The sequence below is a fragment of the Mya arenaria genome, chromosome 2 (assembly GCF_026914265.1).
Source record: "Mya arenaria isolate MELC-2E11 chromosome 2, ASM2691426v1".
NCBI lineage: Eukaryota > Metazoa > Mollusca > Bivalvia > Myida > Myidae > Mya > Mya arenaria.
This window is the reverse complement of record NC_069123.1, coordinates 13197164-13269252: the sequence shown is the minus strand read 5'-3', so window position 1 is coordinate 13269252 and position 72089 is coordinate 13197164. Positions and strand designations below refer to the sequence as shown.

At 33.0% G+C, this 72089-nt stretch overlaps 1 protein-coding gene across 1 annotated transcript; it reads left to right on the top strand.

Annotated features, from left to right (window-relative positions):
• Window positions 1-14601: 14601 nt before the first annotated feature.
• LOC128206182 (RYamide receptor-like) lies at window positions 14602-64362 on the top strand. Its single transcript, XM_052908492.1, has 4 exons — window positions 14602-15294; window positions 16762-17070; window positions 30067-30091; window positions 64289-64362. Exons 1-4 carry the CDS (start codon window positions 14602-14604, stop codon window positions 64360-64362), a joined length of 1101 nt encoding a protein of 366 aa, XP_052764452.1.
• The last annotated feature ends 7727 nt before the right edge of the window (window positions 64363-72089 follow it).

Here is a 72089-nt window from a genome sequence, read left to right as displayed (position 1 = left end):
CAAATTATTCCAGCGAAATGGTTAGGGTCATTCAAGCCCAGATGCTTATGAAACTAGGCTTGATCGACCCCAGCTGTGCTCACATATTGAAATGAAAGTCAAGATCAGTCGATGTAAAAACTGTTTGAAGAATGGAAATGTTTGCCGACCAACTCCGATAATACATAAGAAAAGTTTTGCTTTTTTAATTTCCAATTACTCGTTATTTTAAATAGCTAATGCCATCCAAAACCAATGTGTTATGTCTCATTTTTTTCAATTTAATTTTCAAAACCGGTTTAATTAATGCACCAGTCAATTGTAACCAACCCCCCCCCCCTCCCTAGGTCCGGGGAATAATGGGGACTTTGACTTTCGGTCCAGCCAAGCCCGGCCAAAGTCCTCACCCTTTGGGAAGGAACTGCTCGTGAAACCCTTGCCAAATGCCCCTGAACCCACGGGAATCTATGTAAGGCCCTATCCCCGCTATATTTGGCTGTAAGACAAAACCACCGCATTCACTCGGCACTGCGGGGCCACCTAGAAGGTAAAAATACGGCCCATTTCCCAGGCTTTCCCCGGTATACCCCCGGAACTGGGGTGCCGTGGTTAAAATTGACTGGTGCATAAGTCATTGACAAATTTGTCCAAATGACAAAACATGTGTATCATACAGGATAAGGCATGGTTGAAAATTGCCCCAGTGAAAAATAATTACCCTCTGGCAATTATTCTTCGCACTGGGGCAATTATCAACCAAATGCCATGGTCAACCATGTATTATCTTAATAATTTACATAATAATGTAATAATTATAAATATATCATATTTTTATAATATTAATTTATTTGTCATCTCATTAAACCTCACAATGAAATGTTCCCTTACTTCATTAACCTTGGAATTTTTTTTTTAAATAATTTTTAGAATTATTCAATATGCCAGAAATAATACCTGTTTTCTGACTGAAGCATAAGAAATGAAATACACATGAAATAAGGTCCTTATTGATATATACATCAGAAAATTATGCTTTTGTGATACTGTCCGATTGCAGCCGATTAATCGGATAATCGATCGATCAGGGTCTCCGTTTAATCGATTATGAAAATCCAAGCCGATTGCCCATCACTACTAATAGTAATGCATATCATCGTATTTACATGTAATTTATAATTAATGATTGTCATTTCCAGCGACGTTTGGGTTTGAAAAGAAGTTTGATAACTGAAAGGGTGTTATAAGATATCAATTGGAATCAATGAACTCTAAACTATCAAATTGAAGAATTGTTCCAAGTCTTAGTGTATTGCAAGAATATCTAAACAAATTGAAAAATGCAATACAAAATCTTATTAATATTTGATTAATTAAATTCAAATTTTCAATAAGCTATACAAAATAGACAAACCGGCCATACAAATACAAATCGATTCAATGTTAAGAATTAACTGGGTTCAATACGATACAATTCTAAGGATAATGAGCAGTGACATTAAATACAAAAGCAGATAAAACCGTTTTGTGTTTAGCTCTGGATTGGCTTCCTTTATATTATTTACTTAATAAGTCTCAAACATAGTTTCCTCTTTTAGAAATACAAAACTAAAGGGACACGTCACCTAATCGAATTAAAAAAATAATCTTTTTGAGGCACAAGGTAAGAGCCCGAACGACAATGAACGAGAGACACAACCGTTTAAACATCAAACTCAGAACTTAGCACACCCTATGTATCAGTTAGAACAATTCAAGTACTTAAAGTGTGCGCAAAGTCTTAAAAGCAATAAGAAGTCCTTGCTCTTTCAAACAACTTAAAGATAGCGCGGATTTTTAGTCTATTTCACTCATGTTTTATTATTCGCCCCAAAATCCATTTACTAATAAAAAAACATCTTCAAAGAATTTAAAATGGTATCCAACTAGCTTAAAATATGATACGCATGTGTTATATCCAGGAAACTTCCTTGATTCTACATGTATGGCACATTACCATTTGCGTTTGCCTGGAGATAAAATATTAACCCTTTTTAACCGAGAGTGGGATGTTTCTGACACAAGGAGTGACATTATGATACTTATCTATAAAGAAAACGTTCGTACAAAAATAGTCCAAGGCCTTTATATACATTGAGTTGCAAGTAACTCTAAGACTAGAATCGTAATCTTATTGTAATTGCCACCTAGCTAAGCGTTGTGTGTTCTATACATTAAGCCTCAGATTTATAAATGGCAATTTTCTTTTAATAAGGTATCTTTTAGTAGAGACAAAGTTTTCAATAAAAATCTAAATCGAGACAATTTTGGGCCAAGAGATATAGAGGATATTTGTTTATTTCAGTGTAAGATCGTATTTTATTTCACGAGTGTCATAGAAAAACATATTTTCACGAGTGGCGAAGCCACGAGTGAAAATGTAGTTTTTTTATGATCACGAGTGAAATTGAATACGATCTTACACTGAAATAAACAAATTTTCTGTTTCTTTTATGCTTATTTTCGGAGTTTTATTTGTTTTTTATTTATTTCTAAATTACCCCCTTTTTTGAAAAGGGTGGGCTTTATGCCGCTACCCGTGTGGCGCCCCTCATGCATAATTATAGCTGTCAACTTTTCTTCCTTCGGTTTGCTGAGAAATAGTTCTCTGCTATTCATTCTTATAGCTTAATATTCGCTCGTTTTTTATTGCAAAGCTTTATGAACAGTAAAAAATGAAGTATTATTAGTGCACAAATGTTCCAAAAAATAATGAAAACACTTTATTTTAACCAAATTACTACACGCTATTTATGGAATGAAAATTTGGAAGGTCAAATGTGTTGGCAAAACAAATGTGGATACTCATTGGATTTTAACCATTCTTCTTAATTTAAGACTGCATATACGCGTGTTTTTATAGTAAGTTAATATTCAGTCATCTTACAGACCAGTCTGTTTCGCTTTAAAATGTTTGTTTTCCAGAAGAGTAAATGCCACACTAGTTTGTTGACACATTTTGAGATGTGGGTGGGGTAAAAAATATCGGATCTATCTGTAAATTGTTGTGTGAATTCTCCAGGAAGCTCATTTTACGTACTACAACGGTTAACAGTTCAAAATACATTTGAACGATGCTATACAGGTTTATTTATGTTCGAACAGTTGTTTTTGTCTGTAATTTGTTTGGAATGAAAGCAAATGTTCGAACATTCAGCTTCAAAGATCAGTAAAATGTTTGATAAACGGGATAACCGGTAATAAACGGTAAGTTGTTAGTTTCCAATTATATATTTATTTAAATTTGTAAAATATTTCTTTATTTTTTTAACATTTTTTAACATAATTTACTGAAGTCCAGTGTTCTGTTTTGACCAAGGCAAGTACATGTAATAACAAAGGATTTTAAAAGTAGTTCTGAAAATTGATATTTTCACTCCTTATTTTGCAGTGAAAATATCAAATTGATATTTTCACTGTTGTTATTTCACTGTTAAAACCCCATATTTCATCGTAAAGCATGAAAGAAATATACAACAATCGTATAAATCAACATAAAATGGGAGACACATTCTGAACCAACCCTTAGGATTGCATTCAAAAACAATTCTGGTACACATATTTTACACCGATTTTATCATATAATAGTTTAGTGAAAAGATGTAAAAATACTGCCCATAAAGCCTTTGACAGACAGAAAATAAGCACTATGGAATACAGAGGGTTACAATTGATTGAAGACTGTGATATGTAGACTGTGTTTGCTGTCTTATGTGCCACATTATAAACATACAAAGAGGCAATAAGAGACACTTTAGGCTGGTAATCGGTCGTCATAATATGAGCAATTTGTAAATGAAATTAAAAGTAAGCTGGCACCATCTTATCATCAAACGTATCTTCCACTTCTTTTATTAAATATTTCTGAAGAGTAATACTATATAATTCAATGGTAATTTGCCAGGCATATTCCGTTTGATTTAGTAACAATATGTTCAATTTAATTGAATTTGTAATACATACATTATATTTAACCACGACAATTTTTCATTCGCATATTTATACGATGGCCACTATGAAAGTAGGTAAGCTCATAGATTAGCCATTGCTAAAAATGTATAGAAATATCAACAGTTCATTTTGCGAGAGTGACTAGAACTAATTATGTGCCAAGGAAATCTTCGTAATGAGAAACTGAAGAATACCCTCAGCCGTCTCGCTAAAGAATTACTTTCCAATAGACAAACTGTTGGGGTTCTAATAGCACAATACCAAGACCTTGTGATCAGAATGGTAGTCCATTCGTAGCGCAACTTCGCATCAGACACGGGTTTTGGCTGTTGAAGGATTTAAGGAATGTCAATGTTTGATTAATGGGCTTCATAAATCCTCATGGTATGGCATTTTCTTTGAATTATTATTTCAAAATTAACGAGGGACTGACGTTGTTAACAGCGCCATTAAATTCTAGACGAGATAGTTAGTGATAGGATATATTTCAGAAATAACGAGGATGACTGGTAATGTTTTATTATTCTTCAATAAAAAAACATTAAGACAAATATTTTTATGATATTACTATTACTAATAATAATAATTCTATAACTACTACCAATAATAATAATAATAATAATAATAATAATAATAATAATAATAATAATAATAATAATAATAATAGTAATAATAATTATTGTTATTATATTTAGCAGTAGTAATACTAGTAGCAGTAGAAGTAGTGGTAGCAGTGCTAGTAGTAGATGTACTTTAAGTAGTAATTTCTAAAAGATGTCTTAAACATTATGAAATTGTAACATTCAACGTGTTATATTAATGTCACTTCAACCCGTTTTTTATATTTACTTTCAATGTATAAGAAAAATATATTTTTGTAAAACTTGAGAAAATGCACACATTATAACTTCATTCACTTCCAACGTTGTTCAAACTGTATAATAATTTGTTAATATGACCCTTAAGGTGATCTAAATATAGTTATAATGTTATATATAAACTTAAGAAATAGTGTCTTACACAGACGAACTGATTTGAGTTACAAGAGTTTCGTTGGTGTCAATTTTTGTTACAATCCGTCCAGTTTATGGGCAAATCCATGACCGCCCGAGGACATATATGGTTGCCCTGGTGAACAGTTTAAATTTGTTTTCTCAAAAACCGATGTCTCGTTTCGAAGCTGATTATATTTAGCCTTCTTTATGTCTAAAAAAATGGCGGTTAAGGTGTTTCCTAGATACGTGTTTCTTAAGTGAAAAAATAATACTAAAACAAACAAAAACATGTCAATATCAAAAAGCCAAATTCTGAAATGAATTCCAAGCAAAATGAGTCAACCTAGAGTATATAAGGTGTCATGACATATAGAAGTAAGGACCGCCAGCTGGGTTACACAAATTTGATAGAAAATCATTGAACAAGTTTGACACATGGCTACGTGTTTTTGTTTTGTTTTTGTAATGATTGTTTGTGTGCGTTCATGTGATTTACAGCTAAGTAATTTGACATTTTATGTTTTTCCAAACTTGTAGCAAGTATGTCAATGTCACCAAAGTTGATCTTAACCCATGCATCAATATCTTAATTAGAAACTGGAAACCCTTGACGATAATATTAAACCCTGGCCATTACTTGGTTTATTGAAGCCTCATAATTAAGGGATCTCCATACCTTGATATCGCAATATAATAATGACATAAGACATACGACTGAGTTTAAAAATTAGTACGCGTCGAAAGTTTTTCTTTCAAACAAAACTAAAATTTAAACAACCATGCATCTATAACATGTTGTAAGTCAACGACCTGTTAAGGCATATTTTCTAAACCTGTCTAAAGATTACGACTAAGTTTAATTGAAAATTAGACTACAGTTGGAATATTAGTAAGACTTCCATTATCAACTGGAGTTCAAGAACTCATCAAAGATGTGTTTTCAGACTGATGTACACAAAACTGAAGAAATTCTCCTTTACATGCTGGTAAATACTATAGGGTTATGGACAATGATTATGTAATGAGTTGGACCTTATACAGCGTGTTTGTCTAATCATCCGCTGTTCTGTCTAGGAACAAACCAAAAACAGGATATAGTTAGTTGGTAGAATAACAAAACAATTGCGACCATACAAGCGCGCAGTTATGGAACTTCTTGGTAAAATTTAAGGGCGCTGTAACTACAAATTTCAACATTTTGTGTGATACAAATCTTTCATTTATTTGCAGTATTTTCTTTCTGATTCTGGAATAGAGTACTGCTTATTTTAGGACAGACCTATGAAGCGTCGCCAGTCGTGCACTAATCATTACTGCCAACTGAGATATTTGGTATACAAATTGAGGAAACAACTTCAGATTGCATTTGGAACACCTAAGTTAAGTCAAAGTCATATTTTCTAAAAATAAGAAACTTTGCCTGATATCATACTTAATCAATTGGAATGATTAACGTATCAGACTGTGGATGTAAGAAGCTCATATGGTTTTCCGCTCAGGGTGTCGTCAAAGATTAGTACTGGATATCACATTGTCTTGTTTTATTATCCCATGCTATTACAATGTTTTGAAAATGTTTTTTTAGGATAAAAGCTTAAAAGTATATGATTGCTCTCCAGACCTTATGGCAGTTTTTTTATCATATTCTTTTAAGCTTTTATCTTTAAAAAAATCACAGTATAGCAACATAAGAGGATGCTGGCCTTCTCTAACATATAATGAAAATAGCATATCATGAAAAGGTAAATGGTAGCATGGTCTTTGTTGTAATTATAAGTAACGCCCAAGCAGTAAAACTGACCGATCAGCGTCATTGCTGTTGATTGCCAATGACAACTTCAGCAGATGAATGGAGTGTCCACTTCTTCATACCTGTTTTAGTTGTAACTTAGTTATATGACTGTATTTGTAAAATTATTTATACCGGCAGCAAATCATTTTTGGAGTTGCCGAAAATGCTTATTTTTACATATAAGTCTATTTTTTACTGCAAATGAAGAAAGCTTATGTTTACCGAATACAATACTGCAGTAGGTGATTTATAGTAACGGATAACTTATAGAACCATATATCACGAAAAGTAAAGGACATCTTTGATTTCGTTTGTCATAGCTTCCTACAGTGTCAAGACATAGACCTTAGAACGATATTCCTTTTATCATTTTATTTCAGACACTAAACGTACAAATGCAACCAACAAACCAAGAATGCCTTATAATAGCTTTACAAATGATTCACTTTCACTGTTCACCAGGGCAACCATTACCGCATCGGAACCGTCAGTGATACACGAGCACGAGTTTACTGTTTTTTCAACTGGTTAATATGCCTATCACCTCACACTTGCGCTACGATTAATTCTATTATTACAATAAGTGCACCATTATTGGTTTTTTCGTTATATATTTTTAGGGAGGTGTATAACCGATATATAAAATTGCACTGCCTCTTTCGCAAAATATATGTATTCGATAAACTATTTATTCAAGTTATTTATTTCAGTTTAATATCTCGAGTGCACTCTTTTTGACAAGCCTCCGAGCTGAAAATGCAGTTGTGATTGCAATAATCGCTTTGCACTCCTCTTCTGCAATAAAACACTGCCTTAAGCTCTGTAAAACGCATCTTGTGTGTGATTTGCATATGTAATATAATCTCTGACACTCGTCTTTTAGAGATTGAGACGTTGTACGAATGCAAATACAGCACGTTGATGGCATTTTGGTAATGCAATAAGCCTTTCAAAAGGGCAGCATTCTTTAAACCTCAGTAAACAAGAATAGATAACATTGCACGACATACGTTTGTACATGATTTGAAATATTTATTTTCTGAAAAAAAAAATAAAAAAAAATGCCAGTTTAACCAATTCATACAACTTGAGAAATCATTTACTCTGTTCTTCAAGCGAAACAGCAAAACTGGTAGTTAATCGTACATGTATTGATGTACTTGAAATAGATGAAAATATAAATATAATAGTCCATTCCATAATTAGTTATAATAGAAATTTGTATTTTCATTACTTATTCAAACAATTAATTACAAATCTTGTAAATTCCTTCCTTTAAGTTTGAAAATTAAGAAAACCATGAAATTCATGTGATCTCAACTCCTTGTGACGACATTAATTGACACACATTTATAACAGTTATGACATTTCTGTTTTAAGTGTCAGTCTTATTATTTTCCTCTAAAACAATGATTCAGTTTGACTTAAGCTTCAATTGACCTTATCTTCATTTACTTTTTCTGATATTATAACATTTCTCAATACCGTGTACGACCGAGGTGAGCTTTATAGACAGCGCATGGTTTTCTTGAAGAGTAAACGTTTCTTTAAGATTTCTTTAATCTATAAGACCATTTTTGGCTGACTTTTAAGGGCTGACTCTTCAGCCTCATGTACAAACGTAATTATTTGATTCATTTCGTTTTTACATCTCGAGGAATATTACACAGCATTCATACTTTTTTTATTGTTATGCCCCCCTTCGAAGAAGGGGGGGGGGGGGTATATTGCTTTGCACATGTCAGTCGGTATGCCGGTCGGTCGGTCGGTCCGTCGGTAGACCAAAGCTTGTCCGAGTGATAACTCAACAAATCAAGGACGTATGGACATCAAACTTGAAATGAAGGTTGGGCCTGAACAGTAGATGACCCCTATTGATTTTAGGGCTCATCGGGTCAAAGGTCAAGGTCAGAGTGACCTTTAATGGTAAAATATTTTAAAGCTTGTCCGAACGATAACTCAACAATGCCTACACCTATGGTCATCAAACTTGACAAGGAGGCTGGGCCTGACCAGTATATGACCCCTATTGTTTTTGGGGCTCATCAAGCAAAAGGTCAAGGTCACAATGACCTTGAATGATAAAAGTTGTCCGAGTGATAACTCTACAATACCTGTACCCATGGCCCTCAAACTGGACTTGGAAGTTGGGCCTGACCAGTAGATGACCCCTATTGTATTGGGGGGTCATCGGCCCAAAGGTCAAGATCACAGTGACCTTGAAAGGTAATAGGTTTTCCGTGTGATAACTCGACAACGCCTACACCCATGGCCCTCAAACTTGACTTGAAAATTGGGCCTGACCAGTTGATGGCTCCTATTAATTAAGGGGTCATTAGGCCAAAGGTCAAGGTCACAGTGAACTTGAATAATAAAAGGTTGTGCGAGTGATAACTCGACAATGCCTGCACCCATGGCCCTCGAACTTGACTTGTATGTTGGGCCTGACCAGTAGATGACCCCTATTGATTTTAAGGGGTCAAAGGTCAAGGTCGCAGTGACATTGAAAGCAAACTCGACAATTCCTGGACCTACGGTCATCAAACTTGACCTGAGGGTTGGGCCTGACCAGTAAATGACCCCTCTTGACTTTGGGGGTCATCGGGCCAAGGTCAAGGTCACAGTAACCAAAAAGCAAAAATGTTAACAGATCTTCTCCCGTTGATATCACAACAATGCCTGAACCTATGATCATCAAACTTGACATGGAAGTTTTGCCTTACCAGGAGATGACCCGTATTGATTTTAGGAGTCATTGGGTCAAAGGTCATCTTCACAGTGACCTTGAATGCCAAAATGTTTCGAGTGATAACTCGACAATGCCTGCACCCATGGCCCTAAAACTTGACTTGGAGTTGTGTCTTCCCTGTAGATGACCCCTTTTGATTTTAGGGGTCATCGGGACAAAGGTCAAGGTCACAGTGACCTTGAGCTAAAAAAGCTTGTCTGTGTGATAACTTGTAAATGCCTGCACCCATGGCCCTCAAACTTGACTTATAGATTTTTGGTGACCAGCTGATGACTCCTATTGATTTTGAGGTCATAGAGTCAAAGGTCTTGAAATCCTGAAAACATGGCGCTCAGGGGGGGGGGGTGGCATAATGTTTGACAAACATATCTTGTTTTTTTTTTATTTTTATTGTGTTTTTCCTCCTAGTTTGTACAATGATAATTCCATTATTATACTAAATAAAGACATAAGGTTCAACCTTGTAAAGGCGAGCTTTGTCTGATATTTATCTCTGAATAACTTTATTGTACGTCTTAAGAGCTAGCACGATTGTTCCGACTTGATTCCTTCGTCTACAAGTGAGTTTTGTATTCGGTCGTTCAGTACCTGAAATTGATTTATCAGTTTTTATGTTATGTTTACGTTTTTCTTTATTGTTTTCAAGTTGATGCATGCTCTGTTGAGGCATATATATTATAATTTAGTAATTGATAAATGATGGGACAACTTTTAGGTTATAGCCATACCAACTAGTCTAATCCTCTAGTAGACTCGAGTTCCAGTGAAGCAATTTTGATGAGGGAATTTTTGTTTATGGTGTTTGTATTTTGTATTTGCATATATGATGTTAGTATGTTTGTGTCGACTACTGGGCTTGTCCCTGTATTTTAAACTCAACATATGATAAACAAAAAGGTAAAGCAATAGAAAATTTACGCGTTGTATTTTTTCTAGGTTTTTTGTTGCAGTTTAAAGGTCCTGTTGAAATAATGAATTTTTGATCCTTTTGGCAATTTAAATGTATTTGGCACTAAGTCTTGTAAAATGTTGACATTCTACTTTACATGGCTTGCCATATTTCTTTTGAAGCACGACCTGTTCAGTAATGGCCCTGTTTTCAATCATTTAAATTTTTCAGACAACTGATTTGAATAATAATGGTCAAAACATTTAAATGGTGTGCATTTTTCTCTATAAAATTTGACATTATACGAAATACTTTATACCACCAAGAAATACGATCATACTGATGTAACCAACGTCTGCAATAATTTTGTTAACATGCAATATAGTCTGGACTGCAGTCGTTCATAGCATTAGTGAAATCGAATTGCACTCTTGATGTTTCTAAATTATATAATGTTTCATACGCTTTCAAAACTCTAATTTTAACATATCAATAACTTTTCAACCCATAGTCGGGTTACTGACAATTAAAGACAGATTTACCGTTTTTAACACTTTTTATATTTTGGCTTGGAATGAGCCAATTTTTGCGTAAATATCTGCAAACCAGTGATATGAAACTGCCGATAAAAGATTCGATCGCAGATTTTCATATTTCCATTCAAAGAGTAATGTTTTATGGCTTAAAGCGTTATTAACGGTTTGAAAGAAATGCATAAAACATCATTTTTTTAAGTTTAATATGAAAATCTGCGATCTGATTTTTGTCAGCAGTCTTATATCATTGGTTTCCATGAATTTTCGCATAACTTTGCTCGTTCAAACAAAAAATAGGTTGTCTTAGCGTTAAATCTGTAAGAGTGCAGCTTTAAACTATTTAGAATGTTTGCTCAATTCCTTACTCATTTGTGGAATGGAAGCAAAAGCCAACTTAGCGCTTGTGCATTTTTTACATTTGCTATCGGAAAGGATGGGTACAATTTCATTTTATAAACATCTTTGTAAATATTTTGCAAACACATAAATTAAAGCAAAGAAATAAACATTTCCAATATATATCTTGCGTCTGTGCTCGCGGCGTGCGCATTTGGCATGTCACAAATAACGTTTGACCAACAGAAGGATGAAATCAATAAATAACGAACTCATATTTAAGATTTATCAGAATCGCGATTAAATTTTTTTTCCAGGGCATCGGACATCTGCTCCATTTGTCTACAATGTTTTTCGTCAATTCGTTCTTAAAGAATTGGAAATTTTAAAAACATATAAACTGGAAAGCTGTAAGAGACATGCAAGTCACTAGTACATTTTGTACAATGATACAATAAAAAGTACAGGGACAAACTAAGTAGTCGAAAAATTCACAATACACGCTGATAAGAGGCACAAGCCAAGTGCCCAATAATCTCGAGTCACAAGCATATTAATGTAGAAAGAGCACATATACAAATACCACAAAGTTATACTCACACTGACAAAACTGTCAGGCTATATACGACTTGTTATATACAGTCTTAGTTTAGCAGTAAGAAACATTGACACATATGTTTATATTATAAATGAAGTAATTGTAATAACTCTTGTTGTTTTGTTGCCTAAGGATAGAAACATATGTCTCATTGAGTTTGATTAAGATTTAGTTTTAAAACTACAAAAAACTATTTCTCAATTAAATTGACCTATACGAGGCAGTATAATGTCTTCGTGTCATGCAGGAAACTGCTTAAAATTATCAGAAGCAACTGTCTTGGGGCGTCAGTTTTAATTGAAACAGACACCAGTAGTCAAACTGCGTTTAACTGAACTGTTTTCCCACAGTTATCTTAACATAAAAATATGTATTTTTATATAGGTAGTGAAAAGTATTAAAAAAAAATAATGAACTTTGCCACCAATATGACAAGACTGAGGTCATAACACGTCACTGGATGCCTCGACAAATAAATGTATAAAGACCTCCTAAATCTGTTTAGCTGTTGTTTTTTGTAATTAGAAGAATAATGTATGAGAAGGTAATTTGCTTAACCCACTCATAAACAGAATCATCGTCTAGAAAAATACTCGGAAAAGTTTGGCCTATGGATTCTAATCGATTTGCACAACATGTGAGTAACAATCATTTTACAAATAATTGGTTTAAGTAACATTCTTAGTAAGGGATGAAGCCTTCTAACAAATTGACGTTGTTTATGTGCTCTTAGGAGTTGATATGATATGTTGGAATTAACATCAATTTAAGAAACACATCATACTTGAAACATAGGGCTATTGTTGAACAGGTTTTAAATCAATACTATTGATGGCATTCCTTCTCATGAATTTCTCCATTATTAGGGATGAAATTGCCATGCGCACCATCGTGTTACGGACGTACTGCTATTACACATGACACGTTTCATTTAAAATGGTCGTAGTTCCTAACAGGATTAACTGCGACAGCTGCTGTCTTTTTTGAAAGTATATTTAACAAAGTATAATGAACTCGAAACCGGAAGAATGGATATTTCCTTTGAGAGAAATAATGACTTCATGCATCAATACATTGAACTTGACATCCACATTACTCGTGTAGTTTTTGACTTATTTTTGTTATATGTTACTAATATCGAAATCAACAAAAAATAAGTTCGTAAAGTCAATTAAATCAACCGTTTTCTTTTCCTACTCCTAATTTTCTGCTAGGCAAGTATGCATTATAATACTAATATGAAGATGAAATGCAAATTGTTCATTCATCTAAATGAATAAGTAATGATAATAGAAAAAAACGTTAATAATAAACATAAATAACATTTGTATCAATTGACGTAAATGTAAATTGAACTGTTTAAAATCTATGATTGCCTTTGCATCATTGCAATACATTATAAATTACACATGAATACAATGTTTTATTTGTATACAGTTTTCTTACTAGTAATGAAACAATTGATGGCACAGATATCAATCATCTATCGAGAAGACAATCCAACAAAACTATACATATGGAGACTGGTTGTACATTGTCGATAATCAAGAGTTGAGATTCGTTTCTGATGAAATGTTTGTTTGCCGTTACATTGCCTTTCCCTAGGGAGAGCCTCTTGTTAGGTCGAGGAAATATCTGGTTGGGATGCCAAGACGTCTTGCATATGCACTATATTCTCATCTTAAGTTATGTTTTTCTTCGAACTTGTCAAAGGGATTTGAATAAGATTGCACTCTTCGGATGTAATCGCTTTATGTTTAGACTGGGATGATAAGACGTCTTGCATACGAAAGACATACCTATTTCGTGTCAAGTCTCTATTCGGACTCTTCTAAGACGTTTGTTAATATGGTCTGAATACAATTAACACGATAGGTCTTATACAAATAAGAATTCGTAGGATTAAAATTAATAGAGAGCAGATATATGTTTCTTCTATATGTTATGTTTAGTGGTCGTGTAGTGATTAGTTGAACCTTTATGACTTATGACCGTTCCAAGGCGGTACCTGACAATTCTTGATAAACATACCAATTATTTTTTATATAATTATATAGTATTTATGCACTGTGCTGTTTGTAGAGTTTTGTGCTGTTCTATGTTTCTTGTTTGTGATTTTGTGTTCCATGTCTTTGGCGTTTGCCCATTGCCACTAAACCGGGTTTATGTTTAAACCTTTTGCTACTGAGCATGTTTCTGTAGCTTTTTGCATAAATATTATGATGAAATGTCCATTATCTTTATTTATGTGCCAATTATAACTAAAACCTAATGCAAACTAAACCATTGATTATATTTTCAGGTAAACGAACTCATCCCGAATAGCGATGCTGTGTGATAAATGATAATGCGCTCTTGAAAATAACTGGCTATCACAAAACACCGTCACCATAATTTTCATCGGCATTGAAGAAAGAAAAGACTTTAAAAACACGGAATTATGTCACACTTCTAAGATGCAGGAAGGAATATGTCTGTCAAAAACTTCGTAAGAATTAAATCGGTGACAAATGGCAGCATAATTGCATTTGATGTAAAGCGTATTGTGTCAAACTGCGAAACTTGGTTCGCAGTAAATTGACTTTGTTACGGAATTAATTTCGTTACTCTATGGAATATTGACAGGCTTGTTGTGTTCTAAGTCAGCCACTCTATCAAGTGAACAACAATGGATGTCAGTAACTTGCGCGAAAACGGACTATATAATACAACTTCTGAAACAAACACAAATTTGACAGAAATGAGTGTTGTTAGGGGTCCAATCGTTGTCCCCATGTACCAGCAAGCGATAATAATCACGATGTACAGCATTATCATATGTTTGTCGGTATTCGGAAATTCAATTGTGTGCTACATCGTATTTTCCTCGCGTAAAATGAGGACAGTAATGAACTTCTTTATCGTCAGCCTGGCTATGAGTGATATTCTTATGGCAGTTCTCTGTATTCCATTGACGTTCATAGCAAACCTGGTTATAAACTCTTGGCCCTTCGGCGAAACAATGTGCCCAATTGTTTCCTTTATTCAAGTGGTAACTGTCTTTATGAGCTCATTTACACTTGTTGCCATAAGTCTGGATAGGTACTGGGCAATTGTACATCCTTTGAGACAAAAAATGACGAAGCAACAAGCATGCATTGTGATTTCCGTCATCTGGTTATTGTCCGTAGCTATACCTTTGCCGACAGCTATAAAAGCAAGGGTTCACCAGTACGTCAACGATTCAAATGCTCCCTACTTTTGTGAAGAGCTATGGGAGAATGTTACAGGGCAGTCAGTTTACAATGTATTACTGCTTCTTTTCCAGTATTTTTTTCCACTGACGATCCTCGTGTTTACCTACGGAAAAATCATTCTCGTTCTGTGGATCATCAAGACTCCCGGAGAAGCTGTCAGTGACCGAGACAAACGAATTTCAATATCCAAGAAAAAGGTAATTGAAATAGCGGGAATCGTGACAGTTCTCACACCCTATTCATTGTTATTTCGTCTGTTCATACTTGTTTACGTGTATTTGTATGTTAAACGCTGATCTTCTGGAGCACTTAAAGGAAGTACAAAGTCTTGTATTCTAGTAAATTGATATGTAACAATATCTTCCTTGCAAATTCCTATATCCTACTTTATTGAGTTAACATTCAAAGTAGGTTACCCAATGTTCTATTTCGATACCATTCATTATGACATATTTTTTTCTGGCATTGCTAATACGTAAAGTTAGCCTAAACGTCGTTCACCTCCACTTATCTTATATTAGATTTTAAATTTCATTTGAATAAGTGTAGACAAAGAATAATGCATGAGACTGACTACTCGTTTACCGATTAATAAAACACAATCACCCGATTCCGTTTAATTACAAATGCATAAACTAATGCTTAGAGTAAGTATCTAGTAATCTAGTATCTGTGTCACGTGATAAAAATAATCATCTTACATTCGTTACTATCTAAAACAAAAATGTATGCAACAAGTTTCTTAATATTTTGTATTAAACGATTAACTCATGTAGATCATATATGTTGTTGATGTCACTGCAACTATAAGGCAACCTTAAAGAGATGACACGGACACTCCATTGTAATGGACTGTACATGTAATACGAAGCGTTTATTTGTGTAAAATTGTTTTCCATGTGAAAATCCTAAACGAAACAGAGAAATGTTCATCCAGTGCCCTGTTTAATAAGTCTTTCAATTGTCTTAGCCTTATCAGGCACTTGAAACTCATACTTTTTGTTGTAAAATAAGTAATTATATTATGTTCGAACCGGTGGTGAATTCGTACACACTTGTGTTCATTTCCGTTTAAAACAGCTGTAATGTTTTTCAACTTTCAATAAACGAAATGGTTTTTTTTTTTGAAAATATGCTTTAAGTGCAGACAGCAAATTATCCAAGATATAAATTCATGTACATCAGGTACCAATTTCTCGAAACAACTAAAGCCCCTTATGACAGGATCAAGCGCCATTCCCTTTTAACAGGATCAAGCTCAGCTCACTATTTTTGATTTGTGTAATATTCTCCTTTTAAAGAGCATTGAGGCTTGTAAAGGAAACACTATTTTGGGTCAATACGACAAACTACCTTTTGATTAATTAACTCATATTTTTATAAGATATTTTGTTAAATGCAATAAGATGTTTATGTGAGTGATTTTTTGAGAAATTCGGTCCAGCTAAAGAACAATGGATAACAGACCTGCGCTTAACCAAATCACTCCATACCTTTTACTATTACCAATTAGAAATGATTTGCTGTTTACTGTCTTTGATGTTTTGAACAAATTTCTTTTTAAAAACAACAACATAATTTTCTTATCGTTACATGATCAAGATATGATGATTTGTATATTCTTTATTATGCAAACCATTTTCTTCTTCTTTTCTTTTTAACAGATCATCAAAATGATGATAGTGGTTGTTATTATCTACGCCATTTGCTGGCTCCCTCTTCATGTGATCACCATAGCTGGCGACATTAACAAAACGTTCTACAATCTTCCCGGAATGAACATTGTCTGGACGGCGTCTCATTGGCTTGCCATGTCCAACTGCATGTACAATCCGTTTATCTACTGCTGGATGAACGCTAAGTTCCGGAACGGCTTTATTAAAGTGTTCAGATGTGTTACGTGTGGATTGCCAAAACCTCCGCGGGGAATTGAAATGCAACAATTGAGATATCATCAAAGTGGTGCTATATCGGTAGGGAATAGTTTTACCACGCCGTATAGAAGTTCGTCGTCAAATTCCGAGTATACATGTCTTAATGGAAAATACAGCGGAATAGCTGTCTCTAGAGGTTGTAGAAATACAACCGTTCGCTTCTGCTAATGAGAATGGCTTACTTGTTAATGTATGTTTTTGCCTTGCTTTGATAATGGTTTACTGCTAGTAATTTACGAAAAATACCACTTGAACATGTGGTCTGAATATGCTTATGGAGTTTAGTTTGATTCTATTGAAATATTTTATTGAATATCCAAACTTATCGATCACTGCAGCCGAAATGTTGTGTCCAATATTTGGACTGTTAAAATTGTTTTCGACAAAGTATACATCTATGTTTTAAATGGAATCTGCATAGTCCAATTTCAATGATATTTTATACATTTTGTTGAACAACACATGGCTTTTTACTTTTAAAACAAAAATAACTACAATACGAAATGAATTTATACGTTGTTGGTTTGCTTTCATTTTGATACTTCGTTTTAGCCATTCATGGTTTTATTCTAAATTGGTGCATTGTGTTATTAATATATTTATGTTGGAATATTTGTTGGAATATTTGGCCATTGTCTAGATGATTGTGCTTTTTGGGATTGATTTATTTAACCTCACCCTTTGATTATACCATAACTTGTCATCTTACCGAATTATGAATAACTTCAGCACCAGGTATTACATTTTCTAGCAACTAGGACAGAGACAAGTTGCTTTATACAAAGGGGTTAAATAAAGCATCCATCACGCTCATGCTATTGGCCATCTAAATGAACGTTTCATTTTAACAAGCAAATATACAATGGTTTGTGGTTCAACAACGTTTGTCTTATTCACAACCAAATAAATAACCAGTTTGTTTATACAATTTGCTGCTAATACTTGAAACAAACCGAATTGCTATCTGTGTTGTTGATTTTCTAAACTCAAGTGGTTACCATATTTATAAACTTGCAAAAAACGCAAAGATGCCAACATATAATGATTTTTGATAATGATTTATGCTCTGTAAGTTGCAAAAAATACTAAGTATATCAGACCTTATAATCAAACATGATAGGCTACACATTGGATTATAATTATAATAACATTCAAATCATTTGTACTCAAAACCAGCTTAGATAAGAAATCGGAATTTCTTCCTTTGCATGCCAACATAGCTTGTTGTGGCGACGATAACTGTTGTTTTGTTTGTGCTTCTCGATACCTGATACCTTTTTGTAAATGAAGTGTTGAAAACTTATCAAAGTCTGAGTGATTTTTTATGTTGTACGACAATACTATGTTTACATCTACTTTTTCATTTGTTTTGGCATGTACATATGTATCAGGCTGATTTTAGAGAAATGTCAAGAATGTCAAGGTATTTTAAGCACTCAGTAGTGAGTTATATTTTTCTTATATCAAAGATATAGTATAAATTAAATAATTTCAAACTTGTTATCTGATACGGCAGCTTATGTACTATTTCTGTACAACCACAAGGTGGATGATCTTGCCATTTCTTGAAACATATCATACTTTATTTATTTCAACCATATATAACGTGTCGCATGTCTTTAGATCTATATGAACGTGTTAATTAACAGGTGCGCAAATTATGATACGAGTGGTCTGACATCGAAGGAACTTTACGAAATAGATCGATACTCCATCGGGCCTTGTGAAATGTTGTTTGTTTCCACCTGCCTGATTGTTGTTTTTTTGGCTTTACATTTGTATTAATGTTTATCTCGTTCCATTTCAAGTTCACATGCAATGGTATTTGTTTTTGAATGTAAATACAACTAGCAACAACATTATGTTTAAATTTAGATAAAAGCACATCACCCATTACAAGTTGTATAGCTTATTTTTATCTGTTGTATACGTCATGAAAATCTAAGACTGTGTTAATTACATTGAAATTATAGATATTTTATCAGTGATATTAAGTTATCTCAATATTTTTAAAAGAGTTTTAAAAAGGAGTTCAATAGTATATTGAATTCAGTCAATGTTTTAAAAGTTTTACTCGTTCTGCTGTCAAAATAAAACGTCAGGCACAAATAAATAAGCAAACTATCTCCGGAACGGCTTATAGGCATTAAGATGTAGTGCGTTTTCGTAACTAAATATCAATAACAGTCATCTTAGATAAGCTGACAGCATCAAATAAAAAACAAACAAAAAATGTTTTTAAGTGGGATATTAGTTTTATTTCATCTTGTGAGCACTAAAATTTCAAATTTTCACTCGTGGCTCACTCGATGAAATAATAATTGATATCCCATCTAAAAATACAACAAACAAACAAACAATTATCCTCTAGTTATTAGCCGATTTGAGAACTGAACTGCAACCTGAAATATCATTAAGTAGTAAAACTACTCATGTTGACCAACCTGCCAAATAATCATGTTTGAGCAGGTTAGTGGCAAGAAGTATATGTTCACAATTAAAAGACATAAAGACCTTAAAATCAAAAATCGTTTAACCTGTTATAAATTTGTTTTATATGATAAGTGATAAACTCATGATATATTTCTCATAATAGATGCACTTATCGTAACGGGTAAGGAAATTATTATTATTACTTTATTGATATTATATTATTTTAACGGACCACTTATCAAACATTATGCTCAATATACATGTAGTTTTGTGTTCAGTATGAATGGCATTGTTTGTTATTTTGTACAACCATATAGTTGAATAAAAGACTACGGACCTACAATCAGAAAACTAATTGAATTGCAAACTTGTGATGTTAATCTGTTTGTGAAATAAAGATATGACTGACTTAATTCTGTTTTCGTTTATCAAAATAAAGTTATTTGAGGAGGGTTTGTGGTATTTAGAAATTACTTTAGAAATATAATCAGAGGTTATAAATGTTAATGTGCGATATTGTATGATTTAAGACATTCTACATGTCGACTAATATTTTTGTTATATAAAGAAATGTTTTCCGTTCACAAACTACCAGTAAATCTGCTCGAGAGAGAGAGAGAGAGAGAGAGAGAGAGAGAGAAAATGGAAACCACTTATTTATGTAATGAAACATGAACACAGGTCATAAACGAGTATATATAATAATGAATAAACGCTACTTGCAAACATCTGTATGAATTTTGATATTAAGTCACATCAGCGTTTTATAACCTAACGTGGTGAGCAAAATAGCACGGTAGAAAATAAATAGGCAATTAGTTCACTGAAAATATTAGTTTAATACCTGATCGAATGGCTTTGAAATTATTATGAAGCGTCGTATTTACTTTTATTTCCCTCATAATGCTATGAATAGAACACTGGCAGTTTATTAATATACAACATACGTGTTTACGACATGACATTTTGCAATCTTATCAATATAAATTATTTATATCTTTAAATATATAAACAAAACTCAAACTCTGTCCTATAATTAAATTACGAGTACATAAATTATACTTACTCGAAAATTAAAAAAAATCATGCCTGTGTTTTTTTGAAATTGCTTTATAAATATTTCCTTAACTATATTAGTAATCATAAAGGACACTTCAGAGACCAATATTATATATACATACTTGAAGACAATAGCCACATTGCATACATTTCCTAGATTCGAAAATGAAATATCTAAATTAATTGCTTAATGAACATAAATTATTCCTTAGAGATTTACAGAAAACAAATATTAATAGCCACAAACGATATATCAGTTATAATAAACCAGCGTGACTAAGTTTATTAAATTTCTCAAGAATCTATGCGAATATACAACTATACTACTATACAACATATGTTATATTTATTGACAATTGCGCTTATGTAATATATCATTAGTTGTTAATATATCAAGTAAAGTGGTGCAAAGATATGTCCCATAATGACTGAGCACACATAGAAATATAATTTCTTTATATATATAAATATATATATATATATATAATATCATGATATAAAAGTCATAATAATATGTATTTATGAAGTGTAGATGTATGCATAACTTACGTATTTAACCCTTTCCTAACCATAGTCTTCATGAACCATATGTTTTTGTGCATTTTCAAGGTTAGAATATTATTATTAAAATGCACACAACAGTTCGATTTACTATGTATCTAATTTGTAGTATGTATCTTTCTTATCTAAAATGCATCTAATGTGCAATTAAATGTTAATTATACCAAATGAAGACACAAAGAAATTCTATTTCTGGAAGCATTTGTTGTGTGTATAATGGTAAAAAGGTCTTCATTTGAGAAGCATTTCTATACAAGTTTAAACAAGTATTAAACAATTCAATTTCTTTCTCGGAAATGATAAATACTCTCACTTCCGCATTGCGCTGTTCATAATCTATGAAATGTAATAACAGAATCTGTACTTCAGACGTATTCTGACACTTAACCCAGAAGACAAGAAATCTGCTAAGACTTGACCGCAAGGGATTTGTGTATATTGCACGTTGAGAAAACAAATTATAGCATACGCAAAGGTCTTGATTTTAAGTCTTAATCTAAACAGGAAAGGCGTTGCATGTCAAAACTGTTAGATTGTTCCGGTTGCAATGGATTATTTCCATTGAGGGATAAAAAACACGAATATAATACAAATGAAAAAAGCGTAACATTATAATGTATTTGTTTACATAGTTTCCGGCTAGGTACTTTAGAATTACATGCACAATACCAGGATGTGGACAAGGATGCCCCCTCTATATTTAAGATTGAGAATTCTTCAGATTGACATTTATAAGGGTGTTGCAGATAATTTTTAGTTGTTATACTGTAAGTTAAGATCAAAACCTGCACCCAAAGAGGAAAACACATCATGTTTTAGAGATTTATTATTTTCTGCTGGACTAGAACCTTCATGTCCTTCGGTCTGATGCAAGATGGATTAATTAAAATTAATTTCAAGGTGAGTGAATTTTCGAAGGAAAACGCGATTAACCTTTTTATTGTTAAAAAAAATAGTTTTGAACTGAATTGTAAAGAAATGTTTGGTTGATATGATTTTCTATCATTAGGCAGTGGACTAGTTCACACTATCATCACTATTTTATTAGGCAGACTGTGTGTGATGTTCATAGTTTCAAACAATAATAAGTATTTGGAGTTTACCTATTAGATTATTTTTATTTGTTTTATACTAAGTTTCCTCAAGTTAATGCATACTTTGATAAGATTTACCATTTACATTTTTACTTCGTTCGGAGTTGTTGGGATAAGAGTGAGGTTGTGCACACAAAACCACCAGTAAATTAACATTTAACTGACAGTTCCAAGGCAGTACCTAGCAATCATTGATAAACACACCTATTTTTATAAAGTGTCAATGTACTGAACTGTTTGTGGAGGTTTGTGCTATTGTACCATGTTTCTGTTTTGTGATTATTCGTTATTCTGTTCTATGTCTTTGTCGTTTACACTGTGCCAATAAACGGAGTTTTTGTTTAAACTTTCGACTATTGAGCTGTTTCTGTAGTTTTTTCATATAAACATTGGTGAGAATCAATTATCCATCAAATGTTGAGCATTGCGAGGATAACTGTATTTATCAAATGCAAAATATTAAAAACGTTACATTTTCATTTCACCTAATACGAATCAGTCGAGTTAATTGATAGAGAAGTGTCAACTCCTGGTATCACCGGCTTAAGCGATATTCTTTTATCAATTATCAAAGTTATTATCAATGATCCCGAGGACAAGAAAACTAACAACAACATTTTGCCCAGGTTCATGTTTTTTTTTCAGACGGCATCTATCTATGGGAATGAAAACAAATTTCATTTCACCAAGGTTCTAACATTATCACGCGCTGGTTAATTCAGAGGTAATCTTAGGTTGTGAAAGAGAATACAAATACATTTTACCCATCTTCTAACCTTACCATACAATGGTCTATTAAGGCGGCATTTTACGTTGTGAGGAGGACGTTCGACTACATATAAAACATTATCTTACTTAACCACGCAATGATTAATTCAGAGGCATCTAATTTTGTGAAAAAGAACAAAAAGCGTGCTCTTTCGCTTGTAGGAGGTGTCAGTATACGATATTAAAGGCATTAAACTTTATTTTCCACTAATTAAGGATTTCCAATAAATTGAGAGAACTTCCACTTCTAAACAAGATGTTTATATTGACATATGATGGTGATTTCAGCAGTAATGCGTATATAAAGTAAGTTTTATGCATAATTCCTTGATTATTCATAATTCATAATCAATCGTACACAGATGCATAAGTTCTGGTGACATTGATTTTGTTATCGTTGAGCTACTATGGTTTTATAATCACGTACATTATATTTATTATATATGTGCTGATAATTAATAAGTTGGAGGACCATAATGAAAGCGCTTCCGCATGGTTTGGTCTGGATGCATGTACAAAGTTGATTTAAATCAATCGTAACGTAAAATCGTTTTTATATGATATAAAAGCAATTACATTAAAAGGGAGTACATGTTCAGCCGAAAACAAAAGGTAAACCACAGCAGAAATAGAGACATAATAACATTTTGCTCGTTTTCCTGTTTAAACAACAAAAAGCTCTCCTAAAAACTAGTTGTTTTCTACAGAACATCAGACCAGTGTTATACATAAGTTATTTTGTTAATAAAAAACAACTTCAATTATGAATTTGTAACGTATGCGGTGTTCATTGACACTCGTTTAAAGATTGATTCATACAAATTCAAATATGTTAAAAACTTACTTGTATAACCTTAAAAAGTTACTTTAATTCAAATTGTCGTCGTAGATTTGGCTAGCCGCGAAAATTGGTCAGTTATATGACATTAATTCATCTTTACCTCACATCACACGCTATAACAGCGGACGGTTTTAAGGAAATATTCGCTCCTAATTCATGTACTTTCTCTTAAAGTATCTCATAAATCAAAATGTACGGGGTTAGCGATAACTATTGCTATAAAATACGTATATTGTGTTAATGCATACGCACTCTAACGTATTAATTGAATACTTGAATAAAAATTCACTTCTCCAACTATATCTTTTTCTACCATTTTTCTGGTCTTTTGCCTCATAAAAAATGTATGTTTTGCCATAGGCTATGTGTTGTCGCCGACGGAGTTAGTGCTTTCGTTGTGAATTATGAAGGTTTTCAAATACAATTTAGTAATATACCACATTTGAAAATAAACTCCAGAAGTAATTATACCACCAGCACGCCAGACACACAAAAACATGAACAAATCAAGTTTTATATTCAAATATGCATCAAACTAAAATTTGTAATGCTTAACACAAATAGTCACATCTAATATTTTAACCACTATAAGCACGCCAAGCACGTCGCAGAAAATCCGCCAATATACATTGTACCATTTGCCATGTTGCCATTTTAATTGATAATAATATGTAGAAAGAAAAGGTCTTCCATGCAAATTATTAATGTTAATAATTATACTTAAAGCAAAATAAGTATAAGTGATACAATTGTCAGCCATACCAGTTTTTAAGATACTTGTTAAATATCCAAGGCGTCATATACATCGCCTCACAGGGATGTACATGTTTGTCTAACAACAGAAACACCATCATCTACAGCAATCTTTTGAAGTTTTTGTTAATACTTGCGAGTACAACAAATGATACTATAAGCTGGAGACCATTAGCAAGGTTAGTATTACTGCTTTAATCATTAATATTCTATGTCCCTTGTTCGACAGAAACACATATTGGTGCATGAGGATGCGCTGCGCGGCGTTTTTGTTACATTTTGCTTGAATAATAGAATAAGGATCATTCTAAACTACAAACTTAATCCAACGTATGAATAAACTTTATCGGTTTTAATGACAGACAGACGATACGAATACGATGCAACCTCTTTGCGTCAAAAACAAATTGACAATCATAAAGATGTGCCAGGCGTCTCTAAAATATTTCGCTTCAATGAACAAGAGCAGTCTCAAATCCCATTTGAGCGCAGCCAAACTTTTGAGCATGCACAACCGGCTGGCTACGGCCGATATGTTGGCTCAGACGTTTCTTAAACCAAAAGTTCTGAAAGCGGTAATATTGAACTCACAGATTGGTTTCGACTGTGCAGCGATCGCTTTTGTCCAGACAGTAGTGTTCATTCTTTGCAACCTATTTGGCGACCAAGCTACACATTGTAACATCATTTTGAAACACGTATTCACAGAATTCAAAAATAATTTTATTATATTTCTTTTTACTCATCACTATGTCCGGAGACAAAGAAAACAAATAAACAGTTCCCGCAACAGAAATGCAACATTCCTGGTTTGCTTAACATATTTAACAATTTGCAGAGAATTATGTCGATTCTTTCTCTTAATCACAGATTGGTTTTGCCTGTAAGGCGATGGGTTTGGTCCAAAGAGTAGTGTTCATTCTCTACAACCTATTAACGACCTATCTACGCATTGTAGCATCAATTTGTCACAAGTATTCAAAAAGTCAAATGAACTTCATGTATATTCTAGTCATCTTCAATCATCACTTTGGCCTGAAAACAATGAAAACAAAAAAAAAACAGTACAATAACCATTTTGAAGTACACCCTGTGTATATAAATAATGTTTTGATCGGTGATCGATATACAACCGATCCGTAGTCACCGACCACTTCCTGTAGAGTCAAAACCAGTTACGGACGATTGGCTGACTAGACTAGTCGACGAAAGGTTTTAATCAGTCGCAAACGTAATCAGCAAATAGTTCCTGATCAATCACTGACAAGTAACAAAACAGTCATACAGATAGATGATTGGCGATCATTCCTTCATTCCAAGGTATGGGGAGATGTGGTTATACCGATCTCAGCGTCCACAACCCTATCTCGAATGAAATATTGAAAGTATTAAGGGGTTGCACCGTTATGACATGGGCGGATTTTATTTTCAACAGTCGCTTATCAATATTCATTGGAAAAAAGAGCAGTGGATTTAAGAGATGAAATGATGTCATATGATGCGTTTATCTTCTGAAAACTACATCATATTCATGTTACCAAAGTAGAAAGTGACTGATAGATAGAAAGATATACACTGTTTTATGTTGATGCACTGTCCAAATATTTTGAATGTATTGGAACGTATTAAAAGGGACTCTCAGACATTTGTAAAAGGCATGTTTCGGGCTCGATTGAAATTATTGAGAATCGTTTTATTTGTATCATTATCTTCTTTATTGCTTCCTCAAAATAAGAAATGTCCATACATTTTGCATTTGAAGTCGATGCCTTTGAACTACGTTTATAAAACTATAAAACCGTGCATCCTCAGCTGAAAAACTACAACCACTTACAGAAAGCGGAACACTACTTCAGGTACTTGCGCTCAATTTAAATGAGCTGGAACATTGATATATTTTACCTAATATCCACATTATTGTCAAAGAACGCAGATAAACGTTTTAACTGAATTACGTGATAAATGTTTACTGTTTGGTTAATGCGTAATGGCGTCAATTATTTAGAGAGTGCCATGAATCAACTTGCATGTCTTGGCTTTCGTGTAATTTTGTTTTCAGAGTAGTAATCATCAAAAGTCGAAATTGAGTTTTGACGCCGATAAATATTAAAAAAGGGCAAGTTTACTGTGAGCGAGTAGGATATTAGATTACGGACAGGAATGTAAACGGAGAAGCCACTATGAGTCAACCCTTGTATTCAGAAAAGGACATTTTCGATGAATTAACTCTCTGTTGCCAAGAATTATTCCCAATACGTAACTGTAAAAACTTAATTCTGGTTTCAGATGCTGTTCGCTATGTTCACACTAATCAAAATTAAGGGTAAACTGAGGGAAACGTTTGCTAAATGTTCCAGATATGTGTTTCAATGGAACCGTTGTTCCATCTTCATGTGGTGATTTTAATAGGTTGGTTCTCATATAAATCATTTTACAAATCAAGAATGAATGTCTGATCCTACTAAATGTGATATAGTCCTTTGATAGGCATATTTGTTGTGTTCATTGGGATTGTGCAAGAATAACCGTTAGCTATCGCACTCATGGGAATTGCCAGTTTTTTTTAAAACTAAAAAGGACTGGTTTGCAGAGAAAGATGTATACACATTTGTAACGTGGTAGTCGCAGGCTCAACATCATTACATACCATAATCAAGATAGTGTTTTTTTAGTTGCTTAAGAGCCTGCAACAGTGCAAAAGTGGTTGAGGAAGGTCAAAAACTAAAACGTTGCAAAATTTCAGAATTTATTTAGTTTAGAGAACGATCTGTTTTGGGGGAAGTTAAACATACATTCTTGGTTACATGTTTTGGGGTAGTAATGTGAAGACCAAATTTTACAAAAGAAATTATCATTAGATTTTTTATACAAAAGCAATCACATTTTTCGGAATCGTCTGTCCACATTATAACATATCTTTTGTGTAAAAATGCCTCAGACTAACTGATCAACAAAGTCTTGAGAGTTCCAAATGATATCTTTTTAAATAAGAAAGTTATTCAATAAATTGATAAAAAATAGTGGATGAAATTCATTTCCTGGTCACGAAAATGCAAATATCTTTTTTAGAATAGCTGCAATCACCACAGAACCTCTAGACATGTTATTGTAGTGAATTAGTTAATTAGTAGTATTGACCATTTTGACACATAAACGTTTTGTATTATGACAATATCTGGAAAATGTAAATGCTTTTTGATTGGAAATCTGATCAAAACATCGTTCGTTAAGATTGCTCAACGCCTTATTACAAATTCACATGTTGCAACGGATAAATGAATAAGGCTTGCTAAATATTAAGCCTCAAATTAAAAAATGTATTTTTTAAATAGTTTGAGTTTTGGTCCTTTGAACGACTTTTGCACTGCGAAACACTTTTAAGCTCAGTCGACTAAATAAAAGACACAACGTAAACTTGTGTGTGTCAGTTTCTGACAATATCGCAATTATGTCACCACTGTTTCATCACGATGTTGCATATAAAAGTGATAGAACCTGACACATTGCCACTATTCGCCCTGCCTGGTGTCTGCATCGGCGTCGGCCACCGGTTATGGTTAAAGGCAAGTTTGCATCGTCACTTATAACGCCAACAGTTGTACAGAACCAACACAAAATGAGGTGAAACTCCATATCATTCTAAATACAAATTATGACCGCTAATTGACTTTGTAATTTAGGTTTAAGTTTAACTCTTATTGACTATGGAACTTCAGTTTAATTTTAAGGGCACATTGTGTCCTGTTCCTGTTCAAGTTTTGAGCAAGTTAGAATGTTTACCAACTATATCTATATCCTTCATTCACTTCACATAAATATGTTCCTTTGGCTTTAATTACTCATACAGAAGATATTATTCCAAAACATTTAGACGTGTTTCGCCATGTACGACCTGTTTAGTATAGTTGTTTCCAAACAATAAATCAACATCAAAACAGTCAGGTATAATCACTAATTTGAATTTTTGCCCACAGGGAGCGTTTTGTTAATATTGTTAAACGTATGCGTCGTTGATACGATGTATGGATTATGTCAGTTGTCGTTAAATTATAATTATTCTTAACGTGGACTAATCGAAACTTTGTCGCTTGATAAAACATGATGAATTATCCAGACAAAGTAAAACACATTCTTACCACATAACATATTCACAAAGACAATTTTTCGAAAGTTTAATGATCTTGTATGTAAAATGAATTGTCTATGTACACATATTTCACAGAAACCTATGGTTTACGTTATCGAGGTGGTTTAATAGACGATTACAGCCTGTACGGCCTTTTTACTCATCATTTACGAAATTTTAGACGAAGAACCACTATTATCTGTGCATTCAAAGGCAATTAAATAGGTTTTTGTCAAGGAAATATTGAAAATATATTTAAGACATAATAGACTTTACATTAATGATTATCAACTTTAAAAAGTACATGTATGATGTACATGTATGATATTTCGTATTCGGCGTTTCACGAAAAGCCTGGCTGTTTGCTGCCTTTCGCGAAAAGCCCGTCTTTCCGGATTTTTGAGAAACTCACTCCAATTACTTCATTTTTGTAAAGTTTACATTGAAAAAAATATTTCATACATATTATTAAACTTGCATCTTCTGGTTATCAACTTGTACAAATGTACATCTTTGTTATTTCGTATCGGCGTTTTTTCCTTGTTTCCTTTGGTTTTGCTTTTTATTATAATAATTTGATGTCTGCATTCAACAAGTTTGTCTTATATTTGCTTATACTGTCTTGGATTAAACTGATTTTTGATCTGTATTCTGGACTCTAGACTAACACATCCATTCATTAAATAAAATAATTTTTCGTTGTAATCTAATGCGCAAACGTGAAGAAAGACCTACTATGATAATTCTATGTTCACTTTTTTCATTATTTATATAATGTAAAGACATACGACGTATGCTATTGGATATTATTGTTTTTATTCATTCACAGACTAATAAGAAGGAACTAAATATGGTCTGTATTTAGTTAAATGTCCTATTTCTCTTGGCGTTCATGTTATCGATGACACATTTATCAGCTGAGGCTATTGCCCACCGCTCTCATTTCTAATAACATAGTAATGATTCCTTTGTATTTATAAAATTTAAACACGTCCATATACTTTCAAACAATTGATATCACCGCCACCTTAATATGTTTAGCAAGACACCATTAACGGTAAAGCAATGCTGATGCTGGAGTCGTCAGTAGTTTGTGATCTGTTTGTACTAAATTCTCTTTGTGTCTCTAGTCCTGCCTCTTAACATGGATTTTTTTTAAATATTCGACAACAGGGCTTCTCCTTGTACCTTTATTGTATTATTGAATGGAAGACTTGTTTAAATTTAAACCTTTACGTTATTACTATCTTGGTTTTATAATTAATTACTCAGTTTAGATGTCAACGGGCAGATTAAGATTAGCAAGAGTTCTATTATCATCTGGAAGTAAAAACTCATTTAAGGCGATGCTAGCCAAATGCATGACTGAAATTAAGTATTTATTTATATATAATGTATAGTTTTTAGAGACATATTTGTATTTCTGTAACGGTTGAGAACATCTTTGGTGTCGTTTGTCATCTCTCCGATATAGTGTCTAGACATAGACACATACTATCCTTGGTTAAGAATAAAAGACCCATACGTAATTTCAAATATGTTCTTGTCATTTTGTACTGCGCCAAATATGAACTGCATAATATTATATTTACATCACAAATAAGGCCATAAGCATTCTTTTTTATATTGCAAGCAAGCAAGCCAACACTTACTTTGATATTGCTCTGACAGATAAGAAACAAAAGACACACAAGAAAGTAATCACGGAATATTTAATATCGTGCATCCACCTTATAGCTGATGTTTAGATATATGTTTTCATCACTTTATGTATCGATTATGATGTAAATTAAATGCATTTGTGCTTAGTCTGATAGTGTACATGAATTTGAGGCAAGCCATCTGGGTAAACTATGTTATTCAATTCCATGTATTGCTTTTAATGTTTCATCCATTATTCAACTTTTTTCTATTGATTTTCTAACTTGATAACATAATAACCCCTTTATATCAGTTCTAGATATGTTTTTATAGACTTCCTTGAATAAATTGTATAATTGAAATAAAGTTTTATACCAGACACGTCCAAATAATTCCTAGAAAACGTATTTATACTGTCTTTAGTTGTTGTCGATCTGCTTAAAGAGTTTAAATATTCAAAGGTCATGCGCGCAATAATGTAAACATGCTACAAGGATTCACTCATTATGCACATGTACTGAAAATATTCATGTAATTTAAGAAACAGAAAGCATGTTTTTCTGCACTCCAGAAAGAACTCTTCAATTAAAATTATCAAATTTTGCTGAATATTCTCCATTCAATTTGTCTGTGGCCTTTCATGTGAAATAAATGAAATTTTAGGGGATGAGATGATCTGATTAAAGGTGTAATTAATTATATTTTATGCAAGTGACAGACGAAAATTGCGTTCTTAACTACAAGATAACAATCTCGTGTTCGCTGACAATTATTTGAGAAAATAACTAATGATTGCATTTGGGATAGCTTCGTTAAGGAAACTGTCAGTTTACAAAAAGAGAGGAAACTACTATCTTTCTTGAACAATAAAGTAGTTTTTTTTCTTACATTTGCGGAAATGGTTCCCTTAACAGCTATCGCATTTTGATGGTTGCACTTAGGCTGATTTGGTCATTGTTTAACTGCAGTGTAATTCACTATGGTGATAAACTGATGCATATGACGAGTATATATTGTTTCGTCTCTAATCATGCTGGCTTAAGGATCATATTCAAATCAGAAAATACATTCTATACAAAAAACATGATCCCAAATACCGTGTGCATGACTAGTAAGATGTCGGTTATAGAAAAATGTAAATTTATACAGACATCAATAATAATAAAGTCCTATCCATGAAACGCAAAAGTCAACCTGATATTTCAAGAGTTCAAAGTGTTTTTAGATATTTATTTACGTGGATTTCTTTCTCGTAGTTTTTGTTTTGATAAACACACGTGGTTTTTTATATAGTATATATGAACTGTGTTGTTTGTGCTGTTGTTCCATGTTTCTAGTTTGTGATTTTTTGTTTTTGTGTTTTATGTCTTTGGCGTTTACCCTGTGTCATTAGGCGGGGTTTATGTTTAAACCTTTGGCTACTGAGCTACTGTTTTTGTAGCTTTTCATATAATATTGAGTGGTACTTTTGATATTAAAACCGAAACTAGACACAACAAAAAATATTGAAGACTTTTTATATTGAATAAATTAAGTCAAGCTTACATGGGAGTCCATGGTATGATAGATTAACTAGGTTTAAAACATCTTTTGGCAAATGAGGCAAAGCTGCATGCGAGCATCCATCACGAGACATAACTTAATACGCATTTGTACCTGCTGTCTAAACTAATTTTAGATTTTTTACAGCTATATAACGTAATTGACTATGTTGATTAAGATATAAACAGTAATTAAGGCAGTTGTAAGACACCGAACAAAATCATCGTGTAAAACAATATGGTAGCAACTTTCCAACAGTTTGTTGCAGTCAATGAGAAAATCCATGTGTTGCAGTATTGCAATCTGAGGCTTTGAAAAGATAAATATAAAACCAGAGCCTGCATTTTAGCTAAAAAGGAATAGTTAATATAGACGCCATACATATACAGCTTAATAGGTAATGACTTGCATATCCATATAAACATGTTCTAGTTCAATATTTCAAATCATTCAAATGCAACAAAATTCAAAGGACTGCAATTGCTTGATTAACGAAAAGTCTTAAGAAAGAAAAGCATATTCCAAACATAAAGGTATTTTTTATGATATTATATGACCGAAGCTATCAAAATTTAAGGAACTATTTCATTATACCTTTTTTACTTCGATTTACGATTTTTACTTCGATTTACGATTTACCGATCATTTTTGATAACTACGAATATGTCAGTATTTTGTATAAATAAGGTATAAAAAAGTGTTTCAGATAGACCCTCCTAACCTTACTTTTCACCTTTAACAGTCCAAATTGATAAACTAGCAATTGCTGCTGTTAAACGATCCAATACACGCATTTAACCTCAATTAAACATATTGTTGAACATAAAACCGTCTGCCAAATTTGAGCAAGAATTAGATAACCCGAAGGTCATGAAGTTATTCGGCTTAAAACATTACTGACTTCACAAGATTATGAATTCCAATATTTACACCGGAAACTATCAATGTTTTGCAATACAATGCCAAATAACATTTTTATGCACAAAGGACACTTTCTTGCATTCAACTTCAATAACATGAATATGAATACTTGACCATTTGAACTCTTTCTTTCTGTATTTACATCCGGAGCCGTATAACTAGGAAAACGCCACATATTAAGGCACTTCATGCACTTATTGCTTGTCCTTTACCCTTTTAAATTATTGTTCTACAATTACCGGTAGTTCATAATGAACTGAATATTTCAGAAATGTTTAAGGCTGCCGCGTCAGTATCGGCCACCTGGTATGATAGAACACTTTTATCCAGAATAGCTTCCAGGTTGCAGCAATGCGCAATATATATAAAAAAAGATAAAAACAAAAGTAAACTTTTTCTGAAATGCAATTTAGTTTTAACTTTATGAAATAAAACTTTATGATGTTTAGTATCTACGTAATAAATATACTCACATTGATACGATACATTTGTAATTTTTCGATGATCTAGATATTTGGTTCTGTGTTATCAAGTGCAATCCTTTTGACAAATGGGTCTGTTGCGTTTCGTGTGAGCTGCTTATCCAATAAGTTTCAATATGTCTATGGCGCCCTTCTCTGCAATAAACCTTTATTAATTACATCATGTGTGTCATTTGCATACCTATAAACATCTCTGACTGTCGTCTGGTGCATTAAATTGATTGGATATAGACACATTGTACAACAATTCATTGTTTTTTTTGGCAAGGTAATGCTATGAAAAAAAGCAAAAATGTGTAGTGCATTTTTTCCTTGATTTTGTATTAGATAGATACTTAGATACTTCTTATTCCCCCACAAGTGAAGAGATTAACATATATACATATGAATACAAAGAATATATACATACATCGCTTGATATGATATACACAAACATTCAAAGAACATTATGATCTTGTATAGATGGATATTACGAATATTAAACATTTCAAGTAATCATTAACACAATCGACATCTCCATTGCACATACAATTATGTATAAATAGTCAGATGTAGTCTTTAATTGACAAAATATATGAACGACAATTATTCAGAGATATCTACTCAAGATGTATTACAGACAATCTTTACCTGGCGCTTTCTGTGTAAAATACAAGTGAACAACATTTGTCCAAATTAGTAATAGCCGGAATATAATAAAGTAAACACTAAGGTTGCCTTAAACAAAACGACAATTAAGAGTATATAAGGTATAATAGTGAAAACCGTTATTGAAGCTTTTTAGTAATCCAAAGTTACACCAGCCGCAAGAGTCTTACTATTGCAACTGTACATGTCATTGTCATTATCGACTTAAAAATGTCGATCCCACACTGTTCGTAAATTGTATCCCAAAGGGAATTAAGGTACTCTTCTTTCGCATGAAAATTAAATAAGAGATGAACAATACAATTGCATGTCCATAAATAACAGTATTTACAAATTTGTAAATATTAGCGTGACACAAATATTTCAAAATCATGCTTACAGATTGGTCGCAATTTGGGTTTATTTCTTGCAATAATCCATAGTGGCGAACAATTATTAAAAGATATCATATTTTGCATTGCTCGATTTTCGTTCACGGTTGTCTACCTGGGAGTAACACAATTTTATCAATAGTTGTTTTCCATTCATACTTGGATGAAATTGCCCAGTATTTATATACTGCGTTATGTAATCGACTTAAGCGCATTTTTGGCACAGCCGATAGAATGTCAGGTACAAATCTACAGTTTGTCTACCAAAGTTGATAAAGCGTATTTAGTCTACTGTTGAAGATGATCTTCGCTAAATATTGACACGGAGGTGTGCATATTTGACCGAAAAACTGAAGTTTTTTACAATCGATAAATACTTCAGTAGATGTAATGTGCAAAGTATAAAAGTATATAAAACGAATTTAGGAGCACCACTTCGTTGAACTCCTTACATGTGTTGTACACAAAACCTATGCGCTACTTCAAATCTCTGAATTTCATTCTTTGATATATTAGTCCATAGTTGGTTTAGGACAATTACATTCGAAAGATGTAACGCATCAATCTGTCATTTCTGAAACGTTATGATTTCGTCTGTCATACCTTCTTACAATGTGTAGACAAAGACATACATTATAGTTTGTTTTGAACGATATTCCAAATATCATTTTATTTCAGACACTGAACGTACAAACGCCACCAACATACCAACAATACCTTAAATTAGTTTACCGATAAATGATAAAATTGCCTCATTGAAACGGTCAATCCAACAAGAGGTCACTGCGACACGAGTTCATTTGTTTTTTAGTTGGTTTATAGACACAACACCTCACACAGGTCCAAAAATTTATCCAATTACTACGGTACCATAATTAAACCATATATTGCTTTTTTCGGGGGTGGGATGGGGTTGGGTGGGGAGAAAGAACCGCATATCCAAAGTTGTACTCCATATCAAGCCAAATGATGGAGCCGTCACTGTATACACAAGCTACACGAGAAGCAGTTCATTGTGCCTTTCATATGTGATTTCGAAATCGTGTTAATACGAAACATATGTGTATTCAATTATGACTTTAGTTATATATTTCAGTTTAATATATATCTCAGGTGCACTTTTTCTGACAAGTATCCGAGCTAAAAAATCAGTTATGTATGCAATTATCGCTTTGCGCTCTCCTTCTGAAATAAAACACTGCCTTAAGCTCTGTTAAACGCATCCTGGGTTTGATTTGCATATGTTATATAACCTCTAGCACTCGTCTATTAAATATTGAGACGTTGTACGAATGCAGTAACAGCATTTGATTGGTGTTTTAGTAAAACATAAAGCCTCCCTTAATAGCAACATTCTTCTTGCCATTGAAAACACGAATACATAATATTGCACGATAGACGTGATTTCCAATTATAATTTTCTGAAAAAAAGAAAATGACATTTTAACCAACTTATACAACTTGAGACAATGACTCAGTTCTACAATTGAAAAAGCAAAACTGGTAGTGTATCGATAGTTTTATACGAAACTATTAATATATTAACAGTCGATTTTTTAATTACTATTAATAGTAATATGTCTTTTCACAATTAAAATAGAACAATTTTATTAGAGATCTGGTATGTTCGTTCTATTAAACATGAACTTAATGAATACCACGGTAGTTATAATCTCATCAATAATTATAATAAAATAATACAAATAGGTTAGCTTTAATTCAAGCGTTGTATGGTTTCCTTTTTTAGTTGCAATTTAAATCTCCTGTTGAAATAATGAATTAAAGATCATTTTGGCATTTATATGGTAATGGTACTAAGTCTTGTAATAAATTGACATTTTTCATGCATTGTCATATTTTTTTGAAGCACGTTCTGTGCAGTCATGCTCAATTTAATGGTTCTGTATCAAATCAATGAAATTTAGCCTCACACTGATGTGTAAAATAATGGTCATAAACATTTAAATGATTTCCTTTTTTTCTATTAAATTTGACCTTATACGAAACACTTCACAACACCAATGACATACGATCATACTGTTGTAGCCAGCGTCATGAATAATTTTGTTTACAGGAAACCTGCTACGGTCTGGATTGCAAGGAAGGTAATTTTAGATATAAGTAATATCATGTTGCGCATTCGACGTCTCTTAATTTAATGTTTCACACGCTGACAATAACTCTCTGATTCTTACATATCATTTTCTCAACTCATATTCATGTTACTAATATTTACACTACTGAGAATGTTTCTTCAATAACTGACCATTTAAAATATATTCATCAAATGATATCCAATGCCAACTATGCGCTAAGGCATGGTACGATTTCAATTTGAAAACATCAATGTATATTACCTTTTTTTCTAAAAAACATTGCAAAGTCTAGGTTTACTATCGCGTCGTTTGTGTCGATTTTGCATGTGTTTTAATTTAAATAGTTTAGTGCCTTCATTTTGTTATGCGTGGAAATGTTTTAAGGGATCGACTCAATATAAAATTTCGTTTCAAGGGCCAAAATAGAAAACCTTCAATAATGTTAATATGTGTTTTATCTGAAATCGATAACAGATATCGTTTCCAATAACCTTTTGTTGATGTTCAGAGTGTTTGAGCATTTAGCAAATTTTACGAAATAATATTTTCACGCATTTGATGAAACCTGTCATATGAAATGTAGGTCTCGGTGTCATCTAGAGCAAATTCGGCTTTGGTTTATGTCGTGTGAACATGTAGGTCACAATGTCAAATATCAGAAGCCTCCGTTGTAGTCAACAATTGCCAGAGTGTTGCTACTATTGAATTAAATGAATCTTTATCAAAATATTTGTCTTAATAAAATCTCGGACGTGTTTGATTCTGAGGCTTATCATAATTTATCAGTATACATGTATAAAGCCGGGTTATTACATCAAATTTAACTATGAGTCATGTCAGATGGACGCTATTTAAGTATACCTGAACGCATGTTTGTTTCTTCATTTACAAACCAATACAACTGTACTATGAATTATATTGTCTCTTATGTTTTGGACCCCTTTTAAACTTTACAGCCATAAAAATACGCATCTAGTTAAGGGTTTCGCATATATTTTGTTCTGTGGCAAAACCTTATTGAAATAAACATATAAAATTGCAAAATACCTAATGATATTCAAGACACGATGGTTTTTGTTAATTCACATTATTTTTTAGTGATATAAATGTTGAGAGTGACCTGTTTTTGTGCTTCATTGTTAACACAACAAAAGGTCATAAACAACCAAAATGCACAAATTTAAAGCTATATTCTAAACACTGCAGGGCAAATAATAAAGTAGTTATAAATCAAGTTTGATGTATAAACCGGTATGTGCTGTATATGCACATGGTATATATGATACATATAAATACACGTCTATTCACGGACATTCGTACTATTTGGTTTCCTCGCCTGCTAAAAAAAAAAAGTTACAATTTTAGACATAAATAACACTCTAGGTATCGTTCCCTTCTTCCTTAAGCTTTTACTTAATAATATTATGTTTTAACTATTTCTGAAAACTAATATATGACGTCGTATGATAGAACGTAAAGTCCTTATCTATATTGTCTCAAATAATAAATTTAAATAATATCTTACTACACTAATAGGGAATAAAATATATTTGAAACATGTTAGGATGCTGTCATTAATGCCTAGCGCCAAAATTCATTTTTGCGCTAGACAAAATAGCCCACAGATATCCTATGCGGAATTATATGGGTTATACAAATTAATCCACTTCATTAAGCCACACAAGACTCAATAGCCACATGCCTATTGTCAGCTGCACAAAATATCATGTGTGATTGCTGAGATTTACAGGACTACGATTTTAGAAATTTTAGAGGATTTTTTTCTGTATATATAGTTTAATAAGAGTACTACGCTATCAGATAATGACAAAATGGACGCTTTACTTGACTTTTGGTTCACAATTCCACTTATGGATAGTTTCGGACCTAGATGTTTTACTAGGACATCCCCACTAGCAAAACAAAGACAACAACTATCAAAAACACTGTTTTAATGCAATATATATTTACATTACCAATAGATTCATTTGTCTGTCACAATACAAGATATACGCCTACCAATGTTTTGTTTTAGAATAATAAAAACACATAAAAATTCGAGAATGACGTAATCGCACATCTTACTTTACAGTTTCGTCAAAAAAGACAATATCATGAAACACTTGCTACGGTGTATTTTACATAATAAATGATCAAACGACGCCAACCCAGTCATCTAGCAAAACTTGCACGCCACTTATCTGTTTTATATTGTTATTTGTATGTTATGAATTGGAAAATATTTGAAATAAGGATATAGATACGTTTAAGTAAAACAGCAAACGAATGGGGAAAAAATGAAAAACAAGCGAGGCCGTGAGGATTCTTGGTGCTTAATTAAACAAACTGAATTTTGTTTCTAAACATCCATTTTATGAAATATAAGGCGAGGCCTTCAGGTTTCTTGGTGCTTGATTTAAATTATATACACTGAATTTTGTTTCTTAACGCAAATTTCATGAAATTCATGAAAAGAAAAAAAAATGTATCGACTTGAAATTTGAAACTACATGGCCTATACACTAACAAACTTTTGCCTAGTACTCAATCGATTATTATAAAGAAAATAACACTCTACTGTCGAGGTTAACCATGCGAGACGATAGATGCGATTTTTTTGGCACGAGAAACACCAGGATACTGAATTTAACGCAACACAAGTTGTATTTCCAACATATTGATACCGCACATTCAAGCTACTGCCAAAGATGTTGTTGCCAGACAATGCGCCTTCACCTTACTTTTAACTAATATAAAACGATATTTTGGTTTAAATGTCAATTTGTCTATAATCCCTTGCTTCTTTGAGTAATACCTAGAAGTATCATAGTACAGTTAGAATAAAATGGCAGGATAAAATAGTGAACACCTGTAAAAAATATGCTTGAAGTATGTGTATAATGTTGTATATTAAAGTACCGATAAATGCGTCGAGATCAAGTGAAACTACGGCGAAAAACCCATTTAGAGACAATGTGAAATGATGAAAACAAATACTATTATAAATTATGGTCAAAAGAGGGGGCAAACTACAAAAGACGTCTCAGGACGTAATATTCTTATTATACATCAATAAGAACTTGTGTCCATAATCAAGACAATCAAGATCTTACTTTTTATATTTTGAGAATAAAAATAGATTAGTCAAGATGCCATAATAACGTAATCGTACGGCGTAGCTCGATATTCCAAAAGAGAGATGTGGAGTTTCAAAAATAAATAGCCAAATTTGTTTCAACTGAAAAACTATACCAGATAATAAGAGGAATTTGATTTTCGCTTTTTGATAATTTTAAAAGTATAAAAGAAAAAAGGAATGTTGCTCTTGTCCAAAAATACAATTGTTATGAATCACAGTTATACTTCAGTTGGTAATTGTTGTTGTATTTTTTGGAAACATGAAAAAAGTAGACAGTTAATGGCGCTTTAGTGATGCCAACACATTGAGAATATCCATTTATATTATCATTTTGAACCATTTCTAAATGACTCATCGATAACGTACCCCGATTTCCCTTTTGAGGAAATTTTGGAAACAGGATTATCTGAATTGATTAAATTCAAGAAATATAATTGAACAATGTAACCCAATAACTACAACTCCGTAAGTAATTTGAGCATTTGTCATGACAAAAATAAAGTTTCGAAAATAGAACTATTGACCAATAATTTTATTTTCGAAACTTTATCTTTGTCATGACAAATTGCATAGTTCATAACATAATTTTATTTAAGACTCAAGACAGACGTAATTGTCAGAATTGTGGCAGCGTATAATTTAGGGTCACATGACATCAGCCTCGTCTGTCTACAATGCTGTCTTGATCATCCGTTCCAAAAACTGTAGCATGGCTTTACAAAATATGCCATTACAAAATATGCCATCTATAGAGACATGAATCCAATAAAACAAATGGATCAACAGCCAAGCTATTTAATGAAAACCTTGTTTGGACGCATTGTCAATTTAAGAGTGGATTCAAATGCCATTCTGAACACAGATTGCTATAAGCATGGTATACTTTGGGTTATAAAAAGTTATCCCATTTTGTCGTGGTTAACGGTGAGGTAAATAGTAGACAATTGTATATCTGTAACTGTTTGGTTGCCTAAGGATGGACACATATGTTTGATCGAGTATTTTTTTGTCTTAAAATTATCATTTAATTAAACGCGTAAAATAAATAACCTGCATGAGGCAGTATAATGTTTTTATGTCATGCAGGAAACTGATTTAAATTGTCAGAAGCAATTGTCTTGGGGCGTCAGTTTTACGAGACACACATAGCCAAATTGCGTTTAATTAAATTGTTTTTCCTCAGGTATCTTAACACAAAAAATGGGTCCTTTTCGATCAGGTAATGAAAAGTACAAATAAATGTAGTTCGCCATGCTGTACATACACTTAAATGACAAGACAAGGTAATTTGTTTAAAATGTCTATGCATGCCTAGACAAATGAACGTGCATGGAATTTCGCAAATCTGTTCGGCTGTTGTTTTTTTGTAAGTGGAAGAATTACGAATGAAAACAAAGTTTGTTTAACCTAATCATAAACAAAATTAATCTCTAGAAACAATAGTTAGAAAAGGTCAGTATTTAGTTTAAACATATTTTATTCATCAATACATGTCAAATACAATGTAAATCAAATACAAGTACAAATGTTATAAAACGGATGAGAACGAAAGATAAATAAATCTTTTAATGTTCTTCTCCAAACAATTTGTAGAGTGCTTTTTTAAGTGACGGACATTATATAAACTCTATATAGATGACAAAATGAAAATCATAACGATGAATATAAAATAACAGAATGTTGAACTATATCTGGGACATATGATAACACGGTTACTTTATTACTAGTATCACGCAATATCGTTAATTGAATTCAAACGGAGAAATAAGAAGAAGGAAAGGTTAGGTGGTTGGTTTAGGTAATACACTTCAAGCGTCAATCAATCTACTTAGCTTAGAACTTTGAATGACATTACAAATTTAGTCTGAATTCGATACAAATGTTGGGTAACTAGTCAAATCGTAACAGCATCAAACACTATATTATTTTGATCTTCTGAAAGAGTTTCATCACCATAAAGTAGGTTATGAAGAGTTACTTCAGTCAGCTCTTCTACAGAAGACAGCATTATTCGCCTTTGATCTGTATAAAGAGGACAAATTAGGTGGAAATGATAAGATGTTTCCTGAATTCCACACGAGCAGAGGGGAGACGGCACGATATTTCTAACAAACAGGTGATGATTCAGTGAGCTGCATTCATTGCGAAGACGTGTGTGCAAGACTTGTAATCGGCGCTTACCATAATAAAAAAGATCATTCGTTTTTGGGACATCCGACTTCAGATAAGTTTTAAATCCAGAAACACTGTCAATCAATTTTACTTCGCCTGGGAGATTATTCCATGCAGATATAGTAGAAGGTAGGAAAGAATTCATATAAAGTGAAGTATTTGTACGAATGCTAGATATGTGTGATGAGTTTCTTAACAATCGTGACGAGGCTTGGCCTTCTGTTTGTGGAACGAGGTCAGAAAGGTTATCTGGTGCAAGACCATTTTTCATTTTGAAAAAAAGAAGAAGCTTGTGTTTTTCTCGCCGAGAACTTAAATCCTCCCAACCAGATTCGATCTTAAGAAGTCGCAGGGAAACAAATCGAGTACAACAAGTAACAATACGTGCACACACAGTTTGAATTTTATCAAGTTCATCCTTGTCATATTGAGTACAATTACTCCAAACAACATCAGCGTATTCCAAGATTGGCCGTATGAATGATAGATAGGTGACCTCAAGAGACCTCCTATCAAGTTGATAACGGAGTCGTTTCATGATATTGACTCTAGACCAAGCCTTTCCAATAATATAGTTAATATGAGAATGCCAATTTCCTCCATCAGAAAAGAAAATACCAAGGTGCTTGTGTGATTCCACTACAGGGATAGCAATATCAAACATGTACAGAGAGGGGTGTATTGGTTTGTTCCTCTTTCGAGAAATAACCATTGATTCTGATTTGTTTGGATTAAACTTGACCAGCCACTTTTCAGCCCAAAGACTTATTTTATCAATATCTCTCTGTAATTGAACAGCCCCCGTCTGTGGGGAGTCCACTATAACAAATAGACTAGTATCGTCAGCAAAAAGGTTAATAGACGAATCAATTTCGCTAATTATATCATTAATATAAACAAGGAATAAAAGAAGGCCCAGAATTGATCCTTGTGGAACACCTGCTTTAATTGATTTTAAGTCAGATAACAACGCGTTGTCGTCTGTTTTCTAAGTAGTTGGCGAACCAAGATAATAAACTACCACACACGCCAGCTCTTTCGAGTTTATAGAGAAGACCACGATGCCAAACTTTATCAAATACTTTACTTATATCAAAGAAAACAACTTTTATTTCGAGACCAGAGTCGAGAGCTTGACAAAAGCTATTATATAAGTAGGTAAGTTAGTTTACGGTAGAATCCCCTGGCAGGAAACCAGATTGATATCGGGTAAGGAAATGTGTGTCTCGAAGGAAGTTAAATACATGTTTAAATACAACTCTTTCGAAAACCTTCTCCATTGTGTTTAAAAGAGATATTGGTCGATAATTAGAAGGGTCCGGAGGATCTCCCTTTTTGAACACAGCACAAACATTTGAACATTTCCAATTTGTACGAACAACACAAGAACAGAGCGAAGCGTTAAATAAATCACATAAAGGTTGACTAAGTGCTGTACAAGCTTCTCGCAAAACACGATTATCAATGCCATCGGGTCCAGATGCTTTTCCAATTGATAGACTACGCAGAACATCTTTTACCTCTGAAGGCATGATAACAATTAAATCAAGTTTTCTATCACTGAAAGCTAAATCAACCCGAGGTAATACATGTGATGAGTCGTCAACATAAGTCTGAAGAACGAAATAATCATTTAGAATGTCAGCCTTGGCTTTATTGTCTGCAACAAACTCATCATTAAGCGGGTTAATAAGCGGGGGGATTTCCCGTGATGTCTGCGGAGAGATAAGTGATTTAAGGGTCTTCCACCAATCTTTCGAAGTGAGTTGATCAGATTTAAGTTTCGAAGCAAGTGAATCGAAATATTTCAATTTTGAGCTCCGGATTAGAGAGACGACTTCATTTCTCAAGCCACAAAATCTGGCCCAGTGCATTGGATTATTAGTGAGTTTAACCCTTTTATAAGCGCATTTCCGCTGTCGTATTTTTAGTTTAATATCTGCATTTATCCAGGGAGGTTCAAAGGGATGGATATATATTTCTTTATTAGGAATACACTCCTGAGCATGATCAACAACAGTCTTAGTAAGAGAAGATGTGAAACAATCAATGCTTGGACTACGAACTAATGACCAATCAGTATCTGAAAGCCTTTGACAAAGTTGAATATAATTCCCATTGTCATATTTCCATATACGACGACGAATAGTCTTTTTGATTGTTTTTTGGAATTTAAATATACCAAAAATAGGACAGTGGAAGCGAGTGTTTTGCTCAAGAAATGGCTCACCAACGCCGCTATGGACTAAGTCGTTGGAATTCGAAACAAATAAAAGATCGATAATCGACGAAGTATTTTCTGTGAAGTGAGTTGGATCTTTGATACATTGTTCGATGGCAAACTGTTGCGATAAAGACAGTATATTCCTCCCTGATTTTTCAACTAGGGTGTTGAGGTTAAAATCACCTGTAATTATAACATCATCAACACCACTTTCTCTTGCTAGACCAATAGAATCTTCAATGAGGTTATAGTAATTATTTTCAGAATTGGGTGGACGATAGAAAACACCAACTAATACTCGTTTATTGGTGTGAAATTTTAGTTCAAGCCACAGACATTTAAGATAATTTAATTCCAAATCACTTCGTCGTTTAAAGCTTACACCTTCTTTAACGTAAGCAGCAACTCCACCATAACAATTATCGCTGCGATCACGACGAATTGGATTAGAAAATCCAGGAATAAGAATTTGACCATCTTAAGTTGCATCCCCTAATCAAGTTTCGGAAAAAGTAAGAATATCGAAAGAAAGTTCAGATGTCAATATATCTAATTTTGGTAGTAAACTCTGGACGTTATAATGAACAAGCGAAAGGTAATAAGGACAAGACAAGAAGTTAGACAAGTTATTTTAAAAGTCAAAATGAGAACTACTGACAGATGAGTCTTGACTTGAAGTAGGACCTGGGTTTGGGTGAACATCACCAGACAATAAAAAATAAATAAATAACCAAGTGAATAGTACAGTGGGAAACAATACACTTAAGCAGTGACTTGTAAATTCAGAATTAGATTGGAAAGCTACACGTGCTGCGTGACGTAATGCCGAACAATGATTCAGTTTTATATCGTGGTGCTGACGTGCTAGCATGCCTAAATTTGATGTGACCTTAAAATTAAGGCACAAAGCACAAATGCCACCTGTATCGTTTACTAAGCCAAGTAAAAACACCAGATAAACAAAACATTTGAAATGGCCAAGGTCAGTATTTGGAAAAGTTGTTTTGAGAAACATTCTTAATAATAAAAATAGTCTTCTAACAAATTGACGCTGTTTATCTGATCTGAGAGGAAGATATGATTTGTTAGTAATAACAACAATTTAAGGGACATATCAATCATAGTCGAAACAAAGCGCCGTTGTTAAACTGCTTTTAAATCAATACTGTCGGTGGAATTTGTAATTTCTCCATAAGCAGGGCTAAAATTGTCTTGCGCACTATCGTGTTACGGACGTACTGATATAACTCATGTTTCATATAAATGCGTCGTAGTGCCTATCAGGAATGACTGCGACAGTAGTGGAACAGATATTCGATCAAAGGGAAACTCAAACGAAATTATTATATGGTTACTCGGTGTACATTCTCGATAAGCAAGAGTTGAAATTCGTTTCTGATGATATGGTTGTTTGCTATTCCATTGACTTTTCCCTGGGTAGACTATCTTGATAGGTCGAGGAAATCTCTGGATGTGCTGATTGGGATGCAGAGACGTCTCGCATATGAATTATATACTCATCTAATGTTATGTTTTTCTCCGAACTTGTCACATTTGTTGTGCTAATTAGCATTGTGCAAATGTTACCGTAATCTAGAGCACTCGTGACAGTCATATCGTTTTAACATCATTGCATTAAAATTCTTACCACAAGGAAGATGGTATTTTGTTTATTGCATTATAAAGACAAACTGGGAAAAAGAGGGGTAATCTTATTAGACTAAATTAAAGACATACAACGTGATAGCGTGCCAGTTACTGACATATCGCAATTATATAGCCACTATGTCCTCACGATGTTGCCAATGAAATTGGTTAAACCTGACAGATTACTCCAAGCAAAACCGGTAGTTGACACTGTCTGTATGTGATAAAAATTACGAAACAGATACGAAACCTTTTTATTACCAATAAAAGAACGTCGACACTGGTAAAACATAGTAAGGATTTATGGGTTGCTCGACTTTTCAAAGAATAAGGAGTGTTTACTTCTCGCCCCGGCTTCGGCGTCTTTATCTGCATCTGCGGATAACTCCAATACTATTATTTCAATTCACTCATATTAACACAGTTGTTCATAAAGACCAAACAATGAGGTTAAACTCAATGTTATTTTAAATTCAATTATGACCCCTAATTGACTAAGGTCAAGTTTGAATTTTTACTAATTTCTTCTATATCATTCATTCAACTGACTTAATACTACACAGACTTTAGACGACCATCTTACAATTAGGTTACATAACAACATTTTATCCTAAATACCAAATATGGGCCCTGTTTAACTATTGAACTTAATTTAAAGTTTAAGGGCACATTGTGTACTATAAAACTTTTAGGGCAAGTTGGGATTTTCACTTATTATAAATATACCCTGCATTCAAACGACTTTATACTTCACACTGTTTTATAACGGCCATTAAACAATTATTTTCATAAATTCTCATTAGGTCTAAGTACAAAAAATGGCCTTATATGAATAACTTTTTTTCAAAAAAACAAACTTTTTTTATTTGTATTCACCGGCACATTATTATACTATTAACAGGTTATCACAAAATAAACTTGATGATAAGGATGACGTTGTTCCGGTGGACCGGTGGTAGGGCGGCGTCATACTCACTTATGGAATCGAATATTTTAAGTAACGTTAGACATATAGAAACCAAATTTGGTATAAGGTAGAGTTCATGGAGATCTTTCAATGCCATACGTGTTCTAAGGTCAAGCGCAAGGTCACTGCTATTAAAAAGATATCCTTTGGTACTGATAACTATAGTTAGGATTGACATGTTGTGAAGAAACTAGGTATGTTGGAAGAGTTTATGGATGACTTCTATGAAATTGCATTTTGTGCCCTTAGGGTAAAGATCACACTCACTGTTACTTAAAGTATAAAAAATCAGTTAAAGCTGAATCTCATATCGATGGCTTGAGTTCTTCTGTCAATCATAAAAAAGCCTGGTTTTGTCGCATTTTGGCTTAACGTATTCACTTTTCAATTTGCCCTTTTTGGATTGCGTTTAATAGGCAAATATAACATTTTTATTTTCTTAATTTCTAAGTAAAAGCGGCGTATTATCGAGCCCGCTGTCCTAAGACTCTTGTTTTCTTTCAGTGTTGTCATTTGCAAGACTGTTGTTGATTTGTCGATTTTTACTACAGTAAATTGTGTTTTGGGTTTAAAGGAGTTTTGAGCATATTCTATGTGGAAAAATGTATTTTACCTTGTCTGAATGTATTTTACATTGTCTGAATAATTCATCATGATGTATAATCAGGTGACAGAGTTTCAATTAGTCCCTGTTAATAATAATTATATTAGACGACAGCTGACATAATCCATTCATCGTGTCAACGACATAATTTTAAAGAATATAAACAAAACGCTCCCTGTTGGCAAAGAGTTCAATTCTTTTGATTATATCAGATTGTTTTAATGTTGATTTATGGTTTGGAAACAACAGTACTTATCAGGGCGCTCATGTCGAAATACGTCCTAACATGTGGGAACACTATTTTCGGTATGAGTCATTAATGCTCATACATATTGATTGATACTCTTACAGAAAAAGCAGCACCAAAACAAAAGATGGCTTTATCAGTCAGAAATGATCACGCCTTAGTTCTATCAAGTAAATGTTTTGAAAATTGCCACCATAAGTATGTGTTCAAACGCTTTGTTCTACGTTGTTCAATGGATGCAATATGTTGCAAAAACCGGATTCATACTGTGAAAAACCGGTTAGTTGGTTTTGAATGTATAATTTTGGCCCGATTTTATACCCTTAACTTTCTTTTGTTCAGCTTTATAAAAACGTTTCGGTTTTTATTTAATGTTGTAATAACGAAATCTCTCAGATGGAACGTGAATTGTTGCGAACGTCCTTTAAATGTGTTTTCAAACGAATGTTGCAAAGAACGTTTACAAATTTTCCTTGTCTCATCAAGCTTTTAAATAAAGATCATTAAAAAAAAGTTCTTAATTTTGGTTTTACATAGAGAGTGTTCAGATTAGAATATAAAACGGTTGATTATGTTTTTTTCTCATAAATGTGTTTTTTATTGCAAAAACACGACACATTCGAAACGAATTCAGAATAAATCAGCCAGTCAACCAAAATTGTACAAGAGTTCGTGCTTGAGCCGTAGAATGACCGGATTTGTGCACATGAGCCATTTTTACCTAAGACGATAGTTGTTTTCGATTTTTTTTCTTTCAACTCTGTTCGACTTAGGTTCACAATATTATAAGTTAGTTTTTTTGTTTCTTTTTGTTAATGTTTTTTATTATAATAATTTTATGTCTGCTTTTAAATTAATATGATTGATGTCCATTTCATCAAAGTCGAATCCAGTCTGGATCTAAATAGTTCTATAAGAGACGTTTATTATTTAAATAGCCATTTGTGGTCATTAATGATTCACAGCTGGTTTTCTTTAAAGCTTAGTACTTCAGAGCTCTGAGTTTTATATAATGCTATAATGTCTTGGATTAAACTGATTTTCTGATCTGTATTCTGGACATTGTAGAATAATACATCCACTCTTTCTATAAAATATGTTACCATCGTTATGTAATGCTTCAAACTTGAAGAAAGGCATACCATGACTTATTTTATTTACCTTTTTTTTACATATTTTATAAAGACAAACATAGACTCAAAGTATGCTATTAAATATAATTGTCTTTTATTCATTAACATACAAATAAGAACGAAATAAATAGCTTTCATGTGCTATTTCTATAACAATGTTATTTATACCAGACGAATACACATGGAAATGCAAATCTATTTTTATAGATATTTGTATCTTGCATAAAAGTAGAAAGATAAGCATTTCTATACAAGTTTAAACAAATTTTAAACAATTAAAATTCTTTCTCGGAATTGAGTAAATACTATTGTTTTAAATATTAAAGCTTAACATTCTTTGTATTTGTTTACATAATATCCGAGTTTCCATAAAGGTACTTTTTAATTAAATGCTAAATACCAGTATGTGGTGTACATAAGCCCTCTGTATATCTATGATCGAGAATGCTTCTTCAGATTGACATTTACTGTTTATTGTTTAAGTCTGAGTGATGTAGATAATTTATAGTTTTTATACTTTAAATTAAGCCCAAAAGCTGCACCCAGAGAGAAAAAACACATCAATTCTTAGAGATTTAATATTTTCTGCTGGACTAGAACCTTGCTGTCTTTCGGTTTGAAGCAACACGGGTTTCGTGACAAATAAACGGTATTTCATTGTATAGTGAGTAAATTTTAAAAGGAGAAGCGCAACTTTTTTTATTGTTTAAATCAATTGGGTTTGAACTAATTCGTAAAGCGTAAAATAGTTGGTTGTCACTTTTTCCAACTAGTGTTGCCTGTTTTCATTGAAATGTATAGGGAAATATATAATAATAAGTAGTGTAGAAACTTTTGAACTTTAGAAAATAAAAGTTTGCTGTCATTTGGGTTAAAACGAATAATCAAACTTGAATTTAAGGTATTAGACACCCATTGACTGTGATTGCGTTGACTTGAAGTTGGCTGTTCAAAAAACGTATGGTTCTCTTTGGTGTATTATGTTCATTCATTAAAACTTCTTGAATCAAGGTGGCATTGCTTATCAGTATGTGCCAACAAGTAACACTTTCTTTTCCCATAATATATATATATATCATGAAATGGGCAGCACTCGAGTTAATTGATAGTGAAGTGTCAACTCCTGGTATCGCCGGGTTAAGCGATATCTATTATCAAAAGTTGTTATCAATGATCCCGAGGACCAGAATACTCACAACAACATATCGCCCAGCTTCGCTATGGTTCTTTCAGACGGCATTTAACCAATAAGTATGTGAAAGAAAACAAACTTTATTTCTCTCATCTTCTAATATTTTCACGCGCTGGTTAATTCAGAGGGAATCTTAGGTTGTGAACGAGAATAAATAAATACATTTCACCCATTTTGTAACATAACCATTTTACGTTGTGAAAGAGGACATACGACTACATATAACACATTCTCTTACTTAACCACTCAATGATCATTGCACATATAATTCTGTGGAAGGTAACTAACAGCGTGCTCTTTCGCTTGTAGGAAATGGTTGTCAGTATATGAGGTTAAATGCATTAAACTGAAAGCACTAAAAAGTCTTAAAAATATGTATATACCTTTGACATATGATTGTGACATCAACAGTAATGCGTATGTAGAGTAAGTTTTATACCTATTTCCTTGATTAATAATTATTTATAATCAAGTACACACATACTCTGGTGACATTTAATTTGTTATCGTTGAAATATTCTGTTGCTAAATTCACGCTATCATGGTTTGTTCTTTATTTTTTGATGAATAATAAATAGGATAAATAATAAATAGGAGGGTCATAATGAAAACTACGTGGTATGGTCTGGATGCATGTACACATTTGAACAAAATCCATAAGTAGATATACTACCAGCACGCCAAACACCATAAACACAAACAATCTAAGTTTTATTTCCAAATATGCATCAAATTTATTTTGTAATTATTTTTATACTAATACTAACATTTGATATTTTACCGAGTATAAGCACGCCAAGCTCGTCGCAAGAAATTCCGCTTTTAAATACCATTTGCCATGTAACTAATTTCAAACGGTTCTTACTAATATGTAGAATGTACATGTCAGCCATGCAAATTATCAATGCTAATCAAACGTTAATACATTAATCAAAATACATGTTAGTGATAAAATACTTGTTAAAATATCCAAGGCTTCATAAACACCGCCTCACAGGGAGTACATGTTTTTCTAACAACAGAATGACCATCATATACAGCAGTTTTGGACTATTTGTTAATGCTTACGAGTATAAAAAAATGGTCCTTTTAACTGGAGACCATTTGCTCATGTGTAGCAAGGTCCATAACTCCGGCTTTTATCATTAATACACATGGGCGCATAATAAATCGCTGGGCGGCGCTTTTGTTACATTTTGCTTGAATAATAGAACAGGAATCCTTCGTAAAATAACTTTATCGGTTTAATTGACAGACAGACGAGACAAACACAATACAACCTCTTTGCGATAAAAACAAATTGACAATCGAAAAGAGGTTCCAGACGTCTCCAAAATATTTCGCTGAGATCGCCTCAAGGTTCCAGTGCGGTCGCAAATCCCATTAAATCGCAGCTAATCTTTTGAGCGTACACAAGAGACTTTTTTAATCACAGAATGATTAACTGTGTGGCGATCGTTTTCGTCAGTACAGAAGTGTTCATTCTTTGCAAACTATTGGCGACGCATTGCAGCATCATTCTGACACAAGTATTCCCAGAGTTCACATTAAGTTTATCATATTTCTTTTCACTCATCACTATGGTCCGGAAACAACGAAAACAGTACCAGCAACAGAAAATGCAACATTCCTGCTTAACATATTTAACGAATTGCAAAGAAATGTGTTTATTCCTTCTCTAAATTACAGATTGGTTTCATCTGTGCGGCGATTGGTTTCTTCGAAACTGTAGCGATCATTCTTTGCAACCAACTGACGACCTATCTACGCATTGTAGCATCATTTTGTCACAAGTATTCGCAGAGTTAAAATCAACAATATTCTAATTATTTTCGATCATCACCATCTGAAAACAAAGAAAGAAAATAAACAGTACAATAACCATTCTGAAATTCACCCTGTTTATATGCGAAATAATTATTTTTAGATCGGTGATCGATCAACAACCGATCCGTAGTTTCAGAACCAGTGACAGATACCAGTCACCGAAAGATCTTAACCAGTTGCAACCTTATTGGGGTGAACAGCTCCTGTTAAATCACTAACAAGTCACAAAACATACCGCAAACTGATTGGCGATCATTCCCTCATTCCAAATATGGCGAGACGTGGTTGTATCGATTTCAGCGTTCGTTTCTCAATCTCAAATGTAACAAGTCTTAAGCGGTTGCATTTTTATGACATTGGGAGTTTTATTTCCAAGAGTCGCCTATTAATAATTAATGGAAATTTAAAAAAGTCACAATGGATATTTGAGCCATGTAATAATGCCATGTTATGCGTCTAGCTACTGAAAACTGTATCAAAGTCATGACACTGAAATAAGCAGTGACAAAGTTATCAACTGTTTGTGTTTGATATTCTGTTTATCTAAGATTTGACCAATATTTTTAATGTGGTGGAAAGTATAAGTGACTCTAATACATTAGCAAAATGCAACTTTCGGGCTCAATTGACATACTTGTAAGTCTTATTAATTACTACCATTATGTTTTTGATAGCTTGCCCAATATAGGAAATGTCCATACATGTTGTATTTAAAGTAATCGGCTTTAAACTACTTAAGTAAAACTATTGGACCGTGCATGCTCAGCAGGAATACCACAATCATTACAAAAAGTGAGACACTACTGCAAGTGCCTGCAATAGATATAAATGAGTGATAGTCAGTGAACTTGAACATTGGTATTTTTAGCCAAGATTGAAAGAACGCAGATAAACATATAATTATAATGTTAAAATTATTTGGTTGTTTAATGCGTATACGTGTCCATATTTTGGAGAGTGCCCTTAAACAATGTGCATGTCTAGGATTGCGTTTTTTGTTTGTTTTTGGATTAGAGAAAACAAGAGATAAATCACCAGTGGTCGAAATTGAATTTTGACACCGATAAACATTGGCAAGTGGACACTGACCAAGTTAATAATTAGATTTCAGAACGAGAATGTTAACAAAATATACATTAAGAGTCATTCATTGTATTTTGAACAGGATTTTTCGATTAATAAACTCTGTTGCTACCACTTATTCCTAATACATTGCTGAAAAAAGTTCAATCCGATTTCAAATATGTTTTAGCTATGTTAACACTAGTCAAAACTGAGTTAAATTGAGGGGAAAATTCAGCAAATTATATTTACTGCTGAATATCTCAAATAATGTTACAGTCGAACCGTTGTTTTATCTTCAGGTCATGATTTAGGCTGATTCTAACATATCGTCATTTTGAAAGTTCAAAATGATGAATGTCATATCTTACTTAACGTGATAGAGACCTTCGATATGCACATTTCTTGTGTGCATTGGCATTGTGCTAAAATAACCGTAAGATAAAACACTCATGGTAATTGCCAGTTTAACCCGAGTCCCGAAAAATAGAATCTTGATAGTAAATAAGACTGATTTGCAGAAGAATGTGAATATACATTTGTAACACGGTTGTCATGTCGGTTTATACATTGTATGTTGACATACAAGACCTTACTACAAGGAAGATGCCATTTGTTTATTGCTTTATCCAGAAACAATAGGAAAAATAGGGTTTAGCTCAGTTGACTAAATAAAAGAAACATACAACGCGAGTGTGTCAGTTACTGACAATATCGCAATTATGTCACCACTATTTCCTCACGATGTTGCCTATAAAAGTGGTAAAAGCAGACATATTAATTTGGCCAAATGGAGTGTCGACAAGGTCTGTATGTGATAAAAATTACGAAACGGATACGAAACCTTTTGTTGTTTATTACAAAAGAACGTTGACACTGGTACAAAATTGAAGACATTGATATATCCGATGATAAATGTTTTTAGCTCGACTATTCGAATAATAAGGCTTTACTACTCGTCCTGGCGTCTGCGTCTGCACCGGCGTCTACGTCGGCGTCCGCGTCCAGAATGATTTAAGGGCAAGTTGGCATTTTCACTTAGAACTCGAATGCCATTCATTCAATTTACTTTTACATATATATATATATATATATACTATAATAAATACAAATTATAATCCCTTATTGGTTTAGGAACTTAGGTAAAGTGTTCGGACTCATTGTGTCAGATAAAGTTTAAGGTCAAGTTGGAATTCTCACTTATGACTTCTACACCATTCATTTAGTTGACTTAATACTTCACACAGTTGTTAAATGGCATAAAACAATTAGCTCTCATATCTCAATATTAACTTTAAATACAAATTATGGTCCTTGATTGACTAACAGGCACATTGTCAGATTTTTAAGCAGGTTCTCACATAATAAAACCTGGTTATTGGTTTAAAGGAAATGATCGTTGGTGGCTTCCAAATGATTGCATTTCGTGCCTTCATGATAAAAGTTAAAGACCGTTGTTAATTAATATCGTAACAAACAGTTCAAACTGAATCTCAGGCTACAGTTTTTCTGTCAATCATAGACAACATGGTTTCGTCGCATTGCGGCGTTTCTTGTTTACTTTGTAATTTTACTTTAATTAGATTGCTTTTAAAAGGCAAATATCACATCATTGTTGCATTCCTTTCTAAGAAAAAGCGGTGTATAATTGAGAACGCTGTCTTACGACAGCTCTTGTTTTCTTTAGATATTGTCATTTGCAAGACTGGTGATGAATTGTCCAGTTTTACTGCAATATATTTTGCATATGTGGAAAGACAGTTTTTTACATTGTCTTGATAATTAATCATGTTTTATCATGTGGCGGAGTTTCGATAAGTCTACGTTAAGACTAATCATTATTTGACAACAACTTAATAGTCCATACATCGTATCAACTAAGCATTTTCTAAATAACATTAACAAAACGGTCCCTTTGGGCAAAAATTCAAATTCTTATGATTATATCTGTCTTGTTTTATGTTTATTTATGGTTTGGAAACAACTGAACTAAACATATGGTACATGGCAAAACACGTCAAAACGTTTGGGAACATTTTTTTTATAGTTCGGTATGAGTAATTAAAGCCAATACACATTAACTGATGCTCTTACAGAAAATATAGCCTTGCCATATTTGTTTAGAAGCACATTCTGTTCAGTAATTGAATGTGTCTGTTTGTAATCATTGAAATTTAGGCACTCCACTGATTTGTAGAAAATGGCCATAAACATTTAAATGGTTTCCATTTTTTCTATTAAATTTGATATTATACGAAACATTTCATAAAACCAATGACATACGTTCATACTGTTCTAGCCAACGTCTGGAATTATTTTATTTACGTGCAACCTGTCATGGTCTGGATTGAAAGGAATGTATTTTTAGGTATAAGTGATATCGAACTGCGCATTTGACTTCTCTCAATATAATGTTTCATACGCATACATCTTACCATTTACCATTTAAAATATATATATAGAAAGATGTGGTACGATTTCATGTTGAAAACATCATTGTTTGTTACCTTTTTTCAAAAATAAGTGTAGCATAGTCTAGGTTAACCATCGCGTTGTTAATTTAAATAGTTCAGTGCCATCATGTTGTCATGCGTGGTAAAGTTTTAAGAGATCTACTCAATACAAAAGTTCGTTTGAAGGGCTAAAATAGTAAACTTTAAATAATGTTATATGTTTTACCTCAAATCGATAGCAGATATCGTTTCCAATAGTCGTTTGTAAATGTTCAGTGTGTTTGAGCGTTGAGCAAATAATATTTCCCCTCATTTGATGAAACCTGTTATATAAAATGTAAGTGTCGGTGAAATCAAGACCAAGTTCGGCTATGGGTTATGTCGTGTCAAAATGTAGGTCAACATGTCAACTATTAGAAGCATCCGTTGTAGTCAACATTTGCCAGAGTGTTTCTAGTATTGGTTAGTTGGCCATAAATTAAATGAATTTTTATCATACTATCTGTCTTAATAAAATCTCGGCCGTAAGTGATAATGAGACCCATCAGAATGAATCGGTATACATATAAAAAAGGCAGGTTATTACGTTAAAATATAACTCTGAGACATGTCAGATGGATGCTATATTTTAGTTTACTTGAATGCATTGTTGTTTCTTCATTTACATACCAATACAACTGTTCTAGGAATGATAGTGTCCCTTACTTTCTGAATTATTTTCAAACTTTACAACCATGCAAAAATAATTATCCAGTTATCGTGTTTGCATATATTTTTTATGTGGCAAAACCTTTAAATTATTGAAGTTTAAGTTATCGCTTGTGTGAATTTGTGGCAATACCTGGTGATATTAATGTTGAGAGTGACCTGTATTGCGTTAAGTTAGCGGTGAGCGTTTGTTGTTTAATTCCCCGCTTGCAGTTTATTCCATGCGATGCAACAGGGATACTAAACAAAACTGCTGATTTTTTTCATCGTTGTATACACAACAAGAGGTCCAACAAAAATGCTCATATTTGAACCTTTATTCTAAACAATGCTAAGCAAACAATAATGGCACCGATATGTGCGGTATATGAACATGTTATATATGTTACACATAAATACACGGTACATATACATATTGCTCCCAGTGAGATACAGATAATTGCTATCTTACCCTCATTGAAATTCAGTATGAGTAAGGGAATAGGTCAAGGGAAATATGGCCCCACTATAGAGAGATGTGGATATACTACAACTTATCCGATACTTCAGTTATATACCGAACTTAAATTTAAAGTGTTCCTATTTTTAAAAATAATCAAACAAGAATTTTCAGATCTCTGTATTGACAATACTTTGAACGATATTCCCGTTCGATAACAGCAATTCACTCATTATATATATAGCATGTATTCTCAACTCCCGTTACAGTGCCATTTTATGCAAACGTCCATTATTTTAACATAACATCTTTTTCCTTGAGAGGACCTCATAAAACATTAAACAATGCGAGATTTTCATAAGAATACTCAAATTGTATGAGAACCACTTACAAAGTAATTTATAATTCTATTAATTTTGAACGAATTATTTTTTATAAGTTTGTAGGTTTTCCGAGAACATTTTAGTTGAAGCTAATTTACACGGCATAATTAATTATGTAGTCTTTTACATTTTATGAAGCGCTGTTCAAATGTTTCGTCGGTATTATTATGGTTGGTAGAGTGAAATAGGACATGTATATATTTTCGAATAGTTTGCTTAATCGTTAAGTTTCCAGTTTTACAACTTAATATAAATGACGTCCTTATTTGGTTCCCCGCCTGCTCAAACAGGTCACAATTTTAGACATAAAGAAAACTGTAGGAATCGCTCACTCCGCCCTCCTTTTTTAAGCTTTCTCTTATTGTGTTCTAACTATATTTGAAAACTTATATATCACGTCGTATGATAAAAGTTAATGACTTTATATATATTGTGTTAAATAATGAATATATATCATATCTTACTTCACCACGTAGGGATACTGTCATAAATGTTTAGCGTGATCAACTTTATTTTCGGCGCCGGACAAAATAGCCCACAGACAAAATACCCTATGCCATTTTTGACAGGTTGGACAAAATATTCCGCATAAATTAGCCACACAAGACTCAATAGCCACATGCTTATTGTCAGCTGCACGAAATATTCCGAGCTTTTTCTAGTTAGAAAATCTGTGTGTGTTTGTTGGGGGGGGGGGGCGGTAATATTGTATTCATTTTTTTTCTATCACGGTTGGGAAATATAGTTGTGTTTGTCAAAACGGTGATAAAACACGATTGTGAATTGAACTGTTGTTAATTGTGAACGTCATTAAAGTGCAACCTTAAATCAATTGTATATAAATGTATAGCCTAATCAGGATCTTCTTACAATTGTACTTGAGATTTCAATTTTAATTTTAAAACATTAAACTGATTATTCTACACACTCCTATGTACGTAAATGTATGTCAAACAATTTATGTCATTACACAGTATGAGACATTATTTATAAATGAGATATCTTGAGGTAAAGCGTGTTACATATTTTTGCTAGGGAAACAGATATTCTGGTATAGTTTTTCCCACCCTGTCGTCACCATGTGTGATCTTTTGTTAAAAATACTTGGGGTATCTGCGTGATATTTTGTCCTACATTATTCTATTCCATTTATGCTTTATTATAACTTCTTCCGCAATATCAAAACCTGAACCTGAATGATGTTTGTTAGGTAAATTGAATGTATATATTAGCATTATATTTAAGTGTTTGTGTTATAATAGTACATTGATCTTAAATTAAATTAAATTATCTGTTTAAATATCTAAATCATATGTACTATTCATAGTCATCTTTTTCGCAGGAATAAGAAATAAAAGCATCAAAGTATTTATTCAGTTATAATTGTTATACCAGATATTATTTTTGTGATTTACAGGACTATGTCTATAGAGATATAATCTAAAATAATATTATTATATTTTTATTGGATTATCTTGTAAATTGGAGACATACGTATACCTGTTTAACAAACTGAAGCCTGAAGTTCTTCGGCTGGTGGTATAATATAAACCTACTCTCTCGTATAAAGAATAGTATATACATTTGCACATAATGCATAGCATACGGGACTTAAAGGACTTATTCTCGCGGTCTCGTTTCCCGGCTGGAGCCTTTGTCTAGGTGAAGCAGTGCTTAAATGGATGGGTTTATCCTTTTGAAAACAAATTAAGGAGCTTACCGACATACAAAAACCTATTCATAACCAAAAATGGTTAGGTCGCTACATGTAATTACTCTGTGTATATTGTTTAAACGATTACTAATCCATCAGATATAAAAAAACATGGACAGTTTACAATTTTTGGTTTACAATTCAACTCATGGATAATTTCGGACCTAGATGTTTTCTGCAGACAACCCCACTAGCAAAACGAACACAACAACTACCAAGAACACTGTTTTAATGCAACATATAAATTATTTACACTGTACGACAATACATTCACTTGTCTATCAACAAACAAGATACAAGCCTACCAATGTTGTTTTTTTAAAATAGAAAAAAGATCATAACATTCGAGATTGACGTAATCGCCCATATTACTTTACAGTTTCTTAAGAAAAGACAATATCATGAAACAATTGATATGATATATTTTACATAATAGACCGATCAAACGACGCCAACGTAATAATTTAGCAAACCTTGCACGCAACTAATCTATTTTATATTGTTATTTGTATGTAATGAATTGGAATTGTTTTAAAATAAGGATATATATACGATTGAGTAAAAGAGCAAACGAATGAGAAAAAAACACATCAGAAAAATAAGGCGAGGCCTTCAGGTTTCATTGTACTTGATTTAAATTACATATACTAAACAAAACGTCCATTTTATGAAATTCGTTTTTATAAATAAACTACTTAATGTATCGACTTGAAATTTGAAACTACAGCGTTATATCTAGTACTATATCGATTTTTCTAAAGATGAAAGGGAAACTCTACTGTCGAGGTTAACCATGCAAGACGATAGGTACGATTCCCGGTATTTTGGCACGACAATCATCAGGATTATGCACTTGACGCTAAATTTCAATTTAACGGAACACACGTCGAATTTCCAACACGCAAAACAGAAAATATTGCTAGAAAGACCATAGAAGAGCGGGCAAGGGCTGTCGGGATGATTGATGCAGGTACCCTTATTAGTCGGGTATGACCAGTTTCGTAAATTAATAAATACATTCACACATATAGTGTTTATTGTCTAAATCAATGACGCACAATTCTCACTATATTTCAGGTTGCGCGGCTGTTCAATAGGCAAGGCTCGAGTATTCGTCAGCTTTGGGTGAAATTCAGATGAACCGGAAGTGTTGCTGAACTGCGCCAAAGGCCCAACCGCAGAGTTACAATTCGCCACCAATATATATGTTTATCTCACCTACACAACCGTTTTACTTCTTCTACAATAACGGATATGCTGACCAGCCAACGCACAACCGGCCAATTAGCCCACAGACCGTCCACAACAGGCTCCTGGCCTTCGGTGTTCGCGCACATCGACCACGGAAGGTTCCTGTCCTTACTGTGAGGCACAGAACAGCATGATGAGTATGGGCGGAACGGAATCAACAGTTAATAAGATCTGACTGGGCTAATGTCTTTTTTGTGAATGGAACCAAATTGAAGCTCCGTGGGTCAAACGGGCGCGTCAGCATTTACCGATGGAGGGGGAAGCGAAACAGGGAATAATGTCTGGTTAACGCATATCAGTAAGCCGGTGTCATGATGGTCTTCGCAGGAATTTTCAATGAACACAAATACTCAAATTGTCCCTATCAATGGTAATTGAAACGGAGGTATCAGAACGACATTATTCGACCTGTATTGATACCGCACATTCAAGCCACTCGAGTTATGACGTTGTTGGAAGACAATGCGCCTTCATACTCCAGTATGGTTATTCTACGTATAACTAATTTAACTCAATAATTCGGTTTTATTTTCATTTTTATATAAACTCTTGCTTTTTTGCATAACACTTATAAGTATCATAGTACAATTAGAATAAAATTGCAGGATAGAAAAGTGAAAACTATCAGAACCAACATGCTATTAGTGTTTGTATTATGTTGTCTATTGCTTTACCGATATATGCGTCTAGATCTAGTGAAGCAACGGTGACAAACCCATTAAATATCGTAAAATAAAGTAATAATTAAATTACTATTATAAATTATGGTCAAGAAGGGGGCAAATACAAAGGACGTCACAGGATAATATTTACATTATGCATCATTAAAATCGAACGTCCATCAGCAAGACAATCAAGAAATTTGCTTTTTGCAAATGGAAATAGATCTGTCAAGATGCGATAATGACATAATCGCACGGCATAGCTCGAGATTCCACAAGAAAGATGTGGAGTTTCAAAATATTTTCCAATTTGTTTCAACTGCAAAACTTTACCAGATAATGAGAGGAATTGCATTTTCGTTCTTTGATGAGACATTGTTATATCAGAAAGCATTAATCATAAAGGAGAAAAGGAATCTTTGCTCTAGGCAAAAAAAATACAATTGTTACATATTTACAAATATCCTTCAGATTGGTGATTGTTGTTTTATATTTATTTGAAAAATATGACAAAAGAAGGCAGTTTATGGCACTTCAGTGATGCCAACACATTTAGAATGTCTCTATTTATAGTATCACTTCGAATTATATCTAAATGGCTCATCGATAACGTACCCCGACTTCCCTTGTGAGAAAAGTTTGGAAATCTCAATTGATTGAATTAACAAATGCTAATAGAACAATGTAGCTCAATTCCTCCCATGCCGTTAATAATTTGAGCATTTTTCATGATACAGATAACGGTTCGAAAACAGAACTATTAAGAAATTAATTTCATGATTAATAACAAACTATTATTTAAGACTGAATACAGAAGTAATTGTCAGAATTATGGCAGCGTATTATTCAGGGTCACATGACATCAGCCTCGTTTATTTGCAATGATGTCTTGATCATCCGTTCTAAAAGATTGTAGAAAAGTTTCACAAAATACACCATTCATATTCACATGAGTTCAAAAACAATTGCATCAACAGCCAAGCTATTAAATGAAGACCTTGTTTGGACCCACTATCAATTAAAGAGAAACTTTCGAGAGCCATTACGAAGTGTTATCTTATTTTAACAGATAATCGTACAGGCACGATTTGTAGAATTAATTTTTGTTTTTGTATGATTCAGAAAATTTCAATTGAAAATGACCTTCTATTTTTATACATTAATTAAGGAATTTCAATTCAATTTGACAGAGCAAAATGAGTTTTATTTCTATATTTGTAATTCCATCTAAAGAAATATAATCGTTATTAAATTTGACAAGCTCCATCAAACGTCTTTATATCCTGACGCATTGTTAGAAACAGGTCGCTTATATTGGTTTTTCTGAAAACTAGAAGTAAGGTTTGAAGCCGATCTGTGACAATATTTGAACATCGTTTTAACAACACGATGTTTATACACAAATAGCGATTGTTTCAACCGTACTTGTTCATGAGAAAAGGCATTAGTAGTTTGTCAGTCAAGTGCATATTGACGTTTAGAACACTTCTTTGATGACATTACAGTACAATGCACACCGCATTAAACAATTCCATACAGAAAATAGAATTCACCTAATACACCGATTATTTTCATTGAGCAGATTGGTTGCACTTGAAAACGTTACGGTTAAAACAATAAATTGTTTTGGTCCCTATTTAAATGTAAATCACATACTTATAAGAACGTAATCTCATGGTACTTTATTTAAATACGTTATTTGATCATTAGTGACCGTGTATGCTAACAAATAACCATACGCCATGTTCTGAGGCGAGGGACCAATGACAATATTATATAGCCTAAAACATATACACGTTTAAGGAGCACATACATATATACAAATAGTACAAACGTATAATCACACTGACAAAACTGTCTGAGTAATTACAACTTTCTAGAAACAGTCTTAGTTTAGCAGTTAGAAACGTTGAAACGTATGTCTCTGTGTTATACATGAACTAATTGTAATATCTGTAACTGTTTTTTTGCCTAAGGATGGACACATATGTCTCAACGAGTATGCTTCTGATATTGTTTTAAAACTATTCTTCAATTAAACGCGTAAAATAAATAACCTGCATGAGACAGTATAATGCTTTCATGTCATGCAGGAAACTGATTTAAATTATCAGAAGCAATTGTCCTGGGGCGTCAGTTTTAATTGAAAGAGACACACATAGCCATAAAAATGTGTCGTTTCCGAATAGGAAATGAAATGTACAAGCAAATGTAGTTGACCATGTTGTACATACACTCAAATAACAAAACTGAGGTAATTTGTTTAACATGTCAATATATGCCTCGACAAATGAACATGTAAGGACCTCCTCAATTCACTTCAGCTATTGTTAATGTTGTAATGAGATGAAAAACGAAATTTGCTTAAGTCACTCATAAACGAAGTAATATTCTAGAAATATTACTAGGAAAAAGGGTCGGTGTATGGATTCTAATCGATTTGCACCACATGTGAGGGACCATCTTTTCACAAATAATTGTTTTGAGTAACGTTCTTAGCAATAGATATATTATTTAGAGGAGAAATGATTTGTTAGTAATACTAACAATTTAAATCGCACACCAGAGTTAGAGCCATTGTTAATTTGGTTTAAATCAATACTGTCGATGGTATTTGTACTTTTAATTTCTCCATAAACGGGGCTAAAATGTTTTTTCCCTCTATGGTGTTTGGGACGTACTGCATGTACACATGTTTTATATAAATTTGTCGTAGTGCCTAACGGGTATAACTACGACAGTAGCTGTGACTTGGACATTATATTTAACAAATTATAATGTAACGCTCTCGAAACAGGATTGATGAGTATTTCCTTTGAAAAGAAAGAATGGCTTAATGCCTCAATACAATTAACTAGACGTCCACATAGCTTATGTAGTATTTGACTAATTTGATGAATAAAAATTGTTTAATTATGTATATGTTGTTAAAGAAACAAACGGGGTTCATCACGAAATCACTTAACGAATTAAAATATCATGTATGAGAAATTGCCTCTTTATCCGATTACGTACTTTTTTATCACAACTGTCAGAAGTTAGTTTTGTTGACATGTTTCAAGTCTTCTAATTTCAATATATGAGTTACTTCCCCTTGTAGTGAACTTGTCATTTGTTTCTAAATTCTGTACATAATAACACACAATTTTATCCATCATTGATTATCGCGCCATTGCTAAGTAATATTTAGTATCCAGCATCAATAGGAGGTATCATGACCATAAATTCTACATATTTGTCTGATTTAATTTCACAGGATCAAACCGGCACAAGAATTTAACTATTTGAATAATTGTTAGGACTTTGAATAAATGGAATCCGTACTGGACAAAAGCTTACCAGGAACAGCTATTATTATGAAAGAAATGTATTTGTAATCAGTCGGTATGATATATTTGATCCCTCTGTTACTGTGTTTCCGTAATATCCTATCAAAAATGTAATTTTTCGTCGCTGTGCATTTGAGGTTTTTTTCCGTCGTGTATGTATGCCATTGATTTTGACCATGATTTTGATCCAATCGATTGTTATCAATAAAATTCGATTTTAAATAAGAAGCAAATAAAAGGTTTTGATTTGTTTATATTGTAAAGTGAGTAGCATCATATTGGTGTATCGATGAAATAAACCATATAATATATTTTTTCCCAGATTTTTTTTTACATTGAATCCAAGTAGCAATTGAATAAACATATGATATAAATGTGTCTTGTATGCAAACCTAACACTTTTTTGTTCAAGTTCATGTTTTCACTAATATTTCACTTGATATCTCATCAAATCCCCCTCAACAATTGGTAAAACATATATCGTCTAAATTTAACTCAATAACTGAAGCACACAGCTTCATTCATCATATTGCTTTCATGACATAAATTACATTAATGATTGTGCACCTGATCAAATATTACAAATGTGTCATAAATTCAAAATATGCCTAAACCGAAAAAATTTGCCTATAACCCTCTGGTACTACAATGCTTTTGTCTGACTTGCTACAAACACCTTGGTGGAAGATAAATAGCTTAGGGCTATTTAATAAGATATTTATTGAACAAAATAATTTGAATTAGTTCAATAATATGAAATGTTAGAAGTATCAGGCGTTTATTATTGGACAAGCAATACTTTAAAGTGTTACTTTATACATAGGTGTAATTTCCTTTTTTGATCTTAATCAACTCTGAATGTTTTGATGTAAAACGTGTTAACTTTAACTGCAAAAATCAAACATATATTTAGAATAATTCCAAGAGTATAACCGTTTTTGGATGGACTATAAATAAAATTGACATGAAAGCGTTAATTTTATTAAGGCAGTAAAATGTTTTGTTAACTAGCATTTTTGATTCTCTTTTTTTGTGTGACTAGGAAGCAATTTGATACTATATATAGTAATTCACAATTACCAAATATTATGATTTCGGGAAGCTGAAGTATATAATATAGTCGGAAATGGATCGCAGTGGAATCATGCCATAACCCAGTCAATGGGCGCGAATAGCCCTTTCGTTTTTAAGGCACCACCTACCGCTCATATCAAATGACACAATTTGACCTCGTTGTAGTTTCATACTTAAGTGTTTTCTTACACTTTCGACGGCTCTTAAAAGTGTTATTTATATCTAACAACGCAGAAGTTGTGAGAAAATTAGCTATATTTATCATTAATGCTTTTGAAATAAGAAAGACACATACCAAAATCCAGGCCAATTAAGGGAGACCTAAATTGCCTTCATGCTGGTGGACCGAGATATTTAACCAGTTTCATTAAAATGTTTATTCACTATGAAGGTTATGAACACTATATTATTATCAGATTCGTATACTGAATTAAGATAAAGTTGTTGTCTTATGATTTGTCCATTTGTTTATTAATTTAATTGATTTTATTTACGAACAGCTGTTTCTTAAATTTGATCATGGGTCATTTGCTCTTAATTGAATATGTATTTAAAAGCGAAAGTAATACCTATAATAGGCATACAACAGAGAAAGATTTCATAGCTGATGTACTTAGAAAAGTATATTGAATAATACAGATACATTTGTTAACACTGTGATAGTGATAAACCTATTTATAAATATGCTCTGCCATTCATGTATATATAAGCCATTGTATTATATTAATTTAATCAAGGGTCATATTGGCCTATTTCAAATATGTTGTGTTGTTCATTGTGTTTGAAAAAACTTTCTTCTATCAAATAGTTCTTATATCGGACAAAAAAGTAACTGAAGCATAGACATTTCTCTTTCAAAGATATTATTTTAGGGAAATGAAAATTCCACTTCTGTCAGTTCAACTATGAAATGTTATAATACACCTTCACTAGAGACATTTACAGACACAAAACCCAGACGACAGGAAATCTGCTAAAACATTGACGCAAGGGATTTCTTTATATTGCAATTTGAGAAAAACAATCATATCATTAAGCCTTAATCAAAACAGGAAACACGTTGCATGTATATTTGTTTGTGACTGGTAAATACAGTTAGATTATTCATTTTGAAAACGTTCCTTTCCCATGTGGGATTAAAAGCAGGTACAAAATTCAAAGTGTAACATTGTTTTTGGTCGAGCTCGCTTGCGTTGAGCGAGGCAAAGTTGTCACAATGGCGGCTCCGTGTATGTGTGTTCTTGCGTGAGTGTTGAAATGACAATGGTCCGGGCTGTATCTTGACCATGCATAACAGGATTTAAAAAAAACAACAAAAAAACTTGCCATTAGGATTACCCACGATGAGGCTGTCTATCGCACAGTCCCTGGTCTGTACCTTAAACGGCAAGGTTGGAAGTCAAAGGAGGTTGAGATGATCCTTATCCAGGCTGTTTCTTGACCATGCAATAAAGGATTATCAAAACACAAACTTGCCAGGAAGGTTTTCCAGTGTGTCGCGCACAGGACCAAAGTCTGAATCTCAAGGTCTTTAGGTCCAGATCAAGGGTAGAGTTCAAAGATCGATATGATCATTGTCCGGGTTGTATCTTGATCATGCATTATAGGAGTTTTAATAAAACTCCATGCAATTTTACCATGATTAGGCGGCATTTCGTGCACAAGAATTAATGTCTGTACCTAAAGGTCAACGTCGAACTAAGAGATCAAAGTTTGACCTCAAATATATAGGTTTAAGTTCAAAAGTTGAAATGACCCTTCCACCTATTTTACAAATCTTTGTTGTTTTGTATAGCAATTGCATGAAAGAGCTTTGTGTCTGTGTCAAAAACTCATTTAACGGGATTGACATGTCGCCATTTGGCGTATAATTAAAAGTTAGCATACGAGTTTTGTTTATGAAAGTAAGGAAGTAAATTGTTTGCCGTCATCTGGGTACCAAAACCATAACACAAATATTTTGAATTAGAGAAAAACATGTCCAGTTACTCTGATTACGCTGTCTTAACGACGGCTGTGAAAAAAAAAGAATGTATATTTTAACATTAGTTGTTTTCAGGACCAGTGAAAACGTGTGAATCAAGTAGACACTGCTTTGCAGGGCTTGTTTTCATGATGGATAATGGTTTTATTGATATTAAACTGTCAACAACTTATATTATCGGGTTAAGATATTCTTAATAAAGACTCAAAAGTTGTTATCAAAGATCCCGAGCATCAGAGACCTATCAACTATAGTTCTACTATCTTTTTTATTCTCACGCGATGGTTTATTCTGCTGGCAAAAAAGTTTCAGAAAGAGAACAAACAACTATACTTCATGTATGTCATGTTCACTCGACAAAAACCCAATACGATACAGCCTAATAGGACTTCCGTTATCAACTGGAAATCAAGAACTTGTAAAGGTTCTGGTTTTAGAATTTGCACATATATAGGAATATGCAAAACGGTAATAATTCCGGTAAATACCATAGTATTGAGGGCGATGACCGACAACAAGTTTGTCTTATATTTAGCTTGACTGTCTTGGATAAAAATTATCTGTTTTCTGACATTTGTAGAATTATACATCCACTCTTTATGTAAAACATTTTTCCATCGTAATGTAATGCTCAAACGTGAAGAAAGGAATACTATGTTTTTTTTTAATTTTTCAGTTTCTTCATATAAGGTAGAGATAATCATAGACTCAACGTGTGCTATAGAATATTATTGTTTTGCTTAATTCATATATAAATACAAAATATCAACTCTCCTCTGTGTGAGTGTGGTGAAGATGAAAATAGAACTCACTATTTTAGGCATTTTCCTTTAAATACGAACATTCGACAAACTTTCATTCGTAATGTGTCAATTATCACAGAAATTAACATTGATTTCATTCCCTATGGCGATCCAACACTTAACAACAAGAACAACTACAAAATAGTTGATACTGTTCATGAATTCATACAAGACTCGAAGCGATTCTGATCAAGGCCTGAGTGGCAACATTTCCCCCATGGTATGTACCCAACTTCTAACCTTCCTATATATCTTTCCACACCCTATTTATATATCCTTTATAAAATAATTTGTGCTTATTTTGTATCTATTATATATCGTGTCTGAACAATCGAACCAACACCCAATCCTTAGTTCTGTTTTAAGCATTAATAACATTCTTTCTCTCATAAAACATAATACATATATTATATATCATCTAATCGTCAATCATACGATTTTTCTGGTAAACGTGTAATTTTATTCCTTCCGAGAAGAACTCGTTCCAATCCATTTCAATGTTATATACAACTTGCGTGTGTGTATATTCTGTTTAATTTGTTTGTATATATTAAAGAAATCAAATAGGAATAAAATAACTATGGTCTGTATTTAGTTAAATCTACCATCTCTCAGGGCGTTCTTGTTATCGATGACACATTCATCAGCAGACACCATTTCCCATCGCGTACATTTCTAATAATATGGTAATGCTTATTCTGTCTTTTTATAATTAGAACATGTATATATACTTTCAAACCATTATTATTACCGACACCTAAGTATGTTAAACAAGCCATTATTTATCGGTAAAGCAATGTTGGTACTAGTGTGGTCCGTTTGAGGTGTTTTTCGTGTTTTGTACGTTGTGTTTATACGTTTATGTCTCTAGTTCATCCCATTGGACCCTGGCATTGTGACTCCTAACAAGGTCTTGTTTTCTCCCTGTAGTTACTATTGTATTATTGAAATGACTTGTTTCAATTAAAACCTTTGTCTTATCATGTCTCGGTTCTCAAAATTATTACTCAGTTTATATTGCAACAACTATTCCGTAATAATTATGAAGATTAAGGTCACTAAGAGTTCCATTATCATTTGAAATTAAAGAACTCATTAAAGGTTATTCTTACCGAATGCAAGACTTTATAGTATTAGAGTAGTAGTATAATTGAGATAAAGTCGTAAACAAAACAAATCAAAACAGTTCCCCGGAAAACCTACTTATATTATTTTTAGTTGATGTTGATCGGCTGAAAACAGTTTGAATAATTTCAAGTTAAGAAATGTTAGCAATAAAGAAAGCACGCTACTATGATTCATTAGTTACACACGTGTACTGAAAATATTCAAGCTTATGTTTTGTCAGAAAACACATAGCATGTTAATCTACCCTACAGAAAGAACTTATTTACTCAAATAATGAGATTTTGCTGAATTTTCTCAATCCAATTTGTTTTGAGAGATAACACGGTACCAAAGAAATAGACCATCGCAAAGAAACAAATGTATCAATGTGAGAACATAACTTACGCAGGTACTAAACATCATGAAACTTTAACTTTAAGAAAATCAATCTTAACGATGTTTAGTAGTGACTTAATATTCTCACATTGCTACGATACTCTTGTTTATTTTCTTTGGTTTATGTATTTGGTACCGGATTATCTCTCAATGGCACTTTTGTTGACAAATGGGTCTGATGCTTTTCGTGTGAGCTGCTAATGCAATATGTTCCAATACGTCTATGGCGCCCGTCCTCTGCAATAAACCTTTATCAAGCGCATCCTGTGTGTCATTTGCATATATATAAACAAATCTGACTGTCGTCTGGTGTATTAAACTGGTAAGATATTGAGACATTGTACAGCATTTCTTTGTCCTAATTAATGGCAATGTATTGCTATAAAATTATAGCAGAAAAGGGTAGTGCTATGTTTATTTTATCTTGTATTTAAACATCCCAAATGTAAGCCTAGTTATAAATGATCGTTGTGGTAATATGTATTTATAACTAACGATTTAACTCAGTGATCTGTCATTTTCAGCGACATTAGGATTTAGAAAGTAGTTTGATAACTGAAAGTGTTATATAATCTTTCATTGTGAATCATTAATCTGACAACTACACTATCAACTAGAACTATCTTTCTAAGTATGGGTGTATTTAAGCATATGAATACAGATTGAATAATGCAAACCGAAATCTAATATTGATTTGATTAACCAAAGTCATTTTCTTTTACTGAAAGCAACAACTATACAACATAGACAAATTGGTCATACAAATACAAATCGATTAAATGTTAAGCGCAAAGTTGGTTATTTTGATATATTACCTTCGCTCTGTATTTTCTGTTCGATAAAAGTTGCGCTCATTTTGAAGAACCGGCCGACCTCTCGTAACCTCTATAGGCGGAGTTCCACAAGATAGCAACACTCTGACTTGACGCTGGTACTTCACCGTGCGAATTTGGTATTTCAAGAAAACTAGCACTTAATGAACTACTATATTTTGGAAAACGTTAACAGACACCCCCCCCCCAAAAAAAAAAAAATAATAAAAAAATAATACAATTATGGCGCATTATTTACATTGAATTGGAACTAATCCATAATATACTGTGACCATCTCTTTAGCTCACTCATCTGAGTCATTGAAAAACTTTCGATAATATCTTGACAAACAAAGGAATAACCGAAATTATTATTAGTAAAAGGAAATGTTTATATAAGAATAGCACGCTTAGTGGATTTACAAACGCGACCGAACGTTCATAATGCATTAACCCTATAAAAATAAGAATCAATCTTATAACAATTCCAGAGGTATCGACTTGTGTCACGTAACATAAGATACACAAGGAGATAGAAACCTTTCGCGATTACCCCTCGATAGGCATACTTTAAGGTGGCAACTAAACCTAATTTAACCGAATATACGATATGTATTAGTTAAAGCAAAAAAGTACCTGCAATGTGCGCAAAGTACTCAACGCAATATGAACCTCTTTTTTTTAATATACCTACAGGCATTAATAAACCACTATCCTCATATGATGTTGAAAGCATTAAAATAGATAACCAACCAATTGAAACTACTGTATGCGTGTCTCATATATAAGAGGGAAAAATCAAAAAGTTTATAAATTCATAGAATATTTATTAATGATATCAATTGACTGAATATAATTTCGTAAGGAAAAACGAATTGTACTTAATTGCTTATTTACCTAATTTTGATGAATTATAATTCCTTAATTCTGCTTTAAGAATGTGATATTATAGACGTTTTCTACGTACGATTGCTTACGCTTGCGTAGATATATACAATTAAAATGTAGAAAATAAATAATGATATCTGCAATTAAACGTCCAAATATTGATTATGACAGAAAATCTGCAAAATATAAAATCTTGGACAAATTTGCACGGTTACTGGCTTAATTGGTGTTTGAACATGGCTGTCAGATCCACTTCTGTTCGTGATTTTGTGTATGGTGCTTTGTCTGCTTTTTAATCTGTATTTCCGCTATATCCTTTAGTATTGATATAATATGTGACCGATTTTACCCAATAACAACGAAGGGCAATCCGTATTAAGGACACTTAAGCTCGTATAATGTTTCCTTTTATCACATATACCACATGTAAATTTTGCAATCTCAGATAATTATCTGAATTCAGTAATTATTTAAATCAAATTCACACCAAAATATCCAATTTTAAAATAAATCGAAAACATCACATGAAGCTAAAAGAGTTTTATTAAATTTATTTCAAACAACTTATTTTTAACACAAATGCCTGTCTGAACATGAATTTACCAAGAAAAAAAATGACACAGTCTTACAATTAATGTTTCAAAGACACTTTTTTAAACAATGAAAATTATACAATGATGGAAACCTTTTTGCGAAAAAGCTGATGTAGGCTCTTTCAACAAATACAGTTGTGCCTGAGGAACCTTACATTGTTTGTATTTGGCCAATAGCAGTTATGTACTTAAACCCGCATGCAAATGCGGTTAGGCGTCACTGACAAATCCTACCAGACGACAATGCATCATACAAATGTTTACAATACATGCGCAGCCACATCGAACACTTAATTTATACAATAAAGCGAATACTTCAAACAACGACTAGAGAAAGCTTCATTTATCAAACACATAATAATCATACTCCATGACCGTTATTACTTGATAAATGTCAACCTTCGATACTTCAGAATAAGTCAGCAAGAGGATAACAAGAGTATCATATTTTCTCTGTTTTAGACATTCGGAGATAAATGGCATATAAATAGCCAATATTACCATTGCGATCGACCAGAGATAAAGTCTAAACCTTGTTTAACCAGGAGTGGTGATGTAGCTGACACAAGGTTTCAGATTAGGAAATTTATCTGGAAGCCTAGGAATCAATTCGTACACTAATGGTCGAAGGACGATGTTCACAGAGGTTTGCAGGTAGATTTCAGACTCGAATCATGAATTAATTGTAATTTTTGCCTAGCATAACATTGTGTGTGCTTTTGCTTTATATTTATTGCTGGCACAGTTTGTTGTTAAATGTTATTATCAGATGAGCCACTTGTTCAATAAAAATCAGACTCGAGACATGTTAATTATGGGCCAAAATGATGTGATCAATAAACAGCAAAAGGTACGCATATTGTGACCAACTCTCAAAAGGATAACATTAAAAAACAGAACTGGTTCACAGAC

Excerpts from the sequence above, each read along its gene's own strand:
- LOC128206182 (XM_052908492.1), top strand. The coding sequence starts at position 14,602 with ATGAGTGTTGTTAGGGGTCCAATCGTTGTCCCCATGTACCAGCAAGCG. Across the intron at positions 15,295-16,761 it reads TTTCAATATCCAAGAAAAAG|ATCATCAAAATGATGATAGT; the intron begins GTAATTGAAATA and ends TCTTTTTAACAG. Across the intron at positions 30,092-64,288 it reads AGAGACATATTTGTATTTCT|TATCAGGCGTTTATTATTGG; the intron begins GTAACGGTTGAG and ends AAATGTTAGAAG.